General features: G+C 43.7%; 1 protein-coding gene across 1 annotated transcript; it reads left to right on the forward strand.

Moving 5' to 3' along the window:
• Positions 1–4,171: 4,171 nt before the first annotated feature.
• On the forward strand, positions 4,172–37,194 carry LOC129865974 (transferrin receptor protein 2-like). Its single transcript, XM_055939099.1, has 7 exons — positions 4,172–4,358; positions 6,316–6,383; positions 6,684–6,754; positions 7,813–7,897; positions 9,359–9,586; positions 24,613–24,753; positions 36,720–37,194. The coding sequence occupies exons 1-7, from the start codon at positions 4,187–4,189 to the stop codon at positions 36,960–36,962; spliced, it is 1,008 nt and encodes a 335-aa protein (XP_055795074.1). The 5' UTR covers positions 4,172–4,186; the 3' UTR covers positions 36,963–37,194.
• Positions 37,195–72,089: the final 34,895 nt, after the last annotated feature.

A 72,089-nucleotide genomic window follows, 5' to 3' on the forward strand; every position in this document is an offset into this window, starting at 1 on the left:
TGTGAATACAGACAATATTTCAGATTTTCTAAGTGTCTTACAGCGAAAACACAATAAATCGTTATATTAGCATAGCACATGTGCAAACATTACCCCAGCATTAATTCTAGCCAAAGTGAGCGATAACGTAAACATCGCCAAAATATATTATTTTTTTCACTAACCTTCTCAGAATTCTTCAGATGACATCCCTGTAACATCACATTACAACATGCATATACAGTTTGTTCGAAAATGTGCATATTTAGCCACCAAAATCATGGTTAGACAATGGGGAAAGTAGCCCAGCTGGTGAGAAAATGTCCGTGCGCCATAATAGACAGTGATCTACTCGTATACATAAATACTCATAAACGTGACAAAAAAATATAGGGTGGACAGCGATTGATAGACAATTTAATTCTTAATACAATCGCGGAATTACATTTTTAAAATTATCCTCACTTTTCAATACAGTTTGCGCCAAGCGAAGCTACGTCAAAAAACATGGCGTCCTAAGCCACTAACATTTTTCGACAGAAACACGATTTATCATAATAAAAATGTCCTACTTTGAGCTGTTCTTCCATCAGTATCTTGGGCAAAGGATCCTTTCTTGGGTCTAATCGTCTTTTGGTGGAAAGCTGTCCTCTTGCCATGTGGAAATGGCAACTGCGTTCAGCATGAACTGGAAGCGTGCCCAGCGATTCACAGCGTTTCAGAAATAAATGTCCCAAAATCGCACTAAACGGATATAAATTGCTATAAAACGCTTTAAATTAACTACCTTATGATGTTTTTAACTCCTATAACGAGTCTTAACATGACCGGAGAAAGATTACTCCCAACACTAATGCTTGGAACAGGTGCGGGTCGGTGTCCTCCAGGCGCATGACGCAGCTCCAAAAGAGTGACTAGCTACAGGGTTTTTTAATTTATAGTGCCTGTGAACGCGCAATCGACCCCATTCAAATCGTCATCACGTAAAGGCATCCAGGGGAAGACGTAAGCAGTGTCCGTATACTCATAGCAATAACAGTGCCCTTTTAACTGACTCCAGATCAGGGGCCAAAATTTCTGAAATCTGACTCCATGTCAGGGAAATTGCTGTAGAATGGGTTCTGTTCCACTTAGAGACAAAATTTCAACTCCTATAGAAACTATAGACTGTTTTCTATCCAATAATAATAATAATATGCATATTGTACGATCAAGAATTTTGTAGGAAGCCGTTTCAAAAATTACACGATTACCATAAATAGTGACAACAGCGCCCCCAGCCTCAACAGGTTAACCCGGAAGCCAGTTACACCAATGTGTCGGAGGAAACACCTGGCGACTGTGTCAGAGTGTATTGCGCGCCGCCCACTACGGGAGTCGCTAGTGCGCGATGGGACAGGAACATCCCTGCCGCCCGGAAAACGCAGGGCCAGCTGCGACAGAGCCTGGACTCAAACCAGGATCTCTAGTGGCAGGATCTCTCCTTAGACCACTGCGTCACTTGGGAGGTTGTGTGCCTTGAATTCTAAATAAATCACAGACAGTGTCACCAGCAAAGCACCCCCTCACCATCACTCCTCCTCCTCCATGCTTCACAGTGTGAACCACACATGCGGAGATCATCTGTTCATCTACTCTGTGTCTCACAAAGACACGGCGGTTGGAACCAAAAATCTTACATTTGGACTCATCAGACCAAAGGACAGATTTCCACAGATCTAACGGTCTAATGTCCATTGCTCGTGTTTCTTGGCCCAAGCAAGTCTCTTCTTCTTATTGGTGTCCTTTAGTGGTGGTTTCCTTTCAGCAATTCGACCATGAAGGCCTGAGTCACACAGTCTCCTCTGAACAGTTGATGTTGAGATGTGTCTGTTGCTTGAACTCTGTGAATCATTTATTTGGGCTGCAATTTCTGAGGCTGGTAACTAATGAACTTATCCTCTGCAGCAGAGGTAACTCTGGGTCTTCCTTTCCTGTGTCAGCCCTCATGAGAGCCAGTTTCATCATAGTCCTTGACAATTTTTTGCGACTGCACTTGAAGAAACTTTCAAAGTTCTTGACATTTTCCATATTGACTGACCTTCATGTCTTAAAGTAATGATGGACTGTCGTTTCTCTTTGCTTAGTTGAGCTGTTAGCAATGTATGTTAATATTCAATAACACCAAAGCAATTCCGGGGGAGAAAAATAGGTTGATTCAGAGAGGACAAATCAAGACGTTATGCTGGGAGGTAGATGTTTAGTCTCCCCTGTCCTCAGCTATTCCCCCACTGAACAAAGGAACAGGATGCCAGTTATAACCCCCCCACCCTAGCCTTGGGTTGACCATTCTGAAGTCCTTGCAGTACAACAAGTATCCTGCTCCCGACCCAATGAAAATGTGGCCCATGTCGCTCCCATGTCGAGTTCAGGAATGACATTCCACAGATTCTAACAGATGTTGAACTGAAACACAACTCCTATTTTGACCATTAATACTCTAGTTTTTAGTCCTCTCATCCTCTGCATTGTGTATTTATCTTCAAAATATTCTTATAATATGGACTTGGTCTTTTACCAAATAGGGCTATCTTCTGTATACCACCCTTACCTTGTCACAACACAGCTGATTGGCTCAAACGCATTAAGAAGGAAAGAAATTCCACAAATGACCTTTTAACAAGGCACACCTGTTAATTGAAATGATTTCCAGGTGACTTCCTCATGAAGCTGGTTGAGAGAATGCCAAGAGTCATCAAGGCAAAGGGGGGCTATTTTGGAGCATCTCAAATATAAAATATAGTTTGATTTGTTTCACATTTTTTTGGTTACTACATGATTCCATATGTCTTCATTATTATTCTACAATGTAGAAAATAGTAAAAATAAAGAAAAACCCTTGAATGAGTATGTGTCCAAACTTTTGACTGGTACTGTATATATTTGTTACTGCTCAACTAAAACAATCTTGGTCGACCAATAGCCTAACGACCAAACAATCGACCAGTCGACTACTGGAGGTCAGCCCCTTCTCTCTCTCTCTCTCTCTCTCTCTCTGCCTCTATCACACCCTCTCTCTCTCTCTCTCTACCTCTATCACACCCTCTCTCTCTCTCTCTCTCTGCCTCTATCACACCCTCTCTCTCTCTCTCTACCTCTATCACACCCTCTCTCTCTCTCTCTACCTCTATCACACCCTCTCTCTCTCTCTCTGCCTCTATCACACCCTCTCTCTCTCTCTCTCTACCTCTATCACACCCTCTCTCTCTCTCTCTCTCTACCTCTATCACACCCTCTCTCTCTCTCTCTCTACCTCTATCACACCCTCTCTCTCTCTCTCTACCTCTATCACACCCTCTCGCTCTCTCTCTCTCTACCTCTATCACACCCTCTCTCTCTCTCTCTGCCTCTATCACACCCTCTCTCTCTCTCTACCTCTATCACACCCTCTCTCTCTCTCTCTACCTCTATCACACCCTCTCTCTGTCTCTCTACCTCTATCACACCCTCTCTCTGTCTCTCTACCTCTATCACACCCTCTCTCTGTCTCTCTACCTCTATCACACCCTCTCTCTGTCTCTCCAACTCTATCACACCCTCTCTCTCTCTCTCTACCTCTATCACACCCTCTCTCTGTCTCTCTACCTCTATCACACCCCCTCTCTCTCTCTCTACCTCTATCACACCCTCTCTCTCTCTCTCTACCTCTATCACACCCTCTCTCTCTCTCTCTACCTCTATCACACCCTCTCTCTCTCTACCTCTATCACACCCTCTCTCTCTCTCTCTACCTCTATCACACCCTCTCTCTCTCTACCTCTATCACACCCTCTCTCTCTCTACCTCTATCACACCCTCTCTCTCTCTACCTCTATCACACCCTCTCTCTCTCTCTACCTCTATCACACCCCCCCTCTCTCTCTCTCTCTCTCTCTCTCTCTCTCTCTCTTTCTCTCTCTCTCTCTCTCTCTCTCTCTCTCTCTCTCTCTACCTATATCTCTCTCTCTCTTTCTCTCTCTCTCTCTCTCTACCTATATCTCTCTCTCTCTCTACCTATATATATCTCTCTCTCTCTCTACCTATATCTCTCTCTCTCTCTTTCTCTCTCTCTCTCTCTCTCTCTCTCTCTCTCTCTCTCTCTCTCTCTCTCTCTTTCTCTCTCTCTCTCTCTCTCTCTCTCTCTCTACCTATCTCTCTCTTTCTCTACCTATATCTCTCTCTCTCTCTCATGCTCTTCCTCTCTACCTATATCTCGCTCTCTCTTTCTCTCTCGTGCTCTCCCTCTGTCTGTCCTTGTATTATCCTGAACCTCTCTTACCTCTCCTGTGGTTGCCAGGGTTACCTGTCCATGCTACACCTGAAGGCTGTGGCGTACTTCAGTCTGGACCAGGCGGTTATGGGTAAAACAAAGAGCCACAGCATGATATTGTTACAATGTTGAACATATGATGTGAAATATACACTGAACAACAATATAAACTCAACATGTGAAGTGTTGGTCCCATGTTTCATGATCTGAAGTAAAAAATCACAGAAATGTTCCATATTCACAAAAAGCTTATTTCTCTCCAATGTTTTCCACAAATTTCTTTACATCAGTGTTAGTGAGCATGTCTCCTTTGCAAAGATAATCCATCCATGATTAAACGGCATGATCATTACACAGGTGCACCTTGTGCTGGGGACAATAAAAGGCCACTCTAAAATGTGCAAATTGTTGCATGTTGCGTTTATATTTTTGTTTAGTAAATACAATGTTAAATATATACGATGTTAAATATATACAATGTTAAATATATACAATGTTAAATATATACAATGTTAAATATATACGATGTTAAATATATACGATGTTAAATATATACAATGTTAAATATATACAATGTTAAATATATACGATGTTAAATATATACAATGTTAAATATATACGATGTTAAATATATACAATGTTAAATATATACGATGTTAAATATATACAATGTTAAATATATACAATGTTAAATATATACAATGTTAAATATATACGATGTTAAATATATACGATGTTAAATATATACGATGTTAAATATATACAATGTTAAATATATACGATGTTAAATATATACGATGTTAAATATATACGATGTTAAATATATACGATGTTAAATATATACGATGTTAAATATATACCATGTTAAATATATACGATGTTAAATATATACGATGTTAAATATATACGATGTTAAATATATACGATGTTAAATATATACGATGTTAAATATATACGATGTTAAATATATACGATGTTAAATACACACAATGTTAAATACACACGATGTTAAATATATACGATGTTAAATACATACAATGTTAAATATATACAATGTTAAATATCTGATGTTAAATATATACGATGTTAAATACATACAATGTTAAATATATACAATGTTAAATATCTGATGTTAAATATATACGATGTTAAATATCTGATGTTAAATATATACAGTTCAGCCCCCTTGACTTTTTACACATTTTGTTATGTTACAGCCTTATTATAAAATTGATTAAATAGTTTCCCCCCCCCCCCCCATCAATCTACACACAATACCCCATGATGACATCACAATACCCCATAATGACATCACAATACCCCATGGGGTATTGTGATGTCATTATGGGGTATTGTGATGTCATTATGGGGTATTGTGTGTAGATGGATGAGCGGAAAAAACAACTTAATCCATTTTAGAATAAGGCTGTAACATAACAAAATGTGTAAAAAGTCAAGGAGTCTGAATACTTTCTGAATGCACTGTATGACGTTAAATATATACTTGTTAAATACGTATGATAATACATGTATATGATACATATGTGTGATAAATACATATATTAAATATATATATGTTAATTAAATATGTATGATAAATACATATATCAAATATATATGTTAATTTAATATGTATGATAAATACATATATTAAATATAGATTTAGTTTAATATGTATGATAAATACGATTATAAATATATATATGTTAATTTAATATGTATGATAAATACATATATTAAATATAGATTTAGTTTAATATGTATGATAAATACGATTATAAATATATACATATATTGTTAAATATGTATGATAAATACATATGAACATATGATAATATATATATATGATGTTAAATATGTATGATAAATACATATGCAAATAAATATATATGTTAACTGATAATATGATAAATACATATGATAATAAATATATATGTTGTTAAATATATATTATGTTGAATCCATATAATGTTGAATATATCTGATGTTAAATATATGTGATAAATACGTCTGATGTTATATACTGAGAGTCTGTGATGTTGTCTCAGGTGATGATAACCTGTCGGCCTACACAAGTCCTCTACTGCTCGATCTAATAGAATCAGCCATTAAACAGGTAGCTTTCCATTCTCCAGAGTCTACTAAATACGCTTTGTGTGTGTTTATCATATGTAGTGTGAATAATGTATAACATCCGTGTGTGTGTGTGTGTTGTGTGTGTGTGTTTCTCATATGTACAGTGTGAATAATGTATAACATCCTTGTGTGTGTGTGTGTGTGTGTGTGTGTGTTGTGTGTGTATGTGTGTGTGTGTGTGTGTGTGTGTGTGTGTGTGTGTGTGTGTGTGTGTGTGTGTGTGTGTGTGTGTGTGTGTGTGTGTGTGTGTGTGTGTGTGTGTGTATACGTACACACACAGGTGGAGCATCCTAAACACACAGGCCAGACCATCTACAGCCAGGCAGAGAAAGACGGAGGCAGCTGGAAGATGTGAGTAAATCTTATCTTTTACTTTTACATACGGACTTTCTATTTCTCTCTGCCTCTCTCCTCCCCCTCTCTCCCTACCCCTCTCTCCTCTCTCCTCCCCCTCTCTCCCTACCCCTCTCTCCTCTCTCCTCCCCCTCTCTCCCTACCCCTCTCTCCTCTCTCCTCTCTCCTCCCCCTCTCTCCCTCCCCCTCGCTCCTCTCTCATCTCTCCTCTCTCTCCTCCCCCTCTCTCTTCTCTCCTCCCCCTCTCTCCCTCCCCCTCGCTCCTCTCTCATCTCTCCTCTCTCTCCTCCCCCTCTCTCCTCTCTCCTCCCCCTCTCTCCTCTTTCCTCCCTCTCTCTCCTTCCCCCTCACTCCTCTCTCATCTCTCCTCTCTCCCTCCCCCTCTCTCCTTCCCTCTCCTCCCCCTCTCTCCCTCCCCCTCACTCCTCTCTCCCTTCCCCTCTCTCCTCTCTCCCTCCCCCTCGCTCCTCTCTCCCTCCCCCGCGCTCCTCTCTCCTCCCCCTCTCCCCTCTCTCCTCCAGCATTAAGCCGTCTTATCTGAACAGCGGGGCGTATAGTTGATACTAACTCTCTGTTTCTCTCTCCTCTCTCCTCCCCCTCTCTCCTCTCTCCTCCCCCTCTCTCCTCCCCCCTAGTTGATACTAACTCTCTGTTTCTCTCTCCTCCCCCTCTCTCCTCCCCATCTCTCCTCTCTCCTCCCCCTCTCTCCTCCCCCCTAGTTGATACTAACTCTCTGTTTCTCTCTCCTCCCCCTCTCTCCTCCCCCTCTCTCCTCTCTCCTCCCCCCTAGTTGATACTAACTCTCTGTTTCTCTCTCCTCCCCCTCTCTCCTCCCCCTCTCTCCTCCCCCTCTCTCCTCCCCCTCTCTCCTCTCTCCTCCCCCCTAGTTGATACTAACTCTCTGTTTCTCTCTCCTCCCCCTCTCTCCTCCCCCCTAGTTGATACTAACTCTCTGTTTCTCTCTCCTCCCCCTCTCTCCTCCCCCTCTCTCCTCTCTCCTCCCCCTCTCTCCTCCCCCCTAGTTGATACTAACTCTCTGTTTCTCTCTCCTCCAGCATTAAGCCGTTGTACCTGAACAGCGGGGCGTATAGTTTCACAGCCTTTGGAGGAGTTCCTGCCATGGAGCTACGCTTCAACGAGGTACAACCTTTCCTCTCTCTCTACCTCTCCTCTCACCTCTCACCTCTCAACTCTCTCTCTACCTCTAATCTCCTCTCACCTCTCACCTCTTACCTCTCTCTCTACCTCTAATCTCCTCTCACCTCTCACCTCTCTCTCTACCTCTAATCTCCTCTCACCTCTCACCTCTCTCTCTACCTCTAATCTCTTCTCACCTCTCCCCTCTCTCTCTACCTCTAATCTCCTCTCCCCTCTCCCCTCTCTCTCTACCTCTAATCTCCTCTCACCTCTCTCTCTACCTCTAATCTCCTCTCACCTCTCTCTCTACCTCTAATCTCCTCTCACCTCTCACCTCTCTCTCTACCTCTAATCTCCTCTCACCTCTCTCTCTACCTCTAATCTCCTCTCACCTCTCTCTCTACCTCTAATCTCCTCTCACCTCTCTCTCTACCTCTAATCTCCTCTCACCTCTCACCTCTTTCTCTACCTCTAATCTCCTCTCACCTCTCTCTCTACCTCTAATCTTCTCTCACCTCTCACCCCTCTCTACCTCTAATCTCCTCTCTACTCTCAGCTCTCTCTATCTCTCCTCTCACCTCTCTCTCTCTACCTCTCCTCTCACCTCTCTCTATCTCTACTCTCCTTTCACCTCTCTCTCTCTACCTCTCCTCTCACCTCTCACTCTAATCTCCTCTCACCTCTCACCTCTCTCTATCTCTCTCTCTCCTTTCACCTCTCTCTCTACCTCTCCTCTAAACTCACTCCTCTCTCTACCTCTCCTCTCACCTCTCTCTCTACATCTCCTCCAAACTCACCTCTCTCTCTACCTCTCCTCTCACCTCTCTTTATCTCTCCTCTCACCTACACCTCCACTCACCTCTCTCTATCTCTCTTTACCTCTCCTCTCACCTACCTCTCCTCTCACCTCTCTCTACCTCTCCTCTCACCTCTCTCTACATCTCCTCTCACCTCTCTCTACATCTCCTCTCACCTCTCTCTACATCTCCTCTCACCTTTCTCTACATCTCCTCTCACCTCTCTCTACATCTCCTCTCACCTCTCTCTACATCTCCTCTCACCTACCTCTCCTCTCAACTCTTTCTACATCTCTTCTCACCTCTCTCTACATCTCCTCTCACCTCTCTCTAGCTCTCCTCTCACCTCTCTTTACCTCTCCTCTCACCTACATCTCCTCTCACCTCTCCCTACCTCTCCTCTCACCTACCTCTCCTCTCACCTCTCCCTACCTCTCCTCTCACCTCTCTCTACATCTCCTCTAAACTCATTCCTCTTTCTATATGCTTTTTCTTTCTCTAGGGTCTTTCTCTTGGGTCTTTCTCTTGGGTCTTTCTCTAGGGTCTTTCTCTAGGGTCTTTCTCTAGGGTCTTTCTCTAGGGTCTTTCTCTAGGGTCTTTCTCTAGGGTCTTTCTCTTGAATGCTACAGTGTTTCAGTGATGGTTCAAATAGTGTGTGTCTCTCCAGGACTCCCGCCCCTACCCATTTGTCAACACCCCATTGGACACCCTCGGGCGACTCCAGGAAGTCCTGGGGGGTCGTCTGGGGGTCGTAGGGCGGAGCCTAGGAGAGCTGATTGGTCTGATGGTGCTGCGATTGGCTCACGACCACATCCTGCCTCTACGCATCACTACCTACTCCCATACTGCACTGCAGTTCAGCGCCCAGCTCAACAAGCACTCTGCTGAGCTACAGGTATAAACACACTGACCCTCCCCCCTCCAGGCGCGTGGTCTCTCTAAAATGTAAGGAAAATGTTTAGCACACATATCATTTAAAGGTTTGCATTAAGTTGTCTGTAATACACTAAATGTGGCAAAAAACTAATGTCAACATCAATAAATGCATTTCAATGAGTCCGAGGCGAAAGACACATTGATTAAAGCAGACCAGGCCCACATCCCTGACACTATAGTGGCTGGCGTGCGGGTTACCTGACAAAACTACCTCGGAGAGTGGATAAATCGCCTCTTCTATTGGTGAACGTTCAATCACTGGAGAATAAACTGGAGGAGCTCCGTTCGAGACTAGCCTTTTATTTATCCGTTATTTTACCAGGTAAGTTGACTGAGAACACGTTCTCATTTGCAGCAACGACCTGGGGAGTAGTTACAGGGGAGAGGAGGGGGATGAATGAGCCAATTGTAAACTGGGCATTATTAGGTGACCATGATGGTTTGAGGGCCAGATTGGGAATTTAGCCAGGACACCGGGGTTAACACCCCTACTCTTACGATAAGTGCCATGGGATCTTTAACGACCTCAGAGAGTCAGGACACCCATTTAACGTCCCATCCGAAAGACGGCACCCTACACAGGGCAGTGTCCCCAATCACTGCCCTGGGCAGTGGTATGCTGCAGGTATGCTGCTGCAGGGTGGTATGCTGCTGGTATGCTGCTGCAGGGTGGTATGCTGCTGGTATGCTGCTGCAGGGTGGTATGCTGCTGGTATGCTGCTGCAGGGTGGTATGCTGCTGGTATGCTGCTGCAGGGTGGTATGCTGCTGGTATGCTGCAGGTATGCTGCTGCAGGGTGGTATGCTGCTGGTATGCTGCTGCAGGGTGGTATGCTGCTGGTATGCTGCTGCAGGGTGGTATGATGTTGGTATGCTGCTGCAGGGTGGTATGCTGCTGGTATGCTGCTGCAGGGTGGTATGATGTTGGTATGCTGCTGCAGGGTGGTATGCTGCTGGTATGCTGCTGCAGGGTGGTATGCTGCTGCAGGGTGGCATGCTGCTGCAGGGTGGTATGCTGCAGGTATGCTGCTGCAGGGTGGTATGCTGCTGGTATGCTGCTGCAGGGTGGTATGCTGCTGGTATGCTGCTGCAGGGTGGTATGCTGCTGCAGGGTGGTATGCTGCTGCAGGGTGGTATGCTGCTGGTATGCTGCTGCAGGGTGGTATGCTGTTGGTATGCTGCTGCAGGGTGGTATGCTGCTGGTATGCTGCTGCAGGGTGGTATGCTGCTGGTATGCTGCTGCAGGGTGGTATGCTGCTGGTATGCTGCTGCAGGGTGGTATAATGCTGATATGCTGCTGCAGGGTGGTATGCTGTTGGTATGCTGCTGCAGGGTGGTATGCTGTTGGTATGCTGCTGCAGGGTGGTATGTTGCTGCTGCAGGGTGGTATGCTGCTGCAGGGTGGTATGTTGCTGGTATGCTGCTGCAGGGTAGTATGTTGCTGCAGGGTGGTATGCTGCTGGCATGCTGCTGCATGGTGGTATGCTGCTGCAGGGTGGTATGCCGCGGGTATGCTGCTGCAGGGTGGTATGCTGCTGGTATGCTGCTGCAGGGTGGTATGCTGCTGGTATGCTGCTGCAGGGTGGTATGCTGCTGGTATGCTGCTGCAGGGTGGTATGCTGCTGGTATGCTGCTGCAGGGTGGTATGCTGCTGATATGCTGCTGCAGGGTGGTATGTTGCTGGTATGCTGCTGTAGGGTGGTATGCTGCTGGTATGCTGCTGCAAGGTGGTATGCTGCTGGTATGCTGCTGCAGGGTGGTATGCTGCTGGTATGCTGCTGCAGGGTGGTATGCTGCTGCAGGGTGGTATGCTGCTGATATGCTGCTGCAGGGTGGTATGCTGCTGGTATGCTGCTGCAGGGTGGTATGCTGCTGGTATGCTGCTGCAGGGTGGTATGCTGCTGGTATGCTGCTGCAGGGTGGTATGCTGCTGCAGGGTGGTATGCTGCTGCAGGGTGGTATGCTGCTGATATGCTGCTGCAGGGTGGTATGCTGCTGGTATGCTGCTGCAGGGTGGTATGCTGCTGGTATGCTGCTGCAGGGTGGTATGCTGCTGCAGGATGGTATGCTGCTGGTATGCTGCTGCAGGGTGGTATGCTTCTGGTATGCTGCTGCAGGGTGGTATGTTGCTGCGGGTTGGTATGCTGCTGGCATGCTGCTGCATGGTGGTATGCTGCTGCAGGGTGGTATGCTGCTGCATGATGGTATGCTGCGGGTTTGCTGCTGCAGGGTGGTATGCTGCTGGTATGCTGCTGCAGGGTGGTATGCTGCTGGTATGCTGCTGCAGGGTGGTATGCTGCTGGTATGCTGCTGCAGGGTGGTATGCTGTTGGTATGCTGCTGCAGGGTGGTATGTTGCTGCTGCAGGGTGGTATGCTGCTGCAGGGTGGTATGTTGCTGGTATGCTGCTGCAGGGTAGTATGCTGCTGGTATGCTGCTGCAGGGTGGTATGCTGCTGGTATGCTGCTGCAGGGTGGTATGCTGCTGCAGGGTGGTATGCTGCTGGTATGCTGCTGCAGGGTGGTATGCTGCTGGTATGCTGCTGCAGGGTGGTATGCTGCTGGTATGCTGCTGCAGGGTGGTATGCTGCTGGTATGCTGCTGCAGGGGGGTATGCTGCTGCAGGGTGGTATGCTGCTGATATGCTGCTGCAGGGTGGTATGTTGCTGCAGGGTTGTATGCTGCTGGCATGCTGCTCCAGGGTGGTATGCTGCTGCAGGGTGGTATGCTGCTGCAGGATGGTATGCTGCGGGTATGCTGCTGCAGGGTGGTATGCTGCTGGTATGCTGCTGCAGGGTGGTATGCTGCTGGTATGCTGCTGCAGGGTGGTATGCTGCTGGTATGCTGCTGCAGGGTGGTATGCTGCTGGTATGCTGCTGCAGGGTGGTATGCTGCTGATATGCTGCTGCAGGGTGGTATGCTGCTGGTATGCTGCTGCAGGGTGGTATGCTGCTGATATGCTGCTGCAGGGTGGTATGCTGCTGGTATGCTGCTGCAGGGTGGTATGCTGCTGGTATGCTGCTGCAGGGTGGTATGCTGCTGGTATGCTGCTGCAGGGTGGTATGCTGCTGCAGGGTGGTATGCTTCTGGTATGCTGCTGCAGGGTGGTATGCTGCTGGTATGCTGCTGCGGGTTGGTATGCTGCTGGCATGCTGCTGCATGGTGGTATGCTGCTGCAGGGTGGTATGCTGCTGCAGGATGGTATGCTGCGGGTATGCTGCTGCAGGATGGTATGCTGCGGGTATGCTGCTGCAGGGTGGTATGCTGCTGGTATGCTGCTGCAGGGTGGTATGCTGCTGGTATGCTGCTTCAGGATGGTATGCTGCGGGTATGCTGCTGCAGGGTGGTATGCTGCTGGTATGCTGCTGCAGGGTGGTATGCTGCTGGTATGCTGCTGCAGGGTGGTATGCTGCTGGTATGCTGCTGCAGGGTGGTTTGCTGTTGGTATGCTGCTGCAGGGTGGTATGCTGCTGCAGGGTGGTATGCTGTTGGTATGCTGCTGCAGGGTGGTATGCTGCTGGTATGCTGCTGCAGGGTGGTATGCTGTTGGTATGCTGCTGCAGGGTGGTATGCTGCTGCAGGGTGGTATGCTGCTGCAGGGTGGTATGCTGTTGGTATGCTGCTGCAGGGTGGTATGCTGTTGGTATGCTGCTGCAGGGTGGTATGCTGCTGGTATGCTGCTGCAGGGTGGTATGCTGTTGGTATGCTGCTGCAGGGTGGTATGCTGCTGCAGGGTGGTATGCTGTTGGTATGCTACTGCAGGGTGGTATGCTGCTGATATGCTGCTGCAGGGTGGTATGCTGCTGATATGCTGCTGCAGGGTGGTATGCTGCTGGTATGCTGCTGCAGGGTGGTATGCTGCTGGTATGCTGCTGCAGGGTGGTATGCTGCTGGTATGCTGCTGCAGGGTGGTATGCTGCTGATATGCTGCTGCAGGGTGGTATGTTGCTGGTATGCTGCTGTAGGGTGGTATGCTGCTGGTATGCTGCTGCAAGGTGGTATGCTGCTGGTATGCTGCTGCAGGGTGGTATGCTGCTGGTATGCTGCTGCAGGGTGGTATGCTGCTGCAGGGTGGTATGCTGCTGATATGCTGCTGCAGGGTGGTATGCTGCTGGTATGCTGCTGCAGGGTGGTATGCTGCTGGTATGCTGCTGCAGGGTGGTATGCTGCTGGTATGCTGCTGCAGGGTGGTATGCTGCTGGTATGCTGCTGTAGGGTGGTATGCTGCTGGTATGCTGCTGCAGGGTGGTATGCTGCTGGTATGCTGCTGCAGGGTGGTATGCTGCTGGTATGCTGCTGCAGGGGGGTATGCTGCTGCAGGGTGGTATGCTGCTGATATGCTGCTGCAGGGTGGTATGTTGCTGCAGGGTTGTATGCTGCTGGCATGCTGCTCCAGGGTGGTATGCTGCTGCAGGGTGGTATGCTGCTGCAGGATGGTATGCTGCGGGTATGCTGCTGCAGGGTGGTATGCTGCTGGTATGCTGCTGCAGGGTGGTATGCTGCTGGTATGCTGCTGCAGGGTGGTATGCTGCTAGTATGCTGCTGCAGGGTGGTATGCTGCTGGTATGCTGCTGTAGGGTGGTATGCTGCTGGTATGCTGCTGCAGGGTGGTATGCTGCTGGTATGCTGCTGCAGGGTGGTATGCTGTTGGTATGCTGCTGCAGGGTGGTATGCTGCTGGTATGCTGCTGCAGGGTGGTATGCTGCTGGTATGCTGCTGATATGCTGCTCCTATCAACGTGATCTGAAGAACTGTTTTACGCACGCCTCTGAGAAGAGGGAACGCAACTCCCTGCTACAACTCAACTCTCTGAAGTGCAAGAGGTATGGACTGTAGGTGCGAGTAAGGATGACACAAAAGCAGAATTTACCGTTTACTGGAATTTATTTTCTTACACGGTAATATGGGGAAAAGGGGCTGGACGGAACCAAAGCAAAGAAAGTAAATATCAAAGTTCCCCCTCTCCTATCTAACCTGCCTACCCACTTAACTTACCTAACTTAACACCGCCTGGTGCCCTAACCAAAATACAGGGGGTGGTCCGCCCAGGTCTTACCTAGTGTGCCTAGACAGTAAATATACTACGGGTATATGTTTCCCCTCGGGCCTCTTGCCTAAGCACTCCCAAAGTGCCTTCTCCTTCCCCCCCTGGGAACAAACGAAACAGAGTAATTATTAACGATTTCACAAACACTCACAAACACAGGACATAGCAAAACTGCTACCAACAACAACAGTACATACCACACTTTCTGATACACAACCAACACTATATCACAATCTAATTTTTCTCTCAATCTCCAACTCTCTACTCCTTATCTCATCTCCTCTCTCAATCTCTACTCTCTTGGGCAGAGCACTGGCTTTTATCTTCAGGTGGCAATGGTGATTAGAGTCAGCTGCTTCTTGACGAGGGGGCGGGGTCAGCTCCAATCACCAATTAGCCTGGGGTTGACCAATCAGCTGGTTGGGGAGTACTTCAGGAAGCCATCTCCTGAAACACACACTCAAATACAAAACAGAACACAGAAACTGGGGAACGTAACAAACTGTAATATTGTATGTTTCTCTGAGTCGTGGCTGAGGGCATGTCAAATATAAATCTAGCTAGTTTTTCTATACATCGGCAGGACGAAACGGCTGCGTCTGGGAAGCTCAGGAGAGAGGTAGTGTGTCTCGTTAAAACTTCTTGTGAATAGGGGGCGCTGTTTTCACTTTGGGAAAACATTGTGCCCAATTTAAACGGCCTCGTACTCTATTCTAGATCGTACAATATGCATATTATTATTACTATTGGATAGAAAACACTCTCAAGTTTCTAAAACTGTTTGAATTATATCTGTGAGTAAAACAGAACTCATTTGGCAGCAAACTTCCAGACAGGAAGTGAAAAATCTGAAAACGATGCTCTGTTTCAGGGCCTGCCTATTCAATTGCCTAATATTTATGGATTTGCATGCACTGCATACGCCTTCCACTAGATGTCAACAGGCAGTGGAAGGTGGAATGGGGTGTCTAGCTTGATCTGAGGTCGAACAAGAGCTCTTGGAATGACGTGACCAGAATTTCCTTTCTCTACCTATGTGCGGGAAGGACATCAACATTGGCTTCTGAAAAGCGTTCGGTATACACAGTGGATATCTCCGGCACTGATTTTATTTGATAGATGTGATAAAAACATCATAAAGTAGTTTTGTTCAACCGAGTTGTATCAGTTTATTCAACGTTTATTGGGACTTTTGGAATTTTCAGGAGAAGATGGGCATGTTCGCGCCACATGGCTAGCTAAGGTTGCTAATTCGACAGGAGAAAAGGACATTCTAAAACCAATCAACGATTTATTCTGGACCTAGGACTCCTTGTACAAGATTCTGATGGAAGCTCAGCAAAAGTAAGAACTATTTATGATGTTATTTCATATTTCTGTGGAAAATGTTGAGTCAGGCCTCCCGGGTGGCGCAGTGGTCTAGGGCACTGCATCGCAGTGCTAACTGCGCCACCAGAGTCTCTGGGTTCGCGCCCAGGCTCTGTCGCAGCCGGCCGCGACCGGGAGGTCCGTGGGGCGACGCACAATTGGCATAGCGTCGTCCGGGGTAGGGAGGGTTTGGCCGGTAGGGATATCCTTGTCTCATCGCGCTCCAGCAACTCCTGTGGCGGGCCGGGCGCAGTGCGCGCCAACCAAGGGGGCCAGGTACACGGTGTTTCCTCCGACACATTGGTGCAGCTGGCTTCCGGGTTGGAGGCGCGCTGTGTTAAAGAAGCAGTACGGCTGGTTGGGTTGTGCTTCGGAGGACGCATGGCTTTCGACCTTCGTCTCTTCCGAGCCCGTAAGGGAGTTGTAGCGATGAGACAAGGTAGTAATTACTAGCGATTGGATACCACGAAAAATTGGAGAGAAAAATGGGACAAAAAAAAAGTAAAAAAGTAAAAAAAAAAAAAAAAAGAATGTTGAGTACTATTTTCCGCCCTTTTTGCGGGCGCTGTCTCGCTATAACGTAAGCTGTTTGTTATGGTAAAGTTATTTTAAAAAATATAACACGGCGGTTGCATTAAGAACTAGTGTATCTTTCATTTGCTGTCCAACATGTATTTTTTAGTAAAGTTTATGATGAGTTCTTTGGTCAGATTAGGCGAGTGTACAAACTAGCTCCGGACAATTTGGTGAATCGATGCTACATATTCACAATGTATAACTACGGTTTGCAGCTCAAATTATGCACATTTTCGAACAAAACATAAGTGTATAGTATAACCTGATGTTATAAGACTGTCATCTGATGAAGTTGGTCAAGGTTAGTGATTCATTTTATATATTTTGCTGGTTTTTGCGATCGCTACCTTTTGCTGCTGATAAATGCATTTGTGTGTTTGGCTATTGTGGTAAGCTAATATAATGCTATATTGTGTTTTCGCTGTAAAACACTTAATAAATCTGAAATATTGTCTGGATTCACAAGATGTTTATCTTTCATTTGCTGTACACCATGTATTTTTCATAAATGTTTTATGATGAGTATTTAGGTATTTCACGTTGCTCTCTGTAATTATTCTGGCTGCTTTGGTGATATTTTTGATGGTAGCTGCAATGTAAAACTATGATTTATACCTCAAATATGCACATTTTCGAACAAAACATAAATTTATTGTATAACATGTTATAAGACTGTCATCTGGTGAAGTTGTTTTTTGGTTAGTGACTGATTATATCTCTATTTGGTCGGTTTTGTGATAGCTACCTATGCGGTAGAAAAATGGTGAAAATATGCGGTTGAGTCTTTTGCTATTGTGGTTAGCTAATAGAAATACATATTGTGTTTTCGCTGTAAAACATAAAAAAAATCGGAAATGATGGCTGGATTCACAAGATGTTTATCTTTCATTTGCTGTATTGGACTTGTGATTTCATGAAAATTATATTATATGATATCCCTGTCGCGTTAGGCTAGGCTATGCTAGTCAGCTTTAAAAAAAAAAATATATATATATATTTTTATTTTATCCCCTTTTCTCCCCAATTTTCGTGGTATCCAATCGCTAGTAATTACTATCTTGTCTCATCGCTACAACTCCCGTACGGGCTCGGGAGAGACGAAGGACGAAAGCCATGCGTCCTCCGAGGCACAACCCAACCAAGCCGCACTGCTTCTTTAACACAGCGCGCCTCCAACCCGGAGGCCAGCCGCACCAATGTGTCGGAGGAAACACCGTGCACCTGGCCCCCTTGGTTAGCGCGCACTGCGCCCGCCCTGCCACAGGAGTCGCTGGAGCGCGATGAGACAAGGAAATCCCTACCGGCCAAACCAATTGTACGTCGCCCCACGGACCTCCCGGTCGCGGCCGGCTGCGACAGAGCCTGGGGGCGAACCCAGAGACTCTGGTGGCGCAGTTAGCACTGCGATGCAGTGCCCTAGACCACCGCGCCACCCGGGAGGCCCTAGTCAGCTTTTTTGATGAGGAGGATCCCGGATCCGGGAGAGAGAAGCGGTAGAGGTTTTAACAGCTAGGGCACGATCTCTAATATCCCGGAAGTGTCCAAGTTCTGCTTACCGCAGGTAGAGTACCGCATGATCAGCTGTAGACCATACTATCTACCAAGAGAGTTTTCATCTATATGTTTCATAGCTGTCTATTTACCACCACAAACCAATGCTGACACTAAGTCCAGACTCAACTAGCTGTATAAGGCCAGACTCAACTAGCTGCATAAGACCAGACTCAACTAGCTGTATAAGACCAGACTCAACTAGCTGTATAAGACCAGACTCAACTAGCTGTATAAGACCAGACTCAACTAGCTGTATAAGACCAGACTCAACTAGCTGTATAAGACCAGACTCAACTAGCTGTATAAGACCAGACTCAACCAGCTGCATAAGACCAGACTCAACTAGCTGTATAAGACCAGACTCAACTAGCTGTATAAGACCAGACTCAACTAGCTGTATAAGACCAGACTCAACTAGCTGTATAAGACCAGACTCAACTAGCTGTATAAGACCAGACTCAACTAGCTGTATAAGACCAGACTCAACTAGCTGTATAAGACCAGACTCAACTAGCTGTATAAGACCAGACTCAACCAGCTGTATAAGACCAGACTCCACCAGCTGTATAAGACCAGACTCAACCAGCTGTATAAGACCAGACTCAACCAGCTGTGTAAGGCCATAAATAAACAAGAAACTGCTCATCCAGAAGTGGCACCCCTAGTGTCCGGGGACTTTAATGCAGGGGAACTGAAGTCTGTTTGACCTCATGTTTACCAGCGTGCCACCTGTGCAACTGGGGGCAAACAACTCTAGACCACCTTTACCCCACACAGAGACACATACAAAGCTCTCCTTCACTCCACTTGGCAAATCTGACCATAGCAGGAAGTACCAGTGACGCACTCAGTACGGAAATTGTCAGATGAAGCGGATGCTTAGCTACAGGGCTGTTTCACAGACAGAAATACAGTGATGCCTCCACCACCTTGCTTCACCGTAGGACAGGAATACAGTGATGCCTCCACCACCATGCTTCACCATAGGACAGGAATACAGTGATGCTGCCACCACCATGCTTCACCGTAGGACAGGAATACAGTGATGCCTCCACCACCATGCTTCACCGTAGGACAGGAATACAGTGATGCCTCCACCCCCATGCTTCACCATAGGACAGGAATACAGTGATGCCTCCAACACCATGCTTCACCGTAGGACAGGAATACAGTGATGCCTCCGCCACCATGCTTCACCATAGGACAGGAATACAGTGATGCCTCCACCACCATGCTTCACCATAGGACAGGAATACAGTGATGCCTCCAACACCATGCTTCTCCGTAGTCCCTTAGTCCCTTAAACCGTAGTCCCTAAAACATTCAACAACACGAATTACAATTCATACAAATGTCAAACGCCCATATAGCATGCTAATGTATAGCTATTTGGCTAACGTTTGCTAGCTTGTTAAAGAGCAATTTTCTTAAATGAACTTTATGACACAAAAATATGCATAATCATTTGTCTCTACATTACCAACATATTCTTCTGTCATTTTTTTCCCCGTGATTCGTTATGAAATTATAATGACTTGCATTTGCTTCTATTGTAGTATTTACATCAACCATCTTCCTGAAGCAACTTTAAAGCCTTGGGTCGCAGAGCTTTATGGGAGCTTTGGGAACCGCTCGATAGAACGTCTGCCAATGAATTTGATATACACTATATGACTGATAGGGGGCGCCCTGTTGAAGCTACCGTGCCTCCACCTTTGCACACCCTCACCATTGTAAAACGTATTTTGGAAGCTATAAAATCAAATCAAATTGTATTTGTCAAATGCTTCATAAACACAGGTATGAACTAACAGTGAAATGCTTACTTACTTCCCAACAATGCAGAGAAAAAAAAAGCGAACTAGTAGAAAAATATGAACACAGGGAATGAATACACAACTTGGCCATAAAAACATCAGAACCGAATCCATGTGCAGGGGTACGAAGTAGTTGAGGTAGATGCAATATACAGTGCATTCAGAAAGTATTCAGACTCCTTGACTTTTCCCATATTTTGTTACGTTACAGACTTATACTAAAATTGATTAAATGACATTTTTTTTCTCATCATTCTAAACACAATACTCCATAATGACATCACAATACCCCATAATGACATCACAATACTCCATAATGACATCACAATACCGCATAATGACATCACAATACCCCATAATGACAAAAAGAAACTGTTTTTTAGAAATGTTTGAAAATGTATGAAAAAATATAAACAGTAATACCTTATTTACGTAAGTATTCAGACCCTTTGTTATGAGACTCGAAATTGAGCTCAGGGGCATCCTGTTTCCATTGATCATCCTTGAGATGTTTCTACAACTTGACTGGAGTCCACCTGCGGTGAATTACAAAGATACTGTAAAGAAAATCCAAGATGTCAACCTAGAATTGGACCGAGTTTCTTTACTGTTAGGTCTCTCTAGTAGGGATGTTACTTCTGTGGCTAAGAGGAGGCTTTACAACATATTTACCGTCACAGCGAGGAAAAACATCCTTTTACAGTGGATTAATGATAACGTCCCCTTCTAGTAAGGATTGGCATAAGATACTAATTGAATGGGTGCCATTAGAATATCTGACATGTACATTACATTGTAAAACAGATCAGTTCTACAACGTGTGGGAACCTTATTTAAATGACCTAGAACCTGATTTATCAGCCGTTTGGCTGCGAGGATTCACTCAGAATGGTGGTGCTCTCAGGATTACAATGTACGTTCCATGTGTTGGACCTAATTCATTTATTAAAACTGAGCTTTTGTGTTTAATTTATGTCTGTTTGTTCATAATTTTTTAAAATATATATATATATTTTTTTATTAATTTTAATATTTGGAGATAATTCCAATATATATTAAAACAAAAATAAAGTATGTATTTGTTGAATGACAAATATACCGAAAGCTTTTTCTGACGACATGTACGGGCATTGTGAAAAACACAAGGCTCGTTGTCAATGCATTGTGTGGTATCAGCTGGCAGTTTCTGATGTGCACTAGTGATGTCCCATTCCACAGGGTTATTTATCTGTCCCTACACTAGTGATGTCCCATTCCATAGGGTTATTTATCTGTCCCTACACTAGTGATGTCCCATTCCAAAGGGTTATTTATCTGTCCCTACACTAGTGATGTCCCATTCCATAGGGTTATTTATCTGTCCCTACACTAGTCATGTCCTATTCCAAAGGGTTATTTATCTGTCCCTACACTAGTGATGTCCCATTCCATAGGGTTATTTATCTGTCCCTACACTAGTGATGTCCCATTCCATAGGGTTCTCTATCTGTCCCTACACTAGTGATGTCCCATTCCATAGGGTTCTCTATCTGTCCCTACACTAGTGATGTCCCATTCCATAGGGTTATTTATCTGTCCCTACACTAGTGATGTCCCATTCCATAGGGTTCTCTATCTGTCCCTACACTAGTGATGTCCCATTCCATAGGCTTATTTATCTGTCCCTACACTAGTGATGTCCCATTCCATAGGGTTATTTATCTGTCCCTACACTAGTGATGTCCCATTCCATAGGGTTCTCTATCTGTCCCTACACTAGTGATGTCCCATTCCATAGGGTTATTTATCTGTCCCTACACTAGTGATGTCCCATTCCATAGGGTTATTTATCTGTCCCTACACTAGTGATGTCCCATTCCATAGGGTTCTCTATCTGTCCCTACACTAGTGATGTCCCATTCCATAGGGTTATTTATCTGTCCCTACACTAGTGATGTCCCATTCCATAGGGTTCTCTATCTGTCCCTACACTAGTGATGTCCCATTCCATAGGGTTATTTATCTGTCCCTACACTAGTGATGTCCCATTCCATAGGGTTATTTATCTGTCCCTACACTAGTGATGTCCCATTCCATAGGGTTATTTATCTGTCCCTACACTAGTGATGTCCCATTCCATAGGGTTATTTATCTGTCCCTACACTAGTGATGTCCCATTCCATAGGGTTATTTATCTGTCCCTACACTAGTGATGTCCCATTCCATAGGGTTATTTATCTGTCCCTACACTAGTGATGTCCCATTCCATAGGGTTATTTATCTGTCCCTACACTAGTGATGTCCCATTCCATAGGGTTCTCTATCTGTCCCTACACTAGTGATGTCCCATTCCATAGGGTTCTCTATCTGTCCCTACACTAGTGATGTCCCATTCCATAGGGTTATTTATCTGTCCCTACACTAGTGATGTCCCATTCCATAGGGTTCTCTATCTGTCCCTACACTAGTGATGTCCCATTCCATAGGGTTATTTATCTGTCCCTACACTAGTGATGTCCCATTCTATAGGGTATTATCTGTCCCTACACTAGTGATGTCCCATTCCATAGGGTTATTATCTGTCCCTACACTAGTGATGTCCCATTCCAAAGGGTTATTATCTGTCCCTACACTAGTGATGTCCCATTCCATAGGGTTATTATCTGTCCCTACACTAGTGATGTCCCATTCCATAGGGTTATTTATCTGTCCCTACACTAGTGATGTCCCATTCCATAGGTTTATTTATCTGTCCCTAAACTAGTCATGTCCCACTCCATAGGTTTATTTATCTGTCCTACTCTAGTGATGTCCCATTCCAAAAGGTTATATATCTGTCCCTACACTAGTGATGTCCCATTCCATAGGGTTATTTATCTGTCCCTACACTAGTGATGTTCCATTCCATAGGGTTATTTATCTGTCCCTACACTAGTGATGTCCCATTCCATAGGGTTATTTATCTGTCCCTACACTAGTGATGCCCCATTCCATAGGGTTATTATCTGTCCTACACTAGTGATGTCCCATTCCATAGGTTTATTTATCTGTCCTACACTAGTGATGTCCCATTCCACAGGGTTATTTATCTGTCCCTACACTAGTGATGTCCCATTCCATAGGGTTATGTATCTGTCCCTACACTAGTGATGCCCCATTCCATAGGGTTATTTATCTGTCCCTACACTAGTGATGTCCCATTCCATAGGGTTATTTATCTGTCCCTACACTAGTGATGTCCCATTCCATGGGGTTATTTATCTGTCCCTACACTAGTGATGTCCCATTCCATAGGGTTATTTATCTGTCCCTACACTAGTGATGTCCCATTCCATAGGGTTATTTATCTGTCCCTACACTAGTGATGTCCCATTCCATGGGGTTATTTATCTGTCCCTACACTAGTGATGTCCCATTCCATAGGGTTATTTATCTGTCCCTACACTAGTTATGTCCCATTCCATAGGTTTATTTATCTGTCCCTAAACTAGTCATGTCCCACTCCATAGGTTTATTTATCTGTCCTACTCTAGTGATGCCCCATTCCAAAGGGTTATTTATCTGTCCCTACACTAGTGATGTCCCATTCCATAGGGTTCTCTATCTGTCCCTACACTAGTGATGTCCCATTCCATAGGGTTATTTATCTGTCCCTACACGAGTGATGTCCCATTCCATAGGGTTATTTATCTGTCCCTATACTAGTGATGTCCCATTCCATAGGGTTATTTATCTGTCCCTACACTAGTGATGTCCCATTCCAAAGGTTTATTATCTGTCCCTACACTAGTGATGTCCCATTCCATAGGGTTATTTATCTGTCCCTACACTAGTGATGTCCCATTCCAAAGGTTTATTATCTGTCCTGCACTAGTGATGTCCCATTCCATAGGGTTATTATCTGTCCCTACACTAGTGATGTCCCATTCCATAGTGTTATTTATCTGTCCCTACACTAGTGATGTCCCATTCCATAGGGTTATTATCTGTCCCCACACTAGTGATGTCCCATTCCATAGGGTTATTTATCTTCCCCTACACTAGTGATGCCCCATTCCATAGGGTTATTTATCTGTCCCTGCACTAGTGATGTCCTATTCCATAGGGTTATGTATCTGTCCCTACACTCCCCCACCGAAGGACATTCCCTCACGAAGGACACTCCCCCACCGAGGGACACTCCCCCACCGAGGGACACTCCCCCACAGAGGGACACTCCCCCACCGAGGGACATTCCCTCACCGAGGGACACTCCCCCACAGAGGGACACTCCCCCACCGAGGGACATTCCCTCACCGAGGGACACTCCCCCACCGAGGGACACTCCCCCACCGAGGGACATTCCCTCACCGAGGGACACTCCCCCACAGAGGGACACTCCCCCACCGAGGGACATTCCCTCACCGAGGGACACTCCCCCACCGAGGGACACTCCCCCACCGAGGGACATTCCCTCACCGAGGGACACTCCCCCACAGAGGGACACTCCCCCACCGAGGGACACTCCCCCACCGAGGGACATTCCCTCACCGAGGGACACTCCCCCACAGAGGGACACTCCCCCACAGAGGGACACTCCCTCACCGAGGGACACTCCCCCACTGGTAAACAAGGGGGACAGTCTAACACTTCTCTCTTTCCCTCCAGGCTCGAGGTCTCTCTCCTCAGTGGGTGTTCAGTGCTAGAGGAGACTACAGCAGAGCAGCTGAGACCATGCAGGAGGCCATACTGAACTCTGATGTACAGGATGAGACCATGACACGGATCTACAACACACGCATAATGAGGGTAGGTAGGGGATAGCTGTGTCTGTCTGTCTGTCTAATTCTCTGTCTCCGTCTCTCGCTCTCTCTCTCTCTCTCTCTTTCTCTCTCTTTCTCTCTTTTTCTCTCTCTCTCTCTGTCAGTCTGTGTGTACCAGTCAAAAGTTTGGACATACCTACTCATTCAAGGGTTTTTCTTTATTTTTACAATTGAGATTGTTTGGGATGAGTTGGACCGCAGAGTGAAGGAAAAGAAGCCAACAAGTGCTCAGCATATGTGGGAACTCCTTCGAGACTGTTGGAAAAGTATTCCAGATGAAGCTGGTTGAGAGAATGCCAAGAGTGTGCGAAGCTGTCATCAAGGCAAAGGGTTGCTACTTTGAAGAATCTCAAATATGTTTAACACTTTTTTGGTTAGTACATGATTCCATATGTGTTACAGTGTTGATGTCTTCAATATTATTCTACAAATAGAAAATAGTCAAAATAAAGAAAAACCCTTGAATGAGTAGATGTGTCCTAACTTTTGACTGGTACTGTATAAATGTAATGTGTGTGTGTGTTTATATATATATATAGATAGATAATGGTTATGTATTTATATATGTATATATATATTGTGTGGTTGTATATGTATGTGTATATATATATATATATATATTGTGTGGTTGTATATGTAAGTGTATATATATAGTGTGTGGTTGTATATGTATGTATATATATATATATATATATATATATATATATAATGTGTGGTTGTATATGTATGTGTGTATATATACATTGTGTGGTTGTATATGTAAGTGTATATACATATATATATATTGTGTGGTTGTATATGTAAGTGTATATATATAGTGTGTGGTTGTATATGTATGTGTATATGTCACGCCCTGGCCTTAGTATTCTTTGTTTTCTTTATTATTTTAGTTAGGTCAGGGTGTGACATGGGGAATGTTTGTGTTTTGTTGGTATTGGGTGATTCTATGGTAAAGGGGTTGTTGGTGTAGTATATGGGTTTGGTGTTGAGTGTATGTGTCTAGCTGTGTCTATGTTGGGTGTAGTTCTAGGAAAGTCTATGGTGGCCGGAATGGGTTCTCAATTAGAGACAGCTGATTTCGGTTGTCTCTAATTGGGAGCCATATTTAAGGCTGCCATGGGCTTTAGCTGTTTGTGGGTCATTGTTTGTGTATATGTATAGTTCGACGTAAGTAGTTTGTGTGTGCACTTACGTTTGAAGTTTTCACGATCGTTTGTTGTTTTCGTTAGTGTTGTATAAGTGTGTAGTGTTCATCTTCGTCGTTGCTATTAAAAAAGAAGATGTATTCAAATCATGTTGCGCCTTGGTCCTCTCGTTCATGTCAACACGATCGTGACAGAATGACCCACCATTATACGACCAAGCAACATGACCAGCGGCAACAGGAGCAATACAAGGATTCATGGACATGGGAGGAAATTTTAGACCGGGAGGTACCAGGAGAATATAACCGCCCCAAAGCTGAGCTGGAGGCAGCGAAAGCAGAGAGGCGGCGATATGAGGAGCTAGCTCGGAGGCAGGAAAAGGAACCTACAAAGGATCTGGGCTACACTACGTGGGAGGAGATCGACAGGTGGGCGATCAACCCAGGGAGAGTGCCGGAGCCCGCCTGGGATTCTCTGGCGCAGTGCGAGGAGGGATACCGGCGAATGGAGGCAGCACGACGAAGCGGTAGGAAGCCTGTGGGAAAACCCCAAAAATTTCTTTGGGGGGGGCTTAAAGGGAGAGTGGCGAAGTCAGGTAGGAAACCTGCGCCTACTCCCTGTAATTACCGTGGAGAGCGAGAGTACGGGCAGACACCGTGTTACGCAGTAGAGCGCACGGTGTCTCCTGTACGTGTGCATAGCCCGGTGCGGGTTCTTCCACCTCCCCGCACTGGCAGGGCTAGATTGAGTATTGAGCCGGATGTCATGAAGCCGGCCCTACATATCTGGCCACCAGTGCGTCTCCTCGGGCCGGTTTACATGGCACCAGCCTTACGCATGGTGTCCCCGGTTCGCCTACATAGCCCGGTGCGGGTTATTCCACCTCCCCGCACTGGTCGGGCAACGGGGAGCATTCAACCAGGTAAGGTTGGTCAGGCTCAATGCTCAAGGGAGCCAATACGCCTGCACGGTCCGGTATTTCCGGCGCCACCTCCCCGCCCCAGTTCAGTGCCACCAGTACATACACCACGTAACAGGCTTCCAGTGTGTCTCCAGAGCCCTGTTCCTCCTCCACGCACTCGTCCTATGGTGCGTGTCTCCAGCCCGGTACCACCAATTCCGGCACCACGCACTAAGCCTCTTGTGCGTTTCCAGAGTCCTGTGCATCCTGTTGCTGCTCCCCGCATTAGCCCTGAGATGCGTGTCCCCAGTCCGGTACCACCAGTTCCGGCCCCACGCACTAGGCCTAATGTGCGTCCCCAGGGTCCAGTATGCCCTGTTCCTTCTCCCCGCACTAGCCCTGAGATGCGTGTCCCCAGCCCGGTGCCACCAGTCCCGGCACCACGCACCAGGCCTACAGTGCGCCTCAGCCGGCAGGAGTCTGCCGTCTGCACAGCGATGACTGAACTGCCCGTCTGCCAAGCGCCATCTGAGCCATCCGTCTCCCCAGCGCCATCTGAGCCATCCGTCTCCCCAGCGCCATCTGAGCCATCCGTCTCCCCAGCGCCATCTGAGCCATCCGTCTCCCCAGCGCCATCTGAGCCATCCGTCTGCCATGAGCCTGCAAAGCCGCCCGTCTGCCATGAGCCTGCAAAGCCGCCCGTCTGCCATGAGCCTACTGAGCCGTCCGCCAGACAGGAGCCGCTAGAGCCGCCAGCCAGACAGGAGCCGCTAGAGCCGTCCGTCAGACAGGATCTGCCAGAGCCGCCAACCAGACAGGATCTGCCAGAGCCGCCAACCAGACAGGATCTGCCAGAGCCGCCAACCAGACAGGATCTGCCAGAGCCGCCAACCAGACAGGATCTGCCAGAGCCGCCAATCAGACAGGAGCAGCCAGATCCGTCAGCTAGCCATGAGCAGCCAGATCCGTCAGCTAGCCATGAGCAGCCAGATCCGTCAGCTAGCCATGAGCAGCCAGATCCGTCAGCTAGCCATGAGCAGCCAGATCCGTCAGCTAGCCATGAGCAGCCAGATCCGTCAGCTAGCCATGAGCAGCCAGATCCGTCAGCCAGCCATGAGCGGCCAGATCCGTCAGCCAGCCATGAGCGGCCAGATCAGTCAGCCAGCCATGGGCCGTCCCTCAGTCCGGAGCTGCAGTCCCTCAGTCCGGAGCTGCAGTCCCTCAGTCCGGAGCTGCAGTCCCTCAGCCTGGTGCTGCCCCTTACCCTGGTACTGTCCCTTACCCTGGTACTGCCCCTTACCCTGGTACTGCCCCTTACCCTGGTACTGCCCCTTACCCTGGTACTGCCCCTTAGTCCGGAACTGCCCCTTAATGCAGTGTGGTTAATGTGGAGGGGGGTCATTTGGAGGAAGTTAAGGAGGCGGTTAGGGACTGTGGTGACGTGGGGACTACGACCAGAGCCGGAGCCGCCACCATGGATGGAAGCCCACCCAGACCCTCCCCTAGACTGTGTAATGGTGCGCCCGGAGTTCGCACCTTAAGGGGGGGGTTATGTCACGCCCTGGCCTTAGTATTCTTTGTTTTCTTTATTATTTTAGTTAGGTCAGGGTGTGACATGGGGAATGTTTGTGTTTTGTTGGTATTGGGTGATTCTATGGTAAAGGGGTTGTTGGTGTAGTATATGGGTTTGGTGTTGAGTGTATGTGTCTAGCTGTGTCTATGTTGGGTGTAGTTCTAGGAAAGTCTATGGTGGCCGGAATGGGTTCTCAATTAGAGACAGCTGATTTCGGTTGTCTCTAATTGGGAGCCATATTTAAGGCTGCCATGGGCTTTAGCTGTTTGTGGGTCATTGTTTGTGTATATGTATAGTTCGACGTAAGTAGTTTGTGTGTGCACTTACGTTTGAAGTTTTCACGATCGTTTGTTGTTTTCGTTAGTGTTGTATAAGTGTGTAGTGTTCATCTTCGTCGTTGCTATAAAAAAAAAAAAGAAGATGTATTCAAATCATGTTGCGCCTTGGTCCTCTCGTTCATGTCAACACGATCGTGACAGTATATATATATTGTGTGGTTGTATATGTTTGTGTATATATATATTGTGTGGTTGTATATGTATGTGTATATATATATATATATATTGTGTGGTTGTATATGTATGTGTATATACACTGCTCAAAAAAATAAAGGGAACACTTAAATAACACAATGTAACTCCAAGTCAATCACACTTCTGTGAAATCAAACTGTCCACTTAGGAAGCAACACTGATTGACAATAAATTTCACATGCTGTTGTGCAAATGGAATAGACAAAAGGTGGAAATTATAGGCAATTAGCAAGACACCCCCCAAAACAGGAGTGATTCTGCAGGTTGTGACCACACACCACTTCTCAGTTCCTATGCTTCCTGGCTGATGTTTTGGTCACTTTTGAATGCTGGCGGTGCTCTCACTCTAGTGGTAGCATGAGACGGAGTCTACAACCCACACAAGTGGCTCAGGTAGTGCAGTTCATCCAGGATGGCACATCAATGCGAACTGTGGCAAAAAGGTTTGCTGTGTCTGTCAGCGTAGTGTCCAGAGCATGCAGGCGCTACCAGGAGACAGGCCAGTACATCAGGAGACGTGGAGGAGGCCGTAGGAGGGCAACAACCCAGCAGCAGGACCGCTACCTCCGCCTTTGTGCAAGGAGGTGCACTGCCAGCGCCCTGCAAAATGACCTCCAGCAGGCCACAAATGTGCATGTGTCTGCTCAAACGGTCAGAAACAGACTCCATGAGGGTGGTATGAGGGCCCGACGTCCACAGGTGGGGGTTGTGCTTACAGCCCAACACCGTGCAGGACGTTTGGCATTTGCCAGAGAACACCAAGATTGGCAAATTCGCCACTGGCGCCCTGTGCTCTTCACAGATGAAAGCAGGTTCACACTGAGCACATGAGCACATGTGACAGACGTGACAGAGTCTGGAGACGCCGTGGAGAACGTTCTGCTGCCTGCAACATCCTCCAGCATGACCGGTTTGGCGATGGGTCAGTCATGGTGTGGGGTGGCATTTCTTTGTGGGGCCGCACAGCCCTCCATGTGCTCGCCAGAGGTAGCTTGACTGCCATTAGGTACCGAGATGAGATCCTCAGACCCCTTGTGAGACCATATGCTGACACATGCACATTTGTGGCCTGCTGGAGGTCATTTTGCAGGGCTCTGGCAGTGCACCTCCTTGCACAAAGGCAGAGGTAGCGGTCCTGCTGCTGGGTTGTTGCCCTCCTACGGCCTCCTCCACGTCTCCTGATGTACTGGCCTGTCTCCTGGTAGCGCCTGCATGCTCTGGACACTACGCTGACAGACACAGCAAACCTTTTTGCCACAGTTCGCATTGATGTGCCATCCTGGATGAACTGCACTACCTGAGCCACTTGTGTGGGTTGTAGACTCCGTCTCATGCTACCACTAGAGTGAGAGCACCGCCAGCATTCAAAAGTGACCAAAACATCAGCCAGGAAGCATAGGAACTGAGAAGTGGTGTGTGGTCACCACCTGCAGAATCACTCCTGTTTTGGGGGGTGTCTTGCTAATTGCCTATAATTTCCACCTTTTGTCTATTCCATTTGCACAACAGCATGTGAAATTTATTGTCAATCAGTGTTGCTTCCTAAGTGGACAGTTTGATTTCACAGAAGTGTGATTGACTTGGAGTTACATTGTGTTGTTTAAGTGTTCCCTTTATTTTTTTGAGCAGTGTATATATTGTGTGGTTGTATATGTATGTGTATATATATATATATATTGTGTGGTTGTATATGTATGTGTATATATATATATATATATAGTGTGGTTGTATATGTATGTGTATATATATATATTGTGTGGTTGTATATGAATGTGTATATATATATATATATTGTGTGGTTGTATATCTATGTGTATATATATATATAATGTGTGGTTGTATATGTATGTGTTTATATATATATTGTATAGTTGTATATGTATGTGTGTATATAAATATATATATTGTGTGGTTGTATATGTAAGTGTATATATATATTGTGTGGTTGTATGTGCATATATATATATTGTGTGGTTGTATATGTATGTATATATATATATATATTGTGTGTGGTTGTATATGTATGTATATATATATATATATATATATATTGTGTGGTTGTATATGTATATGTATCTATATTGTGTGGTTGTATATGTATGTGTATATATACATATATTGTGTGGTTGTATATGTATTTATATATATATATATATTTATATATATATTGTGTGGTTGTATATGTATTTATATATATATATATATTGTGTGGTTGTATATGTATGTATATATATGTATATTGTGTGGTTGTATATGTATGTGTATATATATATTGTGTGGTTGTATATGTATGTGTATATATATATTGTGTGGTTTTATATGTATGTGTATATATATATTGTGTGGTTGTATATGTATGTGTATATATATATCGAACCCACAAAAGCTGATGCTCCAGATACTCAACTAGTCTAAAGAAGGTCAGTTTTATTGCTTCTTTAATCAGAACGACAGTTTTCAGCTGTGCTAACACAATTACAAAATGGTTTTCTAATGATCAATTAGCCTTTTAAAATGATAAACTTGGACTAGCTAACACAACATGCCATTGGAGCACAGGAGTGATGGTTGCTGATAATGGGCCTCTGAAAACCTATGTAGATATTCCATTAAAAATAAGCCGTTTCCAGCTACAAAAGTCAATTACAACATTAACAATGTCTATACTGTATTTCTGATCAATTTGATGTTATTTTAATGGATAAAAATGAGCTTTTCTTTCAAAAACAAGGACATTTCTAAGTGACCCCCAACTTTTGAATGGTAGTGTATATAATGCGTGTGTTTTATATAATAAATATATACATGTAATGTGTGTATATATACACTATGTAATGTGTGTGTTTTTATATAATATATATATGTAATGTGTGTATATATATACACTATGTAATGTGTGTGTTTTATATAATATATACATGTAATGTGTGTGTATATATACACTATGTAATGTGTGTGTTTTATATAATATATATTTATAATATGTGTGTATATATACACTATGTAATGTGTGTGTTTTTATATAATATATACATGTAATGTGTGTGTATATATACACTATGTAATGTGTGTGTTTTTATATAATATATATATATATAATGTGTATATATACACTATGTAATGTGTGTTTTTATATAATATATATATAATGTGTATATATACACTATGTAATGTTTATTTTTATATAATATATATATAATGTGTATGTATACAGTATGTAATGTGTATTTTTATATAATATATATATATATATATATATATATATAATGTGTATATATACACTATGTAATGTGTATTTTTATATAATATATTTATATAATGTGTATATATACATTATGTAATGTGTATTTTTATATAATATATATTTATAATGTGTATATATTCAGTATGTAGTGTGTATTTTTGTATAATATATATATATAATCCCGTGTGGCTCAGTTGGTAAAGCATGGCGCTTGCAATGCCAGGGTTGTGGGTTCAATTCCCACGGGGGGACCAGGGTTCAATTCCCACGGGGGGACCAGGATGAGTATGTATGAACTTTCCAATTTGTAAGTCGCTCTGGATAAGAGCGTCTGCTAAATGACTTAAATGTAAATGTGTATATATACAGTATGTAATGTGTGTGTTTTTGTATAATATATATATAATGTGTATATATACAGTATGTAATATATGTGTTTTTGTATAATATATATATATATATATATAATGTGTATATATACAGTATGTAATGTGTGTGTTTTTGTATAATATATATATATATAATGTGTATATATACACTATGTAATGTGTGTGTGTATATATATAGTATGTAATGTGTGTGTTTTTGTATAATATATATATATATATATATATATATATAATGTGTATATATACACTATGTAATGTTTGTCTTTTTGTATATATATATATATATAATGTGTATATATACAGTATGTAATGTGTGTTTTTGTATAATATATATATATATATAATATGTATATATACACTGTAATGTGTGTGTTTTTGTATATATATATATATATAATGTGTATATATACAGTATGTAATGTGTGTTTTTGTATAATATATATATATATAATGTGTATATATACACTATGTAATGTGTGTGTTTTTGTATATATATATATATATATATATATATAATGTGTATATATACAGTATGTAATGTGTGTATATATATATATATATATATAATGTGTATATACACAGTATGTAATGTGTGTGCATATATATATATATATATATAATGTGTATATATACACTATGTAATGTGTGTGTATGTATATATATATATATATATATATATAATGTTTATATATACAGTATGTAATGTGTGTGTTTTTGTATATATATATATATATATAATGTGTATATATACACTATGTAATGTGTGTGTTTTATATAATATATATATATAATGTGTATATATACAGTATGTAATGTGTGTGTTTTATATAATATATATATATATAATGTGTATATATACAGTATGTAATGTGTGTGTTTTATATAATATATATATATATATATAATGTGTATATATACAGTATGTAATGCGTGTGTTTTTGTATAATATATATATATATAATGTGTATATATACAGTATGCAATGTGTGTGTTTTATATAATATATATATATATATATATATATATAATGTGTATATATACAGTATGTAATGTGTGTGTTTTATGTAATATATATATATATAATGTGTATATATACAGTATGTAATGTGTGTGTTTTATATAATATATATATATATATAATGTGTATATATACAGTATGTAATGTGTGTGTTTTTGTATATATATATATATATAATGTGTATATGTACAGTATGTAATGTGTGTGTTTTTGTATATATATATATATAATGTGTATATATACAGTATGTAATGTGTGTGTTTTTGTATATATATATATATAATGTGTATATATACAGTATGTAATGTGTGTGTTTTTGTATAGATATATATATATATATATATAATGTGTATATATACACTATGTAGTGTGTGTGTTTTGTATATATATATATATATATATATATATATATAACGTGTATATATACAGTATGTAATGTGTGTGTGTATATATATATATATAATGTGTATATATACAGTATGTAATGTGTGTGCATATATATATATATATAATGTGTATATATACAGTATGTAATGCGTGTGTTTTTGTATAATATATATATATATAATGTGTATATATACAGTATGTAATATGTGTGTTTTATATAGTATATATATATATAAATAATGTGTATATATACAGTATGTAATGTGTGTGTTTAATATAATATATATATATATATAATGTGTATATATACAGTATGTAATGTGTGTGTTTTATATAATATATATATATATAATGTGTATATATACAGTATGTAATGTGTGTGTTTTATATAATATATATATATATATAATGTGTATTCATACAGTATGTAATGTTTGTGTTTTTGTATATATATATATATATATATATATATATATAATGTGTATATATACACTATGTAATGTGTGTGTTTTATATAATATATATATATAATGTGTATATATACAGTATGTAATGTGTGTGTTTTATATAATATATATATATAATGTGTATATATACAGTATGTAATGTGTGTGTTTTATATAATATATATATATAATGTGTATATATACAGTATGTAATGCGTGTGTTTTTGTATAATATATATATATATATAATGTGTATATATACAGTATGTAATATGTGTGTTTTATATAATATATATATATATAAATAATGTGTATATATACAGTATGTAATGTGTGTGTTTAATATAATATATATATATATATATAATGTGTATATATACAGTATGTAATGTGTGTGTTTTATATAATATATATATATATAATGTGTATATATACAGTATGTAATGTGTGTGTTTTATATAATATATATATATAATGTGTATTCATACAGTATGTAATGTTTGTGTTTTTGTATATATATATATATATATATATATATATAATGTGTATATATACAGTATGTAATGTGTGTGTTTTTGTATATATATATATAATGTGTATATATACAGTATGTAATGTGTGTGTTTTTGTATATATATATATATATATATATATATATATATATATATATATATATATATATATAATGTGTATATATACAGTATGCAATGTGTGTGTTTTTGTATATATATATATATATATAATGTGTATATATACAGTATGTAATGTGTGTTTTATATATATATAATGTGTATATATACACTATGTAATGTGTGTGTTTTTGTATATATATATATATAATGTGTGTATATACAGTATGTAATGTGTGTGTTTTTGTATATATATATATATATATATATATATAATGTGTGTATATATAGTATGTAATGTGTGTGTTTTTGTATATATATATATATATATATAATGCGTGTATATACAGTATGTAATGTGTGTGTTTTTGTATATATATATATATATATAGTGTGTATATATACAGTATGTAATGTGTGTGTTTTTGTATAATATATATATAATGTGTGTATATACACTATGTAATGCGTGTGTTTTTTTATAATATATATATAATGTGTGTATATACACTATGTAATGAGTGTGTTTTTGTATAATATATATATAATGTGTGTATATACACTATGTAATGTGTGTGTTTTTGTATAATATATATATATATATAATGTGTATATATACAGTATGTAATGTGTGTGTTTTTGTATAATATATATATATATATAATGTGTATATATACAGTATGTAATGTGTGTGTATTACTTCCTGTCCCAGTACGTGTCGGTGTATATATACACTATGTAATGTGTGTGTTTTTGTATATATATATTTAATGTGTATATATACAGTATATAATGTGTGTGTATTACTTCCTGTCCCAGTACGTGTCGGTGTATATATACAGAATGTAATGCGTGTGTATTACTTCCTGTCCCAGTACGTGTCGGTGTATATACACTATGTAATGTGTGTTTTATATAATATATATATATATATAATGTGTATATATACACTATGTAATGTGTATTTTTGTATAATATATATATAATGTGTATATATACAGTATGTAATGTGTGTATTTTTGTATAATATATATATAATGTGTATATATACAGTATGAAATGTGTTTATTTTTGTATAATATATATATAATGTGTATATGTACACTATGTAATGTGTGTGTTTTTGTATATATATATTTAATGTGTATATATACAGTATGTAATGTGTGTGTTTTATGTGTATTACTTCCTGTCCCAGTACGTGTCGGTGTATATACAGTATGTAATGTGTGTAACGTGTTTCTACAGGTAGAGTATTACTTCCTGTCCCAGTACGTGTCGGTGTATATACAGTATGTAATGTGTGTGTTTTTGTATATATATATATAATGTGTATATATACACTATGTAATGTATGTGTTTTATATAATATATATATGTATAATGTGTATATATACAGTATGTAATGTGTGTGTTTTATATAATATATATATATATATATAATGTGTATATATACACTATGTAATGTGTGTGTTTTATATATATATATAATGTGTATATATACACTATGTAATGTGTGTGGTTTTATATAATGTATATATAATGTGTATATATACACTATGTAATGTGTGTGTTTTATATATATATATATATAATGTGTGTATATATACACTATGTAATGTGTATTTTTATATAATATATAATGTGTATATATACACTATGTAATGTATGTAACGTGTTTCTACAGGTAGAGTATTACTTCCTGTCCCAGTACGTGTCGGTGGTTGAGACGCCGTTCCGTCACGTTGTGCACGGTCGCGGGGAACACACTCTGAGTGCTCTCACCGAACACCTTTCCCTACTGACCTCCGACCCCAGGCGCTTCAACGAGGCCCTTTTCCGACGGCAACTCGCCCTGTTCACCTGGACGCTGCAGGGAGCCGCCAACGCCCTGAGCGGAGACATTTGGAATATAGACAATGTCTTCTAACATAGACACGTGTAGAGATGCACACACACACTACACACTATACACACACACTACACACTATACACACGCACACACACACACACACACACACACACACACACACACACACACACACACACACACACACACACACACACACACACACACACACACAAACACACACACAGCCGCCAACGCTCTGAGCGGAGACATTTGGAACATAGACAATGTCTTCTAACATAGACGCATGTAGAGATGCACACACACACTACACACTATACACACACACTACACACTATACACACACACTACACACTATACACACACACTATACACACACACTACACACACACTACACACTATACACACACACTACACACTATACACACACACTACACACTATACACACACACTACACACACACTACACACTACACACTATATACACACACACACACACACACACACACACACACACACACACACACACACACACACACACACACACACACACACTACACAAACACAAACACATACAGACACCTCTCTAACCTGTCAGTATTTCTGGTGTACGCAGACAGACACCTCTCTGTGCTGTCAGTATTTCTGGTGTAGGCAGACAGACACCTCTCTGTGCTGTCAGTATTTCTGGTGTAGGCAGACAGACACCTCTCTGACCTGTCAGTATTTCTGGTGTAGGCAGACAGACACCTCTCTAACCTGTCAGTATTTATGGTGTAGGCAGACAGACACCTCTCTAACCTGTCAGTATTTCTGGTGTAGGCAGACAGACACCTCTCTAACCTGTCAGTATTTCTGGTGTAGGCAGTCAGACACCTCTCTGTGCTGTCAGTATTTCTGGTGTAGGCAGACAGACACCTCTCTGTGCAGTCAGTATTTCTGGTGTAGGCAGACAGACACCTCTCTGTGCTGTCAGTATTTCTGGTGTAGGCAGACAGACACCTCTCTAACCTGTCAGTATTTCTGGTGTAGGCAGACAGACACCACTCTGACCTGTCAGTATTTCTGGTGTACGCAGACAGACATCTCTCTGTGCTGTCAGTATTTCTGGTGTAGGCAGACAGACACCTCTCTAACCTGTCAGTATTTCTGGTGTAGGCAGACAGACACCTCTCTAACCTGTCAGTATTTCTGGTGTAGGCAGACAGACACCTCTCTGACCTGTCAGTATTTCTGGTGTAGGCAGACAGACACCTCTCTGACCTGTCAGTATTTCTGGTGTAGGCAGACAGACACCTCTCTAACCTGTCAGTATTTCTGGTGTAGGCAGACAGACACCTCTCTAACCTGTCAGTATTTCTGGTGTAGGCAGACAGACACCTCTCTGACCTGTCAGTATTTCTGGTGTAGGCAGACAGACACCTCTCTAACCTGTCAGTATGTCTGGTGTAGGCAGACAGACACCTCTCTAACCTGTCAGTATTTCTGGTGTAGGCAGACAGACACCTCTCTGACCTGTCAGTATGTCTGGTGTAGGCAGACAGACACCGCTCTGTGCTGTCAGTACTTCTGGTGTAGGCAGACAGACACCTCTCTAACCTGTCAGTATTTCTGGTGTAGGCAGACAGACATCTCTCTAACCTGTCAGTATTTCTGGTGTAGGCAGACAGACACCTCTCTGACCTGTCAGTATTTCTGGTGTAGGCAGACAGACACCTCTCTAACCTGTCAGTATGTCTGGTGTAGGCAGACAGACACCTCTCTAACCTGTCAGTATTTCTGGTGTAGGCAGACAGACACCTCTCTGACCTGTCAGTATGTCTGGTGTAGGCAGACAGACACCGCTCTGTGCTGTCAGTACTTCTGGTGTAGGCAGACAGACACCTCTCTAACCTGTCAGTATTTCTGGTGTAGGCAGACAGACATCTCTCTAACCTGTCAGTATTTCTGGTGTAGGCAGACAGACACCTCTCTGACCTGTCAGTATGTCTGGTGTAGGCAGACAGACACCGCTCTGTGCTGTCAGTACTTCTGGTGTAGGCAGACAGACACCTCTCTAACCTGTCAGTATTTCTGGTGTAGGCAGACAGACATCTCTCTAACCTGTCAGTATTTCTGGTGTAGGCAGACAGACACCTCTCTGACCTGTCAGTATTTCTGGTGTAGGCAGACAGACACCTCTCTGACCTGTCAGTATTTCTGGTGTAGGCACACAGACATCTTTATCTCTTCTCTGAGGGTGTGTGTCTAATTCATCTGAGGGTGAGTCTCAAATGGCACACTGTTCATTATGTAGTCTACTGCATAGGGCTCTAGTCCAATCTAGGGTACTATATAGGGCTCCAGTCAAATATAGGGTACTATATAGGGCTCTAGTCCAATCTAGGGTACTATATAGGGCTCTAGTCCAGTCTAGGGTACTATATAGGGCTCTAGTCCAGTCTAGGGTACTATATAGGGCTCTAGTCCAGTCTAGCTTACTATATAGGGCTTTTGTCCAGTCTAGGGTACTATATAGGGCTCTAGTCCAGTCTAGGGTACTATATAGGGCTCTAGTCCAGTCTAGCTTACTATATAGGGCTCTAGACCAGTCTAGTTTACTATAGGGCTCTAGTCCAGTCTAGGGTACTATATAGGGCTCTAGACCAGTCTAGTGTACTATATAGGGCTTTAGTCCAGTCTAGTATACTATATAGGGCTCTAGACCAGTCTAGTATACTATATAGGGCTCTAGACCAGTCTAGTGTACTATATAGGGATCTAGACCAGTCTAGTATACTATTGGGATCTAGACAAGTCTATTATACTATATAGGGCTCTAGTCCAGTCTAGTATACTATTGGGCTCTAGTCCAGTCTAGTATACTATATAGGGATCTAGTCCAGTCTAGTATACTATATAGGGCTCTAGACCAGTCTAGTATACTATATAGGGCTCTAGTCCAGTCTAGGGTACTATATAGGGATCTAGACCAGTTTAGTATACTATATAGGGATCTAGTCCAGTCTAGTATACTATATAGGGCTCTAGTCCAGTCTAGTGTACTATTTAGGGCTCTAGTGCAGTCTACTATACTATATAGGGCTCTAGTCCAGTCTAGTATACTATAGGGCTCTAGACCAGTCTAGTATACTATATAGGGCTCTAGACCAGTCTAGTATACTATATAGGGCTCTAGACCAGTCTAGTATATTATAGGGATCTAGACCAGTCTAGTGTACTATATAGGGATCTAGTCCAGTCTAGTATAATATAGGGATCTAGACCAGTCTAGTGTACTATATAGGGCTCTAGACCAGTCTAGTATACTATATAGGGCTCTAGTCCAGTCTAGTATACTATATAGGGATCTAGACCAGTCTAGTATACTATAGGGATCTAGACCAGTCTAGTATATTTTAGGGCTCTAGACCAGTCTAGTATACTATATATGGCTCTAGTCCAGTCTAGTGTACTATATAGGGATCTAGACCAGTCTAGTATACTATTGGGATCTAGACCAGTCTATTATACTATATAGGGCTCTAGTCCAGTCTAGTATACTATTGGGCTCTAGTCCAGTCTAGTATACTATATAGGGATCTAGTCCAGTCTAGTATACTATATAGGGCTCTAGTCCAGTCTATTATACTATAGGGCTCTAGACCAGTCTAGTATACTATATAGGGATCTAGACCAGTCTAGTATACTATATAGGGCTCTAGTCCAGTCTAGTATACTATATAGGGATCTAGACCAGTCTAGTGTACTATAGGGCTCTAGACCAGTCTAGTATACTATATAGGGTTCTAGTCCAGTCTAGGGTACTCTATAGGGCTCTAGTCCAGTCTATTATACTATAGGGCTCTAGACCAGTCTAGTATACTATATAGGGATCTAGACCAGTCTAGTATACTATATAGGGCTCTAGTCCAGTCTAGTATACTATATAGGGATCTAGACCAGTCTAGTGTACTATAGGGCTCTAGACCAGTCTAGTATACTATATAGGGTTCTAGTCCAGTCTAGGGTACTCTATAGGGCTCTAGTCCAGTCTAGGGTACTATATAGGGATCTAGACCAGTCTAGTGTACTATATAGGGATCTAGACCAGTCTAGTATACTATAGGGCTCTAGTCCAGTCTAGTATACTATATAGGGCTCTAGACCAGTCTAGTATACTATATAGGGATCTAGACCAGTCTAGTATACTATATAGGGATCTAGTCCAGTCTAGTATACTATAGGGCTCTAGACCAGTCTAGTATACTATATAGGGCTCTAGACCAGTCTCGTATACTATATAGGGCTCTAGACCAGTCTAGTATACTATATAGGGATCTTGTCCAGTCTAGTATACTATATAGGGCTCTAGTCCAGTCTAGGGTACTATATAGGGATCTAGTCCAGTCTAGTATACTATATAGGGCTCTAGTCCAGTCTAGTATACTATATAGGGATCTAGACCAGTCTAGTATACTATATAGGGCTTTAGACCAGTCTAGTATACTATAGGGCTCTAGACCAGTCTAGTATACTATATAGGGCTCTAGTCCAGTCTAGTATACTATATAGGGCTCTAGACCAGTCTAGTATACTATATAGGGCTCTAGTCCAGTCTAGTATGCTATATAGGGCTCTAGACCAGTCTAGTATACTATATAGGGATCTAGTCCAGTCTAGTATACTATATAGGGCTCTAGACCAGTCTAGTATACTATATAGGGCTCTAGACCAGTCTAGTATACTATATAGGGCTCTAGTCCAGTCTAGTATACTATATAGGGCTCTAGACCAGTCTAGTATACTATATTGGGCTCTAGACCAGTCTAGTATACTATATAGGGCTCTAGACCAGTCTAGTATACTATATAGGGCTCTAGACCAGTCTAGTATACTATATAGGGATCTAGTCCAGTCTAGTATACTATATAGGGCTCTAGACCAGTCTAGTATACTATATAGGGCTCTAGACCAGTCTAGTATACTATATAGGGCTCTAGACCAGTCTAGTATACTATATAGGGATCTAGTCCAGTCTAGTATACTATATAGGGCTCTAGACCAGTCTAGTATACTATATAGGGATCTAGTCCAGTCTAGTATACTATATAGCGTACAGGGTGTTATTTGGGATTGCTCCTGAGCGTTAATCTGTGTGATTCTTTAGTATTTCCTCTCCATGACGACCTGGTTGCTCCTCCATGACTGAGCCGCAAATGGCTCCCTATTGCCTATATAGTGCACTATATGACACTCTGGTAATGAGTGTAATGCTCTCTATAGGGAATAGGGTACAGTTGGGACTCACACTATAGGATCCTGTGACTTCTATAGACACTGACCTGGGATCAGGTTGGTACGCTCTCTGCCTGGTGGTCGGGGTTAGAGTGATGCAGGGTGATCTGGTCCTAGATCAGCCCTTAGGGTTAGTAACGACCTCCAGGTTTCTGATGTAACAGTGATTATCGGGGGCAGTGACTCCCATAATAATGACAGTTGTACAGTACTGTCCTCCAATCAAACAGCGGTATCTGCTATCAATCAACCCTCATGTCACAAACGCGGGAGTGGGGCTTAAATGTTGAAGGTGAAAGGTCAAGCCAGGTGACCTGATTTGTTCAATGGAGCCTGGGTATTATTTTTGCTGACGCCTCCGCTTCTCTGAGAATGACCTTAGAACCCTGACCCCCTTGTTTGTGACATCACGGGTCACTGCCTAGCCAGTGTTGTTGAGGACTTTGGAGTGTTTTGCTACTTTGTCCCAATAAAGTATTTTGTTCTTGTATCATAACAATACTGTGTCTGTGTCTGACTGAACGTCAAATGTCTGTCCTCGTGTCCTCTCCTCCCCTCCTTCACTAACTTCCTACACAGTCATAAAAAATACATCATAAAACCACTTGGGCAGATTTAAAACATTTTATTGAAGAACAATAACAATTATTTCAAAGTATATGTATATGTGACGTCACACAACTGTAATACACATTAGTGCAACTGTAAAACAACATCTGCCAGGAGTCAAACGTCAATGTCAACTGTTTACTGAAACAGTCTTCGTGAGAGACTACAGATCAAGTCACTGGATAGATTAGTCATGTCTGTCTGTCTGGCGACGTGGTCTGATGTCTCTGGGCTCCATTAGTCATCCTGGGATCTGTCTTGTTGGTCTGTGGGGTCGTCTCGTCTCCCCTGGCAGGGCTGGATCTGCGAGTTCAGAACCAATCAATATCCTACAACATGGATTCTACGATATGTTGTGTTCTATCAAATATTAGTTCTAGGTACTGTATTTCTGTCTTACCTGGCTATGGTGTTGCTTTCTCTCTGGCATCCACTGGAGTAGGCTGCTCTCCTTCCCCCCCTTCTCCCCCAGTCTCAACTCCTGTTTCCTCCCAACCCTCTCCATTCCCTCCTTCCCTTTCCACTCCTGTCTCCTCTCCTTCTGTTCCTTGTCCTCCTCCCCCTTCCCCTCCTGTCTCCTCTCCCCTCATTCCCTCTCCTCCTTCCTCTCCTGTCTCCTCTCCCCTCATTCCCTCTCCTACTTCCTCTCCTGTTTCCTCCCCACCCTCTCCATTCCCTCCTTCATTTCCCTCTCCTCCTTCCTCTCTTATTTCCTTCTCTCTTTCTTCTCCTTCACCCCCCTCCTCTTCATCACTGTCACTCTCTTCCTCATCACTGTCTTCACTTTCCTCTCCTCCCTCTTCCTCCCCTTCTCCCCCTTCTTCTCCACCTGCTTCTACCTCTCCTCCTTCCCCTCCATCTCCTCTTTCCTGTCCTCCCTCCTCCTCCTCTTCATCACTTGAATGACTGGAGTCGCTCTGTTGCTGAGAGAACGATGGAAAGAGTCAGTTGTGTGTGTGTGTGTGTGTGTGTGTGTGTGTGTGTGTGTGTGTGTGTGTGTGTGTGTGTGTGTGTGTGTGTGTGTGTGTGTGTGTGTGTGTGCTTGCATGCATGCCACTTACCCGCTCTCCTTCATCGCTGTCTGATCTTGTCACCCATCTCTTGTGGACCTGAGACAGAACACAGCCTGTTAGTAGGGAGGGAGACAGAGAGAGACAGAACACAGCCTGTTAGTAGGGAGGGAGGGAGACAGAGAGAGACAGAACACAGCCTGTTAGTAGGGAGGGAGACAGAGAGAGACAGAACACAGCCTGTTAGTAGGGAGGGAGACAGAGAGACAGAACACAGCCTGTTAGTAGGGAGGGAGACAGAGAGAGGCAGAACACAGCCTGTTAGTAGGGAGGGAGACAGAGAGAGACAGAACACAGCCTGTTAGTAGGGAAGGAGACAGAACACAGCCTGTTAGTAGGGAGGGAGACAGAACACAGCCTGTTAGTAGGGAGACAGAGAGGCAGAACACAGCCTGTTAGTAGGGAGGGAGACAGAGAGAGGCAGAACACAGCCTGTTAGTAGGGAGGGAGGGAGGGAGACAGAGAGAGACAGAACACAGCCTGTTAGTAGGGAGGGAGACAGAGAGAGACAGAACACAGCCTGTTAGTAGGGAGGGAGACAGAGACAGAACACAGCCTGTTAGTAGGGAGGGAGACAGAGAGACAGAACACAGCCTGTTAGTAGGGAGGGAGACAGAACACAGCCTGTTAGTAGGGAGGGAGACAGAGAGAGACAGAACACAGCCTGTTAGTAGGGAGGGAGACAGAGAGAGGCAGAACACAGCCTGTTAGTAGGGAGGGAGACAGAGACAGAACACAGCCTGTTAGTAGGGAGGGAGACAGAGAGAGGCAGAACACAGCCTGTTAGTAGGGAGGGAGACAGAGAGAGACAGAACACAGCCTGTTAGTAGGGAGGGAGACAGAGAGAGGCAGAACACAGCCTGTTAGTAGGGAGGGAGACAGAGAGAGGCAGAACACAGCCTGTTAGTAGGGAGGGAGACAGAGAGAGACAGAACACAGCCTGTTAGTAGGGAGGGAGACAGAGACAGAACACAGCCTGTTAGTAGGGAGGGAGACAGAGAGAGACAGAACACAGCCTGTTAGTAGGGAGGGAGGGAGACAGAGACAGAACACAGCCTGTTAGTAGGGAGGGAGACAGAGAGAGACAGAACACAGCCTGGGAGTGAGGGAGGGAGACAGAGAGAGGCAGAACACAGCCTGTTAGTAGGGAGGGAGACAGAGACAGAACACAGCCTGTTAGTAGGGAGGGAGACAGAGAGACAGAACACAGCCTCTTTAGTAGGGAGGGAGACAGAGAGAGACAGAACACAGCCTGGGAGGGAGGGAGACAGAGAGAGGCAGAACACAGCCTGTTAGTAGGGAGGGAGACAGAGAGAGACAGAACACAGCCTGTTAGTAGGGAGGGAGACAGAACACAGCCTGTTAGTAGGGAGGGAGACAGAGAGAGGCAGAACACAGCCTGTTAGTAGGGAGGGAGACAGAGAGAGGCAGAACACAGCCTGTTAGTAGGGAGGGAGACAGAACACAGCCTGTTAGTAGGGAAGGAGACAGAGAGAGACAGAACACAGCCTGTTAGTAGGGAGGGAGACCAAGAGAGGCAGAACACAGCCTGTTAGTAGGGAGGGAGACAGAGAGAGACAGAACACAGCCTGTTAGTAGGGAGGGAGACAGAGAGAGGCAGAACACAGCCTGTTAGTAGGGAAGGAGACAGAGAGAGACAGAACACAGCCTGTTAGTAGGGAGGGAGACAGAGAGAGACAGAACACAGCCTGTTAGTAGGGAGGGAGACCAAGAGAGGCAGAACACAGCCTGTTAGTAGGGAGGGAGACAGAGAGAGACAGAACACAGCCTGTTAGTAGGGAGGGAGACAGAGAGAGGCAGAACACAGCCTGTTAGTAGGGAGGGAGACAGAGAGAGGCAGAACACAGCCTGTTAGTAGGGAGGGAGACCAAGAGAGGCAGAACACAGCCTGTTAGTAGGGAGGGAGACAGAGAGAGGCAGAACACAGCCTGTTAGTAGGGAGGGAGACAGAGAGACAGAACACAGCCTGTTAGTAGGGAGGGAGACAGAGAGAGGCAGAACACAGCCTGTTAGTAGGGAGGGAGACAGAGAGACAGAACACAGCCTGTTAGTAGGGAGGGAGACAGAGAGAGACAGAACACAGCCTGTTAGTAGGGAAGGAGACAGAACACAGCCTGTTAGTAGGGAGGGAGACAGAACACAGCCTGTTAGTAGGGAGACAGAGAGGCAGAACACAGCCTGTTAGTAGGGAGGGAGACAGAGAGAGGCAGAACACAGCCTGTTAGTAGGGAGGGAGGGAGGGAGACAGAGAGAGACAGAACACAGCCTGTTAGTAGGGAGGGAGACAGAGAGAGACAGAACACAGCCTGTTAGTAGGGAGGGAGACAGAGACAGAACACAGCCTGTTAGTAGGGAGGGAGACAGAGAGACAGAACACAGCCTGTTAGTAGGGAGGGAGACAGAGAGACAGAACACAGCCTGTTAGTAGGGAGGGAGACAGAGAGAGACAGAACACAGCTTGTTAGTAGGGAGGGAGGGAGAGAGAGGCATAACACAGCCTGTTAGTAGGGAGGGAGACAGAACACAGCCTGTTAGTAGGGAGGGAGACAGAGAGAGACAGAACACAGCCTGTTAGTAGGGAGGGAGGGAGACAGAGAGAGGCAGAACACAGCCTGTTAGTAGGGAGGGAGACAGAGACAGAACACAGCCTGTTAGTAGGGAGGGAGACAGAGAGAGGCAGAACACAGCCTGTTAGTAGGGAGGGAGACAGAGAGAGACAGAACACAGCCTGTTAGTAGGGAGGGAGACAGAGAGAGGCAGAACACAGCCTGTTAGTAGGGAGGGAGACAGAGAGAGGCAGAACACAGCCTGTTAGTAGGGAGGGAGACAGAGAGAGACAGAACACAGCCTGTTAGTAGGGAGGGAGACAGAGACAGAACACAGCCTGTTAGTAGGGAGGGAGACAGAGAGAGACAGAACACAGCCTGTTAGTAGGGAGGGAGGGAGACAGAGACAGAACACAGCCTGTTAGTAGGGAGGGAGACAGAGAGAGACAGAACACAGCCTGGGAGTGAGGGAGGGAGACAGAGAGAGGCAGAACACAGCCTGTTAGTAGGGAGGGAGACAGAGAGAGACAGAACACAGCCTGTTAGTAGGGAGGGAGACAGAGACAGAACACAGCCTGTTAGTAGGGAGGGAGACAGAGAGACAGAACACAGCCTCTTTAGTAGGGAGGGAGACAGAGAGAGACAGAACACAGCCTGGGAGGGAGGGAGACAGAGAGAGGCAGAACACAGCCTGTTAGTAGGGAGGGAGACAGAGAGAGACAGAACACAGCCTGTTAGTAGGGAGGGAGACAGAGAGAGGCAGAACACAGCCTGTTAGTAGGGTGGGAGACAGAGAGAGGCAGAACACAGCCTGTTAGTAGGGAAGGAGACAGAGAGAGACAGAACACAGCCTGTTAGTAGGGAGGGAGACCAAGAGAGGCAGAACACAGCCTGTTAGTAGGGAGGGAGACAGAGAGAGACAGAACACAGCCTGTTAGTAGGGAGGGAGACAGAGAGAGGCAGAACACAGCCTGTTAGTAGGGAAGGAGACAGAGAGAGACAGAACACAGCCTGTTAGTAGGGAGGGAGACCAAGAGAGGCAGAACACAGCCTGTTAGTAGGGAGGGAGACAGAGAGAGACAGAACACAGCCTGTTAGTAGGGAGGGAGACAGAGAGAGGCAGAACACAGCCTGTTAGTAGGGAGGGAGACAGAGAGAGGCAGAACACAGCCTGTTAGTAGGGAAGGAGACAGAGAGAGACAGAACACAGCCTGTTAGTAGGGAGGGAGACCAAGAGAGGCAGAACACAGCCTGTTAGTAGGGAGGGAGGGAGACAGAACACAGCCTGTTAGTAGGGAGGGAGACAGAGAGAGGCAGAACACAGCCTGTTAGTAGGGAGAGAGGGAGGGAGGGAGACAGAGAGAGGCAGAACACAGCCTGTTAGTAGGGAGGGAGGGAGACAGAGAGAGACAGAACACAGCCTGTTAGTAGGGAGGGAGACAGAGAGAGACAGAACACAGCCTGTTAGTAGGGAGGGAGACAGAGACAGAACACAGCCTGTTAGTAGGGAGGGAGACAGAGAGAGACAGAACACAGCCTGTTAAGTAGGGAGGGAGGGAGGGAGACAGAGAGAGGCAGAACACAGCCTGTTAGTAGGGAGGGAGACAGAGAGAGACAGAACACAGCCTGTTAGTAGGGAGGGAGACAGAGACAGAACACAGCCTGGGAGGTAGGGAGGGAGACAGAGAGACAGAACACAGCCTGTTAGTAGGGAGGGAGGGAGACAGAGAGAGGCAGAACACAGCCTGGGAGGGAGGGAGGGAGACAGAGAGAGACAGAACAAAGCCTGTTAGTAGGGAGGGAGACAGAGAGACAGAACACAGCCTGTTAGTAGGGAGGGAGGGAGGGAGACAGAGAGAGGCAGAACACAGCCTGTTAGTAGGGAGGGAGGGAGGGAGACAGAGAGAGGCAGAACACAGCCTGTTAGTAGGGAGGGAGGGAGACAGAGAGAGACAGAACACAGCCTGTTGGTAGGGAGGGAGACAGAGAGAGACAGAACACAGCCTGTTAGTAGGGAGGGAGACAGAGAGAGACAGAACACAGCCTGTTAGTAGGGAGAGAGACAGAGAGAGACAGAACACAGCCTGTTAGTAGGGAGGGAGACAGAGAGAGGCAGAACACAGCCTGTTAGTAGGGAGGGAGACAGAGAGAGACAGAACACAGCCTGTTAGTAGGGAGGGAGACAGAGAGAGACAGAACACAGCCTGTTAGTAGGGAGGGAGACAGAGAGAGACAGAACACAGCCTGTTAGTAGGGAGGGAGACAGAGAGAGACAGAACACAGCCTGTTAGTAGGGAGGGAGACAGAGACAGAACACAGCCTGTTAGTAGGGAGGGAGACAGAGAGACAGAACACAGCCTGTTAGTAGGGAGGGAGGGAGACAGAGAGAGGCAGAACACAGCCTGGGAGGGAGGGAGGGAGACAGAGAGAGACAGAACACAGCCTGTTAGTAGGGAGGGAGGCAGAGAGAGACAGAACACAGCCTGTTAGTAGGGAGGGAGACAGAGAGAGACAGAACACAGCCTGTTAGTAGGGAGGGAGACAGAGAGAGACAGAACACAGCCTGTTAGTAGGGAGGGAGACAGAGAGAGACAGAACACAGCCTGGGGGGGAGGGAGGGAGACAGAGAGAGGCAGAACACAGCCTGTTAGTAGGGAGGGAGGGAGACAGAGAGAGACAGAACACAGCCTGTTAGTAGGGAGGGAGACAGAGAGAGACAGAACACAGCCTGTTAGTAGGGAGGGAGACAGAGACAGAACACAGCCTGTTAGTAGGGAGGGAGACAGAGAGACAGAACAAAGCCTGTTAGTAGGGAGGGAGACAGAGAGAGACAGAACACAGCCTGGGAGGGAGGGAGGGAGACAGAGAGAGGCAGAACACAGCCTGTTAGTAGGGAGGGAGACAGAGAGAGACAGAACACAGCCTGTTAGTAGGGAGGGAGACAGAACACAGCCTGTTAGTAGGGAGGGAGACAGAGAGAGACAGAACACAGCCTGTTAGTAGGGAGGGAGACAGAGAGAGACAGAACACAGCCTGGGAGTGAGGGAGGGAGACAGAGAGAGGCAGAACACAGCCTGTTAGTAGGGAGGGAGACAGAGAGAGACAGAACACAGCCTGGGAGGGAGGGAGGGAGACAGAACACAGCCTGTTAGTAGGGAGGGAGACAGAGAGAGGCAGAAAACAGCCTGTTAGTAGGGAGGGAGACAGAGAGAGACGGAGAGTAAGAGATGTAATACTTACAGGGAAGGCTAGACTCATGCCCAGCAGACATATCCAGATCAACACTATCCTCATGATCTGTTAACAGACCAACAGTACTAGTTGTTAGTTTAACTAACAGACCAACAGTAGTAGTTGTTAGTCTAACTAACAAACCAACAGTAGTAGTTGTTAGTTTAACTAACAGACCTGTTTACAGACCAACAGTAATAGTTGTTAGTTTAACTAACAGACCAACAGTAATAGTTGTTAGTTTAACTAACAGACCTGTTAACAGACCAACAGTAATAGTTGTTAGTTTAACTAACAGACCTGTTAACAGACCAACAGTAATAGTTGTTAGTTTAACTAACAGACCTGTTAAAACAGACCAACAGTAATAGTTGTTAGTTTAACTAACAGACCAACAGTAGTAGTTGTTAGTTTAACTAACAGACCTGTTAACAGACCAACAGTAATAGTTGTTAGTTTAACTAACAGACATACAGTAGTATTTGTTAGTTTAACTAACAGACCATCAGTAGTAGTTGTTAGTTTAACTAACAGACCAACAGTAGTAGTTGTTAGTTTAACTAACAGACCTGTTAACAGACCAACAGTAATAGTTGTTAGTTTAACTAACAGACCAACAGTAATAGTTGTTAGTTTAACTAACAGACCTGTTAACAGACCAACAGTAGTAGTTGTTAGTTTAACTAACAGACCAACAGTAGTAGTTGTTAGTTTAACTAACAGACCTGTTAACAGACCAACAGTATTAGTTGTTAGTTTAACTAACAGACCAACAGTAATAGTTGTTAGTTTAACTAACAGACCAACAGTAATAGTTGTTATTTTAACTAACAGACCTGTTAACAGACCAACAGTAATAGTTGTTAGTTTAACTAACAGACCAACAGTAATAGTTGTTAGTTTAACTAACAGACCAACAGTAATAGTTGTTAGTTTAACTAACAGACCTGTTAACAGACCAACAGTAGTAGTTGTTAGTTTAACTAACAGACCTGTTAACAGACCAACAGTAATAGTTGTTAGTTTAACTAACAGACCAACAGTAATAGTTGTTAGTTTAACTAACAGACCAACAGTAGTAGTTGTTAGTTTAACTAACAGACCAACAGTAATAGTTGTTAGTTTAACTAACAGACCTGTTAACAGACCAACAGTAGTAGTTGTTAGTTTAACTAACAGACCTGTTAACAGACCAACAGTAATAGTTGTTAGTTTAACTAACAGACCAACAGTAATAGTTGTTAGTTTAACTAACAGACCAACAGTAGTAGTTGTTAGTTTAACTAACAGACCAACAGTAATAGTTGTTAGTTTAACTACCAGACCTGTTAACAGACCAACAGTTGTAGTTGTTAGTTTAACTAACAGACCTGTTAACAGACCAACAGTAATAGTTGTTATTTTAACTAACAGACCAACAGTAATAGTTGTTAGTTTAACTAACAGACCTGTTAACAGACCAACAGTAGTAATTGTTAGTTTAACTAACAGACCTGTTAACAGACCAACAGTAGTAGTTGTTAGTTTAACTAACAGACCTGTTAACAGACCAACAGTAATAGTTGTTAGTTTAACTAACAGACCAACAGTAATAGTTGTTAGTTTAACTAACAGACCAACAGTAGTAGTTGTTAGTTTAACTAACAGACCTGTTAACAGACCAACAGTAGTAGTTGTTAGTTTAACTAACAGACCTGTTTACAGACCAACAGTAATAGTTGTTAGTTTAACTAACAGACCAACAGTAGTAGTTGTTAGTTTAACTAACAGACCTGTTAACAGACCAACAGTAGTAGTTGTTAGTTTAACTAACAGACCTGTTTACAGACCAACAGTAATAGTTGTTAGTTTAACTAACACACCAACAGTATTAGTTGTTAGTTTAACTAACAGACCTGTTAACAGACCAACAGTAATAGTTGTTAGTTTAACTAACAGACCTGTTTACAGACCAACAGTAATAGTTGTTAGTTTAACTAACAGACCAACAGTAGTAGTTGTTAGTTTAACTAACAGACCAACAGTAATAGTTGTTAGTTTAACTAACAGACCAACAGTAATAGTTGTTAGTTTAACTACCAGACCTGTTAACAAACCAACAGTAAAAGTTGTTAGTTTAACTAACAGACCTGTTAACAGACCAACAGTAATAGTTGTTAGTTTAACTAACAGACCTGTTAACAGACCAACAGTATCTGTTGTTATTTTAACTAACAGACATGTTAACAGACCAACAGTAATAGTTGTTAGTTTAACTAACAGACCAACAGTAATAGTTGTTAGTTTAACTAACAGACCAACAGTAATAGTTGTTAGTTTAACTAACAGACCTGTTAACAGACCAACAGTAGTAGTTGTTAGTTTAACTAACAGACCTGTTAACAGACCAACAGTAGTAGATGTTAGTTTAACTAACAGACCTGTTTACAGACCAACAGTAATAGTTGTTAGTTTAACTAACACACCAACAGTATTAGTTGTTAGTTTAACTAACAGACCTGTTAACAGACCAACAGTAATAGTTGTTAGTTTAACTAACAAACCAACAGTAAAAGTTGTTAGTTTAACTAACAGACCTGTTAACAGACCAACAGTAATAGTTGTTAGTTTAACTAACAGACCTGTTAACAGACCACCAGTAATAGTTGTTAGTTTAACTAACAGACCAACAGTAATAGTTGTTAGTTTAACTAACAGACCAACAGTAGTAGTTGTTAGTTTAACTAACAGACCTTGCAACAGACCAACAGTATTAGTTGTTAGTTTAACTAACAGACGAACAGTAGTAGTTGTTAGTTTAACTAACAGACCTGTTAACAGACCAACCGTAGTAGTTGTTAGTTTAACTAACAGACCAAAAGTAATAGTTGTTATTTTAACTAACACACCAACAGTAATAGTGGTTAGTTTAATTAACAGACCAACAGTAGTAGTTGTTAGTTTAACTAACAGACCTGTTAACAGACCAACAGTAGTAGTTGTTAGTTTAACTAACAGACCAACAGTAATAGTTGTTAGTTTAACTAACAGACCTGTTAACAGACCAACAGTATTAGTTGTTAGTTTAACTAACAGACCAACATTAATAGTTGTTAGTTTAACTAACAGACCTGTTAACAGACCAACAGTAATAGTTGTTAGTTTAACTAACAGACCAACAGTAATAGTTGTTAGTTTAACTAACAGACCAACAGTAATTGTTGTTAGTTTAACTAACAGACCTGTTTACAGACCAACAGTAGTAGTTGTTAGTTTAACTAACAGACCAACAGTAATAGTTGTTAGTTTAACTAACAGACCTGTTAACAGACCAACAGTAATAGTTGTTAGTTTAACTAACAGACCTGTTAACAGACCAACAGTAATAGTTGTTAGTTTAACTAACAGACCTGTTAAAACAGACCAACAGTAATAGTTGATAGTTTAACTAACAGACCTGTTAACAGACCAACAGTAATAGTTGTTAGTTTAACTAACAGACCAACAGTAATAGTTGTTAGTTTAACTAACAGACCAACAGTAGTAGTTGTTAGTTTAACTAACAGACCTGTTAACAGACCAACAGTAGTAGTTGTTAGTTTAACTAACAGACCAACAGTAATAGTTGTTAGTTTAACTAACAGACCAACAGTAATAGTTGTTAGTTTAACTAACAGACCTGTTAACAGACCAACAGTAATAGTTGTTAGTTTAACTAACAGACCAACAGTAATAGTTGTTAGTTTAACTAACAGACCAACAGTAGTAGTTGTTAGTTTAACTAACAGACCTGTTAACAGACCAACAGTAGTAGTTGTTAGTTTAACTAACAGACCAACAGTAATAGTTGTTAGTTTAACTAACAGACCAACAGTAATAGTTGTTAGTTTAACTAACAGACCAACAGTAGTAGTTGTTAGTTTAACTAACAGACCAACAGTAACAGTTGTTAGTTTAACTAACAGACCTGTTAACAGACCAACAGTAATAGATGTTAGTTTAACTAACAGACCAACAGTAGTAGTTGTTAGTTTAACTAACAGACCAACAGTAGTAGTTGTTAGTTTAACTAACAGACCAACAGTAATAGTTGTTAGTTTAACTAACAGACCAACAGTAACAGTTGTTAGTTTAACTAACAGACCAACAGTAACAGTTGTTAGTTTAACTAACAGACCAACAGTAATAGTTGTTAGTTTAACTAACAGAACTGTTAACAGACCAACAGTAATAGTTGTTAGTTTAACTAACAGACCTGTTAACAGACCAACAGTATTAGTTGTTAGTTTAACTAACAGACCTGTTAACAGACCAACAGTAATAGTTGTTAGTTTAACTAACAGACCAACAGTAATAGTTGTTAGTTTAACTAACAGACCAACAGTAGTAGTTGTTAGTTTAACTAACAGACCTGTTAACAGACCAACAGTAATAGTTGATAGTTTAACTAACAGACCTGTAACAGACCAACAGTATTAGTTGTTAGTTTAACTAACAGACCAACAGTAATAGTTGTTAGTTTAACTAACAGACCAACAGTAGTAGTTGTTAGTTTAACTAACAGACCTGTTAACAGACCAACAGTAATAGTTGTTAGTTTAACTAACAGACCAACAGTAATAGTTGTTAGTTTAACTAACAGACCTGTTAACAGACCAACAGTAATAGTTGTTTTAACTAACAGACCTGTTAACAGACCGACAGTAATAGTTGTTAGTTTAACTAACAGACCTGTTAACAGACCAACAGTAATAGTTGTTAGTTTAACTAACAGACCAGCAGTAATAGTTGTTAGTTTAACTAACAGACCAACAGTAATAGTTGTTAGTTTAACTAACAGACCAACAGTAGTAGTTGTTAGTTTAACTAACAGACCAACAGTAACAGTTGTTAGTTTAACTAACAGACCTGTTAACAGACCAACAGTAATAGATTTTAGTTTAACTAACAGACCAACAGTAGTAGTTGATTGTTTAACTAACAGACCAACAGTAACAGTTGTTAGTTTAACTAACAGACCAACAGTAGTAGTTGTTAGTTTAACTAACAGACCAACAGTAATAGTTGTTAGTTTAACTAACAGACCAACAGTAACAGTTGTTAGTTTAACTAACAGACCAACAGTAATAGTTGTTAGTTTAACTAACAGAACTGTTAACAGACCAACAGTAATAGTTGTTAGTTTAACTAACAGACCTGTTAACAGACCAACAGTATTAGTCGTTAGTTTAACTAACAGACCTGTTAACAGACCAACAGTAACAGTTGTTAGTTTAACTAACAGACCAACAGTAATAGTTGTTAGTTTAACTAACAGACCAACAGTAGTAGTTGTTAGCTTAACTAACAGACCTGTTAACAGACCAACAGTAATAGTTGTTAGTTTAACTAACAGACCTGTAACAGACCAACAGTATTAGTTGTTAGTTTAACTAACAGAACAACAGTAGTAGTTGTTAGTTTAACTAACAGACCAACAGTAATAGTTGTTAGTTTAACTAACAGACCAACAGTAGTAGTTGTTAGTTTAACTAACAGACCAACAGTAATAGTTGTTAGTTTAACTAACAGACCAACAGTAACAGTTGTTAGTTTAACTAACAGACCAACAGTAATAGTTGTTAGTTTAACTAACAGAACTGTTAACAGACCAACAGTAATAGTTGTTAGTTTAACTAACAGACCTGTTAACAGACCAACAGTATTAGTTGTTAGTTTAACTAACAGACCTGTTAACAGACCAACAGTAATAGTTGTTAGTTTAACTAACAGACCAACAGTAGTAGTTGTTAGTTTAACTAACAGACCTGTTAACAGACCAACAGTAGTAGTTGTTAGTTTAACTAACAGACCAACAGTAATAGTTGTTAGTTTAACTAACAGACCTGTTAACAGACCAACAGTAATAGTTGTTAGTTTAATTAACAGACCAACAGTAGTAGTTGTTAGTTTAACTTACAGACCTGTTAACAGACCAACAGTAGTAGTTGTTAGTTTAACTAACAGACCAACAGTAATAGTTGTTAGTTTAACTAACAGACCTGTTAACAGACCAACAGTATTAGTTGTTAGTTTAACTAACAGACCAACAGTAGTAGTTGTTAGTTTAACTAACAGACCAACAGTAATAGTTGTTAGTTTAACTAACAGACCAACAGTAATAGTTGTTAGTTTAACTAACAGACCAACAGTAGTAGTTGTTAGTTTAACTAACAGACCTGTTAACAGACCAACAGTAGTAGTTGTTAGTTTAACTAACAGACCAACAGTAATAGTTGATAGTTTAACTAACAGACCAACAGTAATAGTTGTTAGTTTAACTAACAGACCAACAGTAGTAGTTGTTAGTTTAACTAACAGACCAACAGTAATAGTTGATAGTTTAACTAACAGACCAACAGTAATAGTTGTTAGTTTAACTAACAGACCAACAGTAGTAGTTGTTAGTTTAACTAACAGACCAACGGTAATAGTTGTTAGTTTAACTAACAGACCAACAGTAGTAGTTGTTAGTTTAACTAACAGACCAACAGTAGTAGTTGTTAGTTTAACTAACAGACCAACAGTAGTAGTTGTTAGTTTAACTAACAGACCTGTTAACAGACCAACAGTAATAGTTGTTAGTTTAACTTACAGACCAACAGTAATAGTTGTTAGTTTAACTAACAGACCAACAGTAGTAGTTGTTAGTTTAACTAACAGACCATCAGTAATAGTTTTTAGTTTAACTAACAGATCTTTTAACAGACCAACAGTATTAGTTGTTAGTTTAACTAACAGACCAACAGTAGTAGTTGTTAGTTTAACTAACAGACCAACAGTAATAGTTGTTAGTTTAACTAACAGACCAACAGTAATAGTTGTTAGTTTAACTAACAGACCAACAGTAGTAGTTGTTAGTTTAACTAACAGACCTGTTAACAGACCAACAGTAGTAGTTGTTAGTTTAACTAACAGACCAACAGTAATAGTTGATAGTTTAACTAACAGACCAACAGTAATAGTTGTTAGTTTAACTAACAGACCAACAGTAGTAGTTGTTAGTTTAACTAACAGACCAACAGTAATAGTTGATAGTTTAACTAACAGACCAACAGTAATAGTTGTTAGTTTAACTAACAGACCAACAGTAGTAGTTGTTAGTTTAACTAACAGACCAACGGTAATAGTTGTTAGTTTAACTAACAGACCAACAGTAGTAGTTGTTAGTTTAACTAACAGACCAACAGTAATAGTTGTTAGTTTAACTAACAGACCAACAGTAGTAGTTGTTAGTTTAACTAACAGACCTGTTAACAGACCAACAGTAATAGTTGTTAGTTTAACTTACAGACCAACAGTAATAGTTGTTAGTTTAACTAACAGACCAACAGTAGTAGTTGTTAGTTTAACTAACAGACCATCAGTAATAGTTTTTAGTTTAACTAACAGATCTTTTAACAGACCAACAGTATTAGTTGTTAGTTTAACTAACAGACCAACAGTAGTAGTTGTTAGTTTAACTAACAGACCAACAGTAATAGTTGTTAGTTTAACTAACAGACCAACAGTAATAGTTGTTAGTTTAACTAACAGACCAACAGTAGTAGTTGTTAGTTTAACTAACAGACCTGTTAACAGACCAACAGTAGTAGTTGTTAGTTTAACTAACAGACCAACAGTAATAGTTGATAGTTTAACTAACAGACCAACAGTAATAGTTGTTAGTTTAACTAACAGACCAACAGTAATAGTTGTTAGTTTAACTAACAGACCAACAGTAATAGTTGATAGTTTAACTAACAGACCAACAGTAATAGTTGTTAGTTTAACTAACAGACCAACAGTAGTAGTTGTTAGTTTAACTAACAGACCAACGGTAATAGTTGTTAGTTTAACTAACAGACCAACAGTAGTAGTTGTTAGTTTAACTAACAGACCAACAGTAATAGTTGTTAGTTTAACTAACAGACCAACAGTAGTAGTTGTTAGTTTAACTAACAGACCTGTTAACAGACCAACAGTAATAGTTGTTAGTTTAACTTACAGACCAACAGTAATAGTTGTTAGTTTAACTAACAGACCAACAGTAGTAGTTGTTAGTTTAACTAACAGACCATCAGTAATAGTTTTTAGTTTAACTAACAGATCTTTTAACAGACCAACAGTATTAGTTGTTAGTTTAACTAACAGACCAACAGTAGTAGTTGTTAGTTTAACTAACAGACCAACAGTAATAGTTGTTAGTTTAACTAACAGACCAACAGTAATAGTTGTTAGTTTAACTAACAGACCAACAGTAGTAGTTGTTAGTTTAACTAACAGACCTGTTAACAGACCAACAGTAGTAGTTGTTAGTTTAACTAACAGACCAACAGTAATAGTTGATAGTTTAACTAACAGACCAACAGTAATAGTTGTTAGTTTAACTAACAGACCAACAGTAATAGTTGTTAGTTTAACTAACAGACCAACAGTAGTAGTTGTTAGTTTAACTAACAGACCTGTTAACAGACCAACAGTAGTAGTTGTTAGTTTAACTAACAGACCAACAGTAATAGTTGATAGTTTAACTAACAGACCAACAGTAATAGTTGTTAGTTTATAGTTTACCATATACCAAGGTGGCTTAGCAGTTCAGACGTATTTTTCGGTGTTGTCGTGTCGTGTCCTGTATATATATATATTTACACCTTTTCTTCACATATCTTTTATTTATTTTATTATCCAAGAACTCAACTACAAAAGCTTTCCTGCAAAAGCTTTCCTGCAACCCGCTTCACCAATTACAATAAGTACTATTTACCTCAATCTGAAAATCCATCGTGGAAGATAGCCAGGGGCTAATTCAGAAGCTAGCCTGAAAGCTAATCCAGAAGCTACTCCGATAGCTAGCCAGAAGCTAATCTGTAGCTGCCCCGAAATTAGCCGGTTTGCTGGCTAGCGTTGGTGTTTCAGCTGCCCACGTTTTGCGGTCATCAGCTATTCCTCTAGCTCGATAATCTACCGGCACTTTTGTGCAACGCGACTCGGACCGGAGCATTCCGGGACTTTTTTTCTCTCAGTTTCCCCGGATTCCAACCGCAGCCTCTGGACACTTGCACCTTGATTTCGCAGCTAGCTAGCTGCATACCGTGTGACTATTGGCTTACGTCGACCCCGGAGCTAACTCAAATCATGCTGGAGCTAGCCAGCTGAGGAGTTCCATCACCATCCGGACCCGCTTCTTTGTTGCTGCTGCAGATACGGAACCCCACCGGGCCTTCACGACTGACTGCCGACGTTATCTGCCCGAGGGATTTATCCAACCGGCACCTCCGTCCCGGCGTTACCTGAACGCTCATCTGAGGCCCGCTAATCGTTAGCTGTCTTATCGGCTGCTATCTGAACAAAACCCCACTACACGGAACCTACCGACGGAAACGCACGAGGTATCTACAAACAGACCTCCATCCTATGCTGCTACCGATAGCCATATACCCGGCCAGCTGTCTGGATCGCCACGACCCCAACCAACCTCTACTCACTGGACCCTTATTTATCACTCGATTAAGCTTGCCTCTCCTTAATGTAAATATGCCTTGTCCATTGCTGTTCTGGTTAGTGTTTATTGGCTTATTTCACTGTAGAGATTCTAGCCCTGCTCTCTATACCATATCCAACCCTGCAGTTCCACCACCCACATATGCGATGACATCACCTGGTTTCAATGATGTTTCTAGAGACAAGATCTCTCTCATCATCACTCAATACCTAGGTTTACCTCCACTGTATTCACATCCTACCATACCTTTGTCTGTACATTATTCCTTTAAACTATTTTATCGCCCCCAGAAACTTCCTTTTACTCTCTGCTCTGGTAGCTCTAGGCGACCAATTCTCATAGCTTTTAGCCGTACCATTATCCTACTTCTCCTCTGTTCCTCTGGTGATGTAGAGGTGAATCCAGGCCCTGCAGTACCTGGCTCCACTCCTATTCCCCAGGCGCTCTCTTTTGATGACTTCTGTAACCGTAATAGCCTTGGCTTCATGCATGTTAACATTAGGAGCCTCCTCCCTAAGTTTGTTTTGTTCACTGCTTTAGCACACTCTACCAACCCGGATGTTTTAGCCGTGTCTGAATCCTGGCTTAGAAAGACCACCAAAAATTCAGACATTTTTATCCCCAATTACAATATTTTCAGACAAGATAGAACGGCCAAAGGGGGCGGTGTTGCAATCTACTGCAAAGACTGCCTGCAGAGTTCTGTTATACTATCCAGGTCTGTTCCCAAACAATTTGAAATTCTACTTTTAAAAATCCACCTCTCTAAAAACAAGTCTCTCACCGTTGCCGCCTGCTATAGACCACCCTCTGCCCCCAGCTGTGCTCTGGACACTATATGTGAACTGATTGCCCCCCATCTATCTTCAGAGCTCGTGCTGCTAGGCGACCTAAATTTGAACATGCTCAACACCCCAGCCACCCTACAATCTAAGCTTGATGCCCTCAATCTCACACAAATTATCAATGAACCTACCAGGTACCACCCCAATTCCGTAAACACGGGTACCCTCATAGATATCATCCTAACAAACTTGCCCTCCAAATACACCTCTGCTGTTTTTAACCAAGATCTCAGCGATCACTGCCTCATTGCCTGCATCCGTAATGGGTCAGCGGTCAAACGACCTCCACTCATCACTGTCAAACGCTCCCTGAAACACTTCAGCGAGCAGGCCTTCCTAATTGACCTGGCCGGGGTATCCTGGAAGGATATTGATCTCATCCCGTCAGTAGAGGATGCCTGGTCATTTTTTTAAAATGCCTTCCTCACCATCTTGAATAAGCATGCCCCATTCAAGAAATTTAGAACCAGGAACAGATATAGCCCTTGGTTCTCTCCTGACCTGACTGCCCTTAACCAACAGAAAAACATCCTATGGCGTTCTGCATTAGCATCGAACAGCCCCCGTGATATGCAACTTTTCAGGGAAGCCAGAAACCAATATACACAGGCAGTTAGAACAGCCAAGGCTAGCTTTTTCAAGCAGAAATTTGCTTCCTGCAACACAAATTCAAAAAAGTTCTGGGACACCGTAAAGTCCATGGAGAATAAGAACACCTCCTCCCAGCTTCCAACCGCCCTGAAGATAGGAAACACTGTCACCACCGACAAATCCACTATAATTGAGAATTTCAATAAGCATTTTTCTACGGCTGGCCATGCTTTCCACCTGGCTACCCCTACCCGGGACAACAGCACTGCCCTCCCCTCTGCTACTCGCTCAAGCCTTCCCCATTTCTCTTTCTCCCAAATACAGTCAGCTGATGTTCTTAATGAGCTGCAAAATCTGGACCCTTACAAATCAGCCGGGCTAGATAATCTGGACCCTTTCTTTCTAAAACTATCTGCTGAAATTGTTGCCACCCCTATTACTAGCCTCTTCAACCTCTCTTTCGTGTCGTCTGAGATCCCCAAAGATTGGAAAGCAGCTGCGGTTATCCCCCTCTTCAAAGGGGGGGACACCCTTGACCCTAACTGCTACAGACCTATATCTATCCTACCCTGCCTTTCTAAGGTCTTCGAAAGCCAAGTCAACAAACAGATTACCGACCATTTCGAATCACACCACACCTTCTCCGCTATGCAATCTGGTTTCAGAGCTGGTCATGGGTGCACCTCAGCCACGCTCAAGGTCATAAACGATATCGTAACCGCCATCGATAGGAAACAATACTGTGCAGCCGTATTCATTGACCTGGCCAAGGCTTTTGACTCTGTCAATCACCACATCCTCATTGGCAGACTCGACAGCCTTGGTTTCTCTAATGATTGCCTCGCCTGGTTCACCAACTACTTCTCTGATAGAGTTCAGTGTGTCAAATCGGAGGGTCTGTTGTCCGGGCCTCTGGCAGTCTCTATGGGGGTGCCACAGGGTTCAATTCTTGGACCGACTCTCTTCTCTGTTTACATCAATGATGTCGCTCTTGCTGCTGGTGATTCTCTGATCCACCTCTACGCAGACGACACTATTCTGTATACTTCTGGCCCTTCTTTTGACACTGTGTTAACAACCCTCCAGGCGAGCTTCAATGCCATACAACTCTCCTTCCGTGGCCTCCAACTGCTCTTAAATACAAGTAAAACCAAATGCATGCTCTTCAACCGATCGCTGCCTGCTCCTGCCCGCCTGTCCAACATCACTACTTTGGACGGCTCTGACTTAGAATATGTGGACAACTACAAATACCTAGGTGTCTGGTTAGACTGTAAACTCTCCTTCCAGACCCACATCAAACATCTCCAATCCAAAGTCAAATCTAGAATTGGCTTCCTATTCCGCAACAAAGCATCCTTTACTCATGCTGCCAAACATACCCTTGTAAAACTGACCATCCTACCAATCCTCGACTTCGGTGATGTCATTTACAAAATAGCCTCCAAAACCCTACTCAATAAATTGGATGCAGTCTATCACAGTGCCATCCGTTTTGTCACCAAAGCCCCATATACTACCCACCACTGCGACCTGTACACTCTCGTTGGCTGGCCCTCGCTTCATACTCGTCGCCAAACCCATTGGTTCCAGGTCATCTACAAGACCCTGCTAGGTAAAGTCCCCCCTTATCTCAGCTCGCTGGTCACCATAGCAGCACCTACCCGTAGCACGCGCTCCAGCAGGTATATCTCTCTAGTCACCCCCAAAACCAATTCTTCCTTTGGACGCCTCTCCTTCCAGTTCTCTGCTGCCAATGACTGGAACGAACTACAAAAATCTCTGAAACTGGAAACACCTATCTCCCTCACTAGCTTTAAGCACCAGCTGTCAGAGCAGCTCATAGATTACTGCACCTGTACATAACCCATCTACAATTTAGCCCAAACAACTACCTCTTTACCTACTGTATTTATTTATTAATTTATTTTGCTCCTTTGCACCCCATTATTTCTGTCTCTACTTTGCACTTTCTTCCAATGCAAACCAACCATTCCAGTGTTTTTTTTAGTTTTTATTTTACTTGCTGTGTTGTACTCACTTCGCCTCCATGGCCTTTTTATATTTTTATTTATTTATACATATATCTGTTTGCCTTCACCTCCCTTATCTCACCTCACTTGCTCACATTGTATATAGACTTATTTTTTTATCTTTTTCACTGTATTATTGACTATATGTTTGTTTTTACTCCATGTGTAACTATGTGTTGTTGTATGTGTCGAACTGCTTTGCTTTATCTTGGCCAGGTCGCAATTGTAAATGAGAACGTGTTCTCAATTTGCCTACCTGGTTAAATAAAGGTTGAATAAATAAAAAATAAAAAAAACTAACAGACCAACAGTAGTAGTTGTTAGTTTAACTAACAGACCAACAGTAATAGTTGATAGTTTAACTAACAGACCAACAGTAATAGTTGTTAGTTTAACTAACAGACCAACAGTAGTAGTTGTTAGTTTAACTAACAGACCAACGGTAATAGTTGTTAGTTTAACTAACAGACCAACAGTAGTAGTTGTTAGTTTAACTAACAGACCAACAGTAGTAGTTGTTAGTTTAACTAACAGACCAACAGTAGTAGTTGTTAGTTTAACTAACAGACCAACAGTAATAGTTGTTAGTTTAACTAACAGACCAACAGTAGTAGTTGTTAGTTTAACTAACAGACCTGTTAACAGACCAACAGTAATAGTTGTTAGTTTAACTTACAGACCAACAGTAATAGTTGTTAGTTTAACTAACAGACCAACAGTAGTAGTTGTTAGTTTAACTAACAGACCATCAGTAATAGTTTTTAGTTTAACTAACAGATCTTTTAACAGACCAACAGTATTAGTTGTTAGTTTAACTAACAGACCAACAGTAGTAGTTGTTAGTTTAACTAACAGACCAACAGTAATAGTTGTTAGTTTAACTAACAGACCAACAGTAATAGTTGTTAGTTTAACTAACAGACCAACAGTAGTAGTTGTTAGTTTAACTAACAGACCTGTTAACAGACCAACAGTAGTAGTTGTTAGTTTAACTAACAGACCAACAGTAATAGTTGATAGTTTAACTAACAGACCAACAGTAGTAGTTGTTAGTTTAACTAACAGACCAACAGTAGTAGTTGTTAGTTTAACTAACAGACCTGTTAACAGACCAACAGTAATAGTTGATAGTTTAACTAACAGACCAACAGTAATAGTTGTTAGTTTAACTAACAGACCAACAGTAGTAGTTGTTAGTTTAACTAACAGACCAACGGTAATAGTTGTTAGTTTAACTAACAGACCAACAGTAGTAGTTGTTAGTTTAACTAACAGACCATCAGTAATAGTTGTTAGTTTAACTAACAGATCTTTTAACAGACAGTAATAATATATTCATATATTATAATATGTTATAATATTATAATATATTCAGCCCAGGCCTCTTCAGGAACAATCTTCGTGTTTCAACTCCAGATAAAAGATGAACGTACAAACTGTTTGTCTTCTCCTAATTAAATCTCCGTCCATTTGTACCTGATGCTCAGCTGAAAGCCTTTATACAGCAGACTGGTTCTGTAGTCGGTTTCTAATCCAATGTTTTAGACTACAGATCAGAAAACTGCTGCTGGTCCAGATTGGGGTTTCATTTAAACTCACACCTGATCAACCAATCAGAACTCCTCTCACCCTGATCAACCAATCACAACACAGATAGGACAGGAAACGCATCACAGGCCAATCCTTCGTCCTGCGGTTAGGTGTTCTGAAATCTGTGGTCGGCGGTGGGTGTGTTAAACTCCTGAACAGATGCTCGGTTTTAACAGCGTCTGTTTTATTACACAACTCTTTTGTTCTGAGACAGCTGATTGGACAGGATATTTCTACATTATGATGTCTGGGGATGTTGGGTTCAAACCGGGGGTGGACCTCTCCTTCACCCCTAGACTGGTCTCCTCCACTACTTCACCCCTGGACTGGTCTCCTCCACTACTTCACCCCTGGACTGGTCTCCTCCTCTCCTTCACCCCTGGAGTGGTCTTCTCCTCTCCTTCACCCCTGGACTGGTCTTCTCCTCTCCTCCACCTCTAGACTGGTCTTCTCCTCTCCTTCACCTCTAGACTGGTCTTCTCCTCTCCTCCACCTCTAGACTGGTCTTCTCCTCTACTTCACCCCTGGACTGGTCTCCTCCAATACTTCACCCCTGGACTGGTCTCCTCCACTACTTCACCCCTGGAGTGGTCTTCTCCACTACTTCACCCCTGGACTGGTCTCCTCCTCTCCTTCACCCCTGGAGTGGTCTTCTCCTCTCCTCCACCTCTAGACTGGTCTTCTCCTCTCCTCCACCTCTAGACTGGTCTTCTCCTCTCCTCCACCCCTGGACTGGTCTTCTCCTCTCCTTCACCCCTGGACTGGTCTTCTCCTCTCCTCCACCTCTAGACTGGTCTTCTCCTCTCCTTCACCCCTGGACTGGTCTTCTCCTCTCCTTCACCCCTGGACTGGTCTTCTCCTCTCCTTCACCACTGGACTGGTCTTCTCCTCTCCTTCACCTCTGGACTGGTCTTCTCCTCTCCTTCACCCCTGGACTGGTCTTCTCCTCTCCCCCACCTCTAGACTGGTCTTCTCCTCTCCCCCACCTCTAGACTGGTCTTCTCCTCTCCTTCACCCCTGGACTGGTCTTCTCCTCTCCCCCACCTCTAGACTGGTCTTCTCCTCTCCTCCCTGCTCCTCTGTAGGAGGTGTTATGTGGTCTGTGGTCTTCTCCTCTCCTCCTTGTTCCTCTCTGGGAGGTGTTATGTGGTCTGTGGTCTTCTCCTCTCCTCCCTGCTCCTCTGTAGGAGGTGTTATGTGGACTGTGGTCTTCCCCTCTCCTCCCTGCTCCTCTCTAGGAGGTGTTATGTGGTCTGTGGTCTTCTCCTCTCCTCCCTGCTCCTCTCTAGGAGGTGTTATGTGGACTGTGGTCTTCCCCTCTCCTCCCTGCTCCTCTCTAGGAGGTGTTATGTGGTCTGTGGTCTTCTCCTCTCCTCCCTGCTCCTCTCTAGGAGGTGTTATGTGGTCTGTGGTCTTCTCCTCTCCTCCCTGCTCCTCTCTTTGGAGGTGTTAAGTGGTCTGTGGTCTTCTCCTCTCCTCCCTGCTCCTCTCTAGGAGGTGTTATGTGGTCTGTGGTCTTCTCCTCTCCTCCCTGCTCCTCCCTAGGAGGTGTTATGTGGTCTGTGGTCTTCTCCTCTCCTCCCTGCTCCTCTCTAGGAGGTGTTATGTGGTCTGTGGTCTTCTCCTCCCTGCTCCTCTCTAGGAGGTGTTATGTTGTCTGTGGTCTTCTCCTCTCCTCCCTGCTCCTCTCTAGGAGGTGTTATGTGGTCTGTGGTCTTCTCTTCTCCTCCCTGCTCCTCTCTAGGAGGTGTTATGTGGTCTGTAGTCTTCTCCTCTCCTCCCTGCTCCTCTCTAGGAGGTGTTATGTGGTCTGTGGTCTTCTCCTCTCCTCCCTGCTCCTCTCTAGGAGGTGTTATCTGGTCTGTGGTCTTCTCCTCTCCTCCCCGCTCCTCTCTAGGAGGTGTTATGTGGTCTTCTTCTCTCCTCCCTGCTCCTCTCTAGGAGGTGTTATGTGGTCTGTGGTCTTCTCCTCTCCTCCCTGCTCCTCTCTAGGAGGTGTTATGTGGTCTGTGGTCTTCTCCTCTCCTCCCTGCTCCTCTCTAGGGGGTGTTATGTGGTCTGTGGTCTTCTCCTCTCCTCCCTGCTCCTCTCTAGGAGGTGTTATGTGGTCTGTGGTCTTCTCCTCCCTGCTCCTCTCTAGGAGGTGTTATGTGGTCTGTGGTCTTCTCCTCTCCTCCCTGCTCCTCTCTATGGAGGTGTTATGTGGTCTGTGGTCTTCTCCTCCCTGCTCCTCTTTAGGAGGTGTTATGTGGTCTGTGGTCTTCTCCTCTCCTCCCTGCTCCTCTCTAGGAGGTGTTATGTCGTCTGTGACTTTTCCTCTCCTCCCTGCTCCTCTTTAGGAGGTGTTATGTGGTCTGTGGTCTTCTCTTCTCCTCCCCGCTCCTCTCTAGGAGGTGTTATGTGGTCTGTGGTCTTCTCCTCTCCTCCCTGCTCCTCTCTAGGAGGTGTTATGTGGTCTGTGGTCTTCCCCTCTCCTCCCTGCTCCTCTCTAGGAGGTGTTATGTGGTCTGTGGTCTTCTCCTCTCCTCCCTGCTCCTCTCTAGGAGGTGTTTTGTGGTCTGTGGTCTTCTCCTCTCCTCCCTGCTCCTCTCTAGGAGGTGTTATGTGGTCTGTGGTCTTCTCCTCTCCTCCCTGCTCCTCTTTAGGAGGTGTTATGTGGTCTGTGGTCTTCTCCTCTCCTCCCTGCTCCTCTCTAGGAGGTGTTATGTGGTCTGTGGTCTTCCCCTCTCCTCCCTGCTCCTCTCTAGGAGGTGTTATGTGGTCTTCTCCTCTCCTACCTGCTCCTCTCTAGGAGGTGTTATGTGGTCTGTGGTCTTCTCCTCCCTGCTCCTCTTTAGGAGGTGTTATGTGGTCTGTGGTCTTCTCCTCTCCTCCCTGCTCCTCTCTAGGAGGTGTTATGTCGTCTGTGACTTCTCCTCTCCTCCCTGCTCCTCTTTAGGAGGTGTTATGTGGTCTGTGGTCTTCTCTTCTCCTCCCCGCTCCTCTCTAGGAGGTGTTATGTGGTCTGTGGTCTTCTCCTCTCCTCCCTGCTCCTCTCTAGGAGGTGTTATGTGGTCTGTGGTCTTCCCCTCTCCTCCCTGCTCCTCTATAGGAGGTGTTATGTGGTCTGTGGTCTTCTCCTCTCCTCCCTGCTCCTCTCTAGGAGGTGTTATGTGGTCTATGGTCTTCTCCTCCCTGCTCCTCTCTAGGAGGTGTTATGTGGTCTGTGGTCTTCTCCTCTCCTCCCTGCTCCTCTCTAGGAGGTGTTATGTGGTCTGTGGTCTTCTCCTCTCCTCACTGCTCCTCTCTAGGAGGTGTTATGTGGTCTGTGGTCTTCCCCTCTCCTCCCTGCTCCTCTCTAGGAGGTGTTATGTGGTCTTCTCCTCTCCTACCTGCTCCTCTCTAGGAGGTGTTATTTGGTCTGTGGTCTTCTCCTCTCCTCCCTGCTCCTCTCTAGGGGGTGTTATGTGGTCTGTGGTCTTCTCCTCCCTGCTCCTCTCTAGGAGGTGTTATGTTGTCTTCTCCTCTCCTCCCTGCTCCTCTCTAGGATGTGTTATGTGGTCTGTGGTCTTCTCCTCTCCTCCCTGCTCCTCTCTAGGAGGTGTTATGTGGTCTTCTCCTCTCCTCCCTGCTCCTCTCTAGGAGGTGTTATGTGGTCTGTGGTCTTCTCTTCTCCTCCCTGCTCCTCTCTAGGAGGTGTTATGTGGTCTGTGGTCTTCTCCTCTCCTCCCTGCTCCTCTCTAGGGGGTGTTATGTGGTCTGTGGTCTTCTCCTCTCCTCCCTGCTCTTCTCTAGGAGGTGTTATGTGGTCTGTGGTCTTCTCTTCCCTGCTCCTCTCTCGGAGGTGTTATGTGGTCTGTGGTCTTCTCCTCTCCTCCCTGCTCCTCTCTAGGAGGTGTTATGTTTTCTGTGGTCTTCTCCTCTCCTCCCTGCTCCTCTCTAGGAGGTGTTTTGTGGTCTGTGGTCTTCTCCTCTCCTCCCTGCTCCTCTCTAGGAGGTGTTATGTGGTCTGTGGTCTTCTCCTCTCCTCCCTGCTCCTCTTTAGGAGGTGTTATGTGGTCTGTGGTCTTCTCCTCTCCTCCCTGCTCCTCTCTAGGAGGTGTTATGTGGTCTGTGGTCTTCCCCTCTCCTCCCTGCTCCTCTCTAGGAGGTGTTATGTGGTCTTCTCCTCTCCTACCTGCTCCTCTCTAGGAGGTGTTATGTGGTCTGTGGTCTTCTCCTCTCCTCCCTGCTACTCTCTAGGGGGTGTTATGTGGTCTGTGGTCTTCTCCTCCCTGCTCCTCTCTAGGAGGTGTTATGTGGTCTTCTCCTCTCCTCCCTGCTCCTCTCTAGGAGGTGTTATGTGGTCTGTGGTCTTCTCCTCTCCTCCCTGCTCCTCTCTAGGAGGTGTTATGTGGTCTGTGGTCTTCTCCTCTCCTCCCTGCTCCTCTCTAGGAGGTGTTATGTGGTCTGTGGTCTTCTCCTCTCCTCCCTGCTCCTCTCTAGGAGGTGTTATGTGGTCTTCTCCTCTCCTCCCTGCTCCTCTCTAGGAGGTGTTATGTGGTCTGTGGTCTTCTCCTCTCCTCCCTGCTCCTCTCTAGGAGGTGTTATGTGGTCTGTGGTCTTCTCCTCTCCTCCCTGCTCCTCTCTAGGAGGTGTTATGTGGTCTGTGGTCTTCCCCTCTCCTCCCTGCTCCTCTCTAGGAGGTGTTATGTGGTCTGTGGTCTTCTCTTCCCTGCTCCTCTCTCGGAGGTGTTATGTGGTCTGTGGTCTTCTCCTCTCCTCCCTGCTCCTCTCTAGGAGGTGTTATGTGGTCTTCTCCTCTCCTCCCTGCTCCTCTCTAGGAGGTGTTATGTGGTCTGTGGTCTTCCCCTCTCCTCCCTGCTCCTCTCTAGGAGGTGTTATGTGGTCTTCTCCTCTCCTACCTGCTCCTCTCTAGGAGGTGTTATGTGGTCTGTGGTCTTCTCCTCTCCTCCCTGCTACTCTCTAGGGGGTGTTATGTGGTCTGTGGTCTTCTCCTCCCTGCTCCTCTCTAGGAGGTGTTATGTGGTCTTCTCCTCTCCTCCCTGCTCCTCTCTAGGAGGTGTTATGTGGTCTGTGGTCTTCTCCTCTCCTCCCTGCTCCTCTCTAGGAGGTGTTATGTGGTCTGTGGTCTTCTCCTCTCCTCCCTGCTCCTCTCTAGGAGGTGTTATGTGGTCTGTGGTCTTCTCCTCTCCTCCCTGCTCCTCTCTAGGAGGTGTTATGTGGTCTTCTCCTCTCCTCCCTGCTCCTCTCTAGGAGGTGTTATGTGGTCTGTGGTCTTCTCCTCTCCTCCCTGCTCCTCTCTAGGAGGTGTTATGTGGTCTGTGGTCTTCTCCTCTCCTCCCTGCTCCTCTCTAGGAGGTGTTATGTGGTCTGTGGTCTTCCCCTCTCCTCCCTGCTCCTCTCTAGGAGGTGTTATGTGGTCTGTGGTCTTCTCTTCCCTGCTCCTCTCTCGGAGGTGTTATGTGGTCTGTGGTCTTCTCCTCTCCTCCCTGCTCCTCTCTAGGAGGTGTTATGTGGTCTGTGGTCTTCTCCTCTCCTCCCTGCTCCTCTCTAGGAGGTGTTTTGTGGTCTGTGGTCTTCTCCTCTCCTCCCTGCTCCTCTCTAGGAGGTGTTATGTGGTCTGTGGTCTTCTCCTCTCCTCCCTGCTCCTCTTTAGGAGGTGTTATGTGGTCTGTGGTCTTCTCCTCTCCTCCCTGCTCCTCTCTAGGAGGTGTTATGTGGTCTGTGGTCTTCTCCTCTCCTCCCTGCTCCTCTTTAGGAGGTGTTATGTGGTCTGTGGTCTTCTCTTCTCCTCCCCGCTCCTCTCTAGGAGGTGTTATGTGGTCTGTGGTCTTCTCCTCTCCTCCCTGCTCCTCTCTAGGAGGTGTTATGTGGTCTGTGGTCTTCCCCTCTCCTCCCTGCTCCTCTCTAGGAGGTGTTATGTGGTCTGTGGTCTTCTCCTCTCCTCCCTGCTCCTCTCTAGGAGGTGTTATGTGGTCTGTGGTCTTCTCCTCTCCTCCCTGCTCCTCTCTAGGAGGTGTTATGTGGTCTGTGGTCTTCTCCTCCCTGCTCCTCTCTAGGAGGTGTTATGTGGTCTGTGGTCTTCTCCTCTCCTCCCTGCTCCTCTCTAGGAGGTGTTATGTGGTCTGTGGTCTTCTCCTCTCCTCCCTGCTCCTCTCTAGGAGGTGTTATGTGGTCTTCTCCTCTCCTACCTGCTCCTCTCTAGGAGGTGTTATGTGATCTGTGGTCTTCTCCTCTCCTCCCTGCTCCTCTCTAGGGGGTGTTATGTGGTCTGTGGTCTTCTCCTCCCTGCTCCTCTCTAGGAGGTGTTACGTGGTCTTCTCCTCTCCTCCCTGCTCCTCTCTAGGAGGTGTTATGTGGTCTGTGGTCTTCTCCTCTCCTCCCTGCTCCTCTCTAGGAGGTGTTATGTGGTCTGTGGTCTTCTCCTCTCCTCCCTGCTCCTCTCTAGGAGGTGTTATGTGGTCTGTGGTCTTCTCCTCTCCTCCCTGCTCCTCTCAGGGAGGTGTTATGTGGTCTGTGGTCTTCTCCTCTCCTCCCTGCTCCTCTCTAGGAGGTGTTATGTTGTCTGTGGTCTTCTCCTCCCTGCTCCTCTCTAGGAGGTATTATGTGGTCTGTGGTCTTCTCCTCTCCTCCCTGCTCCTCTCTAGGAGGTGGTATGTGGTCTTCTCCTCTCCTCCCTGCTCCTCTCTAGGAGGTGTTATGTGGTCTGTGGTCTTCTCCTCTCCTCCCTGCTCCTCTCTAGGAGGTGTTATGTGGTCTGTGGTCTTCTCCTCTCCTCCCTGCTCCTCTCTAGGAGGTGTTATGTGGTCTGTGGTCTTCCCCTCTCCTCCCTGCTCCTCTCTAGGAGGTGTTATGTGGTCTGTGGTCTTCTCTTCCCTGCTCCTCTCTCGGAGGTGTTATGTGGTCTGTGGTCTTCTCCTCTCCTCCCTGCTCCTCTCTAGGAGGTGTTTTGTGGTCTGTGGTCTTCTCCTCTCCTCCCTGCTCCTCTCTAGGAGGTGTTATGTGGTCTGTGGTCTTCTCCTCTCCTCCCTGCTCCTCTTTAGGAGGTGTTATGTGGTCTGTGGTCTTCTCCTCTCCTCCCTGCTCCTCTCTAGGAGGTGTTATGTGGTCTGTGGTCTTCTCCTCTCCTCCCTGCTCCTCTTTAGGAGGTGTTATGTGGTCTGTGGTCTTCTCTTCTCCTCCCCGCTCCTCTCTAGGAGGTGTTATGTGGTCTGTGGTCTTCTCCTCTCCTCCCTGCTCCTCTCTAGGAGGTGTTATGTGGTCTGTGGTCTTCCCCTCTCCTCCCTGCTCCTCTATAGGAGGTGTTATGTGGTCTGTGGTCTTCTCCTCTCCTCCCTGCTCCTCTCTAGGAGGTATTATGTGGTCTGTGGTCTTCTCCTCTCCTCCCTGCTCCTCTCTAGGAGGTGTTATGTGGTCTGTGGTCTTCTCCTCCCTGCTCCTCTCTAGGAGGTGTTATGTGGTCTGTGGTCTTCTCCTCTCCTCCCTGCTCCTCTCTAGGAGGTGTTATGTGGTCTTCTCCTCTCCTCCCTGCTCCTCTCTAGGAGGTGTTATGTGGTCTGTGATCTTCTCCTCTCCTCCCTGCTCCTCTCTAGGGGGTGTTATGTGGTCTGTGGTCTTCTCCTCTCCTCCCTGCTCCTCTCTAGGAGGTGTTATGTTGTCTGTGGTCTTCTCCTCCCTGCTCCTCTATAGGAGGTATTATGTGGTCTGTGGTCTTCTCCTCTCCTCCCTGCTCCTCTCTAGGAGGTGTTATGTGGTCTGTGGTCTTCTCCTCTCCTCCCTGCTCCTCTCTAGGAGGTGTTATGTGGTCTGTGGTCTTCTCCTCTCCTCCCTGCTCCTCTCTAGGGGGTGTTATGTGGTCTGTGTTCTTCTCCTCTCCTCCCTGCTCCTCTCT

This window comes from Salvelinus fontinalis, chromosome 11 (assembly GCF_029448725.1).
Source record: "Salvelinus fontinalis isolate EN_2023a chromosome 11, ASM2944872v1, whole genome shotgun sequence".
Taxonomy (NCBI): Eukaryota; Metazoa; Chordata; class Actinopteri; order Salmoniformes; family Salmonidae; genus Salvelinus; species Salvelinus fontinalis.

Bases quoted from the DNA above. Each gene is read 5' to 3' on its own strand.
- LOC129865974 (XM_055939099.1), top strand. From the start codon at position 4,187: ATGCTCTTCCTCTCTACCTATATCTCGCTCTCTCTTTCTCTCTCGTGC. The intron at 6,384-6,683 runs GTAGCTTTCCAT...GTACACACACAG, and splicing joins TAGAATCAGCCATTAAACAG to GTGGAGCATCCTAAACACAC. The intron at 7,898-9,358 runs GTACAACCTTTC...GTGTCTCTCCAG, and splicing joins TGGAGCTACGCTTCAACGAG to GACTCCCGCCCCTACCCATT.